The sequence below is a fragment of the Vigna umbellata genome, chromosome 5 (assembly GCF_029865625.1).
Source record: "Vigna umbellata cultivar VRB3 chromosome 5, Vumbellata_1.0, whole genome shotgun sequence".
NCBI classification, from domain to species: Eukaryota; Viridiplantae; Streptophyta; class Magnoliopsida; order Fabales; family Fabaceae; genus Vigna; species Vigna umbellata.
The window spans coordinates 57,969,506-58,031,150 of record NC_142169.1 but is presented as its reverse complement, the minus strand read 5'-3'; the positions used below and the strand labels follow the sequence as shown (position 1 = coordinate 58,031,150).

The window sequence follows — 61,645 nt, the reverse complement described above, 5'->3', positions numbered from 1 at the left end:
GAATTATAGAGATATTGAAATTGCTAATTGTATGGTTGTATTGTGAATTGCATGAATGATTAAGTTGTTTGATGAATATGACATGTTGAATTGAGAGTAGGTTTCCATATTTGCTTAATTTCAGTTGTATGATGAAAATTTGGGAATATTCTTTGATTGATTCTGCAAATGTGATGATTTGAGTTGGTAAATGTTATATAAAAATAACAATAATAATAATAATATTGTAAAATTCTAAAAAAATTCTTTTATTATTATTTTCAATGATTACTTTTCTTATTTTTTTCTTCTTTGAAAAAAATAAAAAACTCCTCCCAAAATTTAGTTTTTAGTCGAATCTCTACAATATTCAATTTTCATCTTCGATTTTTACTTTTTTAACGAGCCACTACTGAATCTCCACAAAACCACCACTGGTATGTTAGTATTTTCTTGTGTCTCATGAGTTTTGGGCCAAATAATTGAGAAATTACTAATTTTGTTTTGTTTTCATTTTGCAATGGTGGAGCAAACCAACTCACGTGCACTACTTCTTCTCTCGTGACGGTGTGGAGAACCCTATGGCTTACAATAGTATGAGGTACTCACAGTGTTAGGAGTCATTATCGCAGGAGGCGCGCATGGTCGTGTTGGTGGTCTACATCCTTGTCGTAGTGGTTGGCCTTTATCATGCGATCAAGTATATTGAATGTTTCTGATTTTTGAGATATGAGGCTTATGGATCTGTGACTGGCGAGGTTATTGTTAGTGATCAGATTTGGTGTGGTGGTGAATTCCAACGTCATTTTTCATCTTCGTGGTCGTTTGACGCCAACGTGTGAGGTTGATGGAGGTGAGGTTCTGCAATGGATCTTCAAATTAGAGCTTGTGATGATGTAATGGAGTGGTCCTTGGCTCTTGTTCTTCTAGGTTGCTCATGGATTTGTGGCGGTGGCATGAATGGGTTGTGCGATGAAGGAGGTGTAAGTGATTATGGTGGTCTATACATCAATGGATGATGGCGTGATTTAGGGTTTTGTTCGAATGGTGGCGTAAGGTCTAGAGAGTGCGACATCAAGATTTCACGAGGTTGTTGGTGTTACAATCGCAATGGTGGAAAGATCTGATGTTTCATGGTGGTCGTCTTTGTGGTGTAGGGATTTATGGTGTTGTTTCTAGTAGTGAAGGTGAGATTTTTCCACGAAAGAACTTGCGATGTGCAGATATGTGAAAAGGAATTGCGGGTGTCTTCTGTTGGTGGTTGCTACAGATCTGTGACAAAGTGCGATAGTTCATTCATTTGTACGTGGAGGATGGAGGCGCGAGGTGGATTCACGGATTGAGGCTCGCGATGTAGGTTGTACAATGGTGGCGCGCTTGCGTGTGAAAGTCATTGGTGGTTAACGGTACGATTCAATGGCAACTTCGCGATGGTCTAGTGGCTAGGGTTTGTGGTTTTAAGTTGAAGATGATGACGTAGTATGATCTAATTGATTTGATTTCATGTCATTAACCTGTTCACTGAGTCACATCATTGTTTTTTAACATTGTTTATCCAATTTAATGACAAAGGTCACTTTGTTTTAATTTTTTAAAATTAGGAACCTAATCGAGACAAAAGAAAATTTAAGAGACCGATTTGCGACTTCCAACAAAAAAACACAAACCTATGAAATGATTAAACCAAGAAAATCAATTGCTAATATGCTATTAAATTCATTCAAAGATTTTTCTTTAAAAAGATATTATATAGGAAAAATTATGAAGATATTAATTGTTGTTATAATTTTTAATAAATTCTTATTATTTTAGTGATGTGTAGAAAAGGATGGATGAGAAATAAAAGATAAGTTTCAAGTTTTACAACATTATTATCATTGACATTTATATTTTTAAAAATATCCCAGAAAAATCAATAATAAAAAATTTAATTTCATATTATGTTAAAAAAATCACATATTATTTTTTTATTCCTTCTATTGAAGTAATTAAATTTGATCCAAAAATTTTAAATAATGATTTTAAGTTATTTTTTCGTAATTTTAATTTTGTATTTTTCTCTTCAATTTAGAAAATAAAAAAGAAAAGAATAAAATAGATCCATTTGAAAAAAAAATTAACATATCTACTCGAAGAAAATAATGTTCCAATCGATTTTATTCAAAGATTTTTATTCAAAAGAATATTATTTCACTTAAAATGAACTAACTAATTAAAATTAAAATTGAATAAATATTATTTCTTCTTCATATTAAAATACATTTATTTGAAAAATGAATTTCTAGGCTTCCTCTTGTAAGACCCATGAAATGGTGGGACACCTTAGAGACTAGCCACCAACATGAGTTTTGGGAGAAGGAGCAACGTGAGTTTTGGAGAAAGAGTCTTCTTGGAAAGACTATACTTGGTTCAAGAGAGGAAAATAAGGAAGATGAAGGAGGACTTGCAATTTGTCTTGAAAATTGAAGGAAAATACTAGAAAAGAGGTAAGGAAGCTAACTCTTTTCTTTTTGTACGATAATTGTATGTTTTAGGATGAAGAATCTGAATATATAAAATATGAGCATAAGGGGAGCGATCATGTCAACTTGTGGGGTCTTGGTTTTCTTGTTTATGTTTTCTTTTCCTGTTTTCCGGGTTATCTCGGTAAAACCTCAATATCCTCTTAGTTAACTTGTTATATGAACCTAAAATTTTAGATATATTTCCTAAGACCTATTTTATCAACTTGATCGCTTAGATTATTAATTGAATGTCTGTACTTAGAGAAATTAGTTTTGTATTTTTCAGTGAACTAATCACCACTTTAGTTCTATTTCTGAGTCCTCTCAATAAAACATCAATTCTCACATAGTTAACTGTCAGATTAACATGAAAGGTTGATATTTGATTTATAAGACATAATAATTCACTTTTACCACTCAAATTTTTATTCGTAGGTATGCGCTTAGAGAAATTAATTTCGTATTTTCGAGTGAATTGATCACCAATTTAGTTATGTTTTTGAGTCATCTCGGTAAAACATCAATTGTCACCTAGTTAACTTTTAGATTAACTTAAAATTTTGATATATAGTTCATAGTACATAATAATTCACTTTGACCATTCATATTATTAATTGAATGTCTATAGTTAAAGAAATTAATTTCTCATTCTTGAGTGAATTGATCACCACTCTAGTTTTCTGTTTTTTAGTCTCGGTACAACATCAATTTTCATATGGTTAACCGTTAGATTAACCTCAAGTTTTGATATATGGTTCATAAGATACAATGATTCACTTTGACCACTTGGATTTTTAATTAGATGCCTGTATTTATAGAAATTAGTTTCGTATTTATTAGGGAACTTAACACCACCTTAATTTTGTTTCTAAGTCATCTCGGTAAATTAAGATTTCTATTTCATTAACCATCGAATCAAACTGAAATTTTTACAATATGTTCTAGATATATTGTTATTTACTTTGACTGGACAGATCTTTAATTAGTTGCATGCATATATTCCAATAATTTAGGTTGTTGATAACCTTGACCATTTTGGATAAAATAATGAGTGATTGAATTATTGATTTGTATGTATATTTGCATCATTGACTTAACCTTTGTTATGAGTTAACTTATGAAATTTAATTGGTATTAGTTTGACTTGGGATCCCGTGAAGAGAATTAGTGTTTGTAATTAATTAGTGTAAGGGTTTATTTGAGAGTGCTGGCTGGAACTTATCCTGATACTCTAACAACCATATAGTCTCATGTAGAGAAGGATGAGTTATGTGGTTGAAGTGGTAGAAGGTTCTGGTCTATGGATCGATTTTGGTCATAGTTGTTAACAAACTAACCTTGTGGATAACATGATGATGTATTATATGAGGAATGGAGACAACCATAAGTGCAGGACCTCCCGATATTTCACATCAACGTTTCATTTGGATAGTCGAGTCTAATATAATTATCATGAGTTTATGATTATTACAAGTAAATAATGTGTATTAATAGTTTGATGTCTATTTTATAAATGAACTTTTTTTATATTAACTTACTGTGTTATTTGTTTGTGTTTGTATTCTATAATGTGTGTTATACGAAAGCTGATAAAGAAATGATAACTACTCCAGTGCAAGGCGAAAGAGATGCAGTGGAATAGCAATGAAAACTTAATCATGCATAAGTTTTATTTAAATTAAAAATATATAAATTTTTTTAGGAGTGAGACATTTACAATTATATTATGAATAACTATAATAACATTATATTCATTAACAATATTTTTATTTTTAATTATTGATTATGAAATATTTTGTGTGAGAAAATTTGGGATATTACACTCCTAAAATTTCAAATAACAACCACTACTTTGTTTTTAGTACAACCTCTTTCCTGGCTGGCCTTATATTTCTTTCAATTTGACACGGGTGTGGTAAAAGAAATGAATTACTACAAAATTTCATTAAATTTTAAAAGTGGTTATGAAGACTAATTTAATTACAATAACTATATATAAATTTAACTACACTCTACAAATTAAATCAAATTGAATTATTTTAAATTAGTTAAAATATCTTAATTATTTATGTTGTTATTAATAAATATTTTATTATAAAATATATTTTCAATCTAATAAGTTATATTTTAGTTTAATAAATTTTACTTTAATATAATTAAATATTAAAATTAAATTAAAAGGTTTTTCTAAAAACAATTTAATTTTTTAAACACAATGCAGTTTTTTAACAACAGTATTTGTAAATAAGACCCATTATACGGCACTCTTCATTTGTAATTATTAGTTAATTATATATTATTCTGATACACAATTTTTTATATATTATTTAAGAATTGATATAAAAACTAACTTATAATATTTTTCTCTTTTAATCCAAAAAGTATGTTTTCAGAACAAAATACTTATAAAATATATTTAATATCTGCTAATAAAAAAGTATATAATGTCTCATATTTAATGACTATATAATATCAACATATTTAATAAATTTGATACAAGTTATCCTAATCATTTGAAATTTAATAAATTTGAGATAAGACTGTGATGTCACAGTGATGAAACCAACTTGTATAGAACGTGACTTCAGAAACTTCTGTGAAATGGATGTAGCAAACGTGCTTACACAGGAGCCACATCATATTGATGGAGATTTCTCCTTCGCACATGAGATTAAGATTCGTAGACATTTGTTTATTAAGTTAATTTACATTGGAAATATTGTTAATTTTCTATATTTTATTAATGTTATGTTTCTTCGATAAATCTATTCAAAAGAAGTGATATCTAAACTGAGATTTATTCAGATGAGAATAACATGATTCTGAAATACTAATACAAAGAGACTCAGTTAAAAACCAAGTTGAGTCCTTTTTTACACTATAAGAGAGACGTTTACATTTTTATTTCACACTCCATTTAGTTCATGATAAAATATATACGCCTAGATAAACTAAATTTTGGTACAATTTAGAGTTGGTATAGCTTTGGTGGTAACCTTGGCTGAGCAATTGCCACGAGTGGATGTGCAAGAAGGATATCATCGTCTGACTCAGAAAGATTGATTGTTGAAACATCGGGTGGGGCAGTCCAAGTGAAGCCATGGAGCAATCTAGCAAACAGCATCACTGTCATTGTCGTTCCTAACATCACTCCGGGACAACCTCGTCTTCCTGTGCTGAATGATATGAACTTCAGATTTGGTTCGGTCAAAACCACATCATCTGCATCACTCTTGAGGTGGCGTTCAGGTTTGAACTTGTAGGGTTCATTCCACACTTTTGGGTTTCTTCCAAGTTCTAGTCTGCTTAGCACTACGTGGCTACCCTTGGGGATGAAGTAATTCCCCACAACAGTGTCACTCATAGAGACATGGGGAGGAATGAAAGGTGCAATGGGATGAAGACGAAGAGCTTCTTTGGCACATGCCTTCACATAGTTGAGTTTAGGTATGTCTGATTCTTGGACCAGCCTGTCTTTTCCTACCACACTGTCCAATTCTTCGACAGCTCGGCGCAGTATCTCAGGTTGGTTAATCATCTCAGCAAGTGCCCATTCAAATGCATTGGATGGATTGTCCACTGTTGCAATCATCAATTCCTACAAACAGTTTGACTTAGAGTTTGAATGATATCAAATTTCATATTTTCAACGTGCATGATATGGAGTCAAATCAGAAATTACTGTATACCGTACAAACTACTCATACGGAGGTTTAAAAAAAGGTAAACGAGAAAATGGCAGAGGTGAGATGGAAAATAAAATAAAAAATATGTATTTTTTAAACCTTTTTCCCTCGTGGAATATGATTTGCTTTAACGTGTTAGTATAAGTAGGGAAAGACAAACTACGAGAGAAGTGAAGTATATATTACTATGATTTGTGCACTGATCTGTTCGAATGTTAACGATGGGTTATTGTTGGAATCTTTCAGAGAGATGAGAACATCAAGCCAGTCCTCTTCATCAACCTTTAATCCATCATTCCATTGTTTGATTCTCTGTTGAATGATGGGATCATGATACTTCTTGATGATCCTCAAAGCTTCCCTCACTTTCTTCTCATGGCCATCCAAATCAAGTCCCCTCAAGCATGGCATATAATCAGAAACAGAAAAGGAATAAATGTAGTTGAGCAAATCGAAGATGGAATCAACATGTTCTACTTCTTCAAAACCGGCTCCTCCGTCCTCTCTACCCTCCCCAAAATACCTTACATTGAAAGTAATTTTTCTGATGAGGTTGCCACAATAATGCCTTGCAACATTCCTAACATTCACAAGGCCATAAGTACCATCATTCACCATTTTGCACTTGTCGTAGACGTAAAACATAAGGTTGTCGGCCTCTTCAGTCCTTTTGTCGTGAAGCCATAGGTGTTTGTGTGGAGAAAGCAAATCGTGGGTTATGATTTTCCTCATTTCTTCCACTGGTCACCGAAGGGCACAAAAATTGTTGTTGAATATCCATTAGAAATGAGATCACTGGACAGGCTGAGTGATCTTGATGCAAAAGTAGCATCTTGTTTTCTCAAGAACTCGGTAGCAATGGTGGGACATGTGACTGGGATGACATAGGCATTTCCTAAGCGGATACATGCAATATCAGTGTTCATTTGTTTCATGAGATTATGTATCCATTTATAAGCAGGTTTGCTTGCAAGCATTTCAGGAAGATTGCCTACAATGGGCCATGGTTTGGGTCCAGGAGGGAGCTTCGGCTTTTGTTTCTTGGAATAAGTCTGGATATAGTTAGACCTTAGGGTTTTGATCATAATGGTGAAGCAGGTGATTATGACAACCAAAGAAGGCCAAAAGCTTTGAAAATTTGACAACAGAAGAAATGGGGTCTGAGCCATGGTTTGGAAAGTTTTGGGACGAAGAAGGTTAGTACTTTGCCTAAGGCTTTTAGAGAAAAAGTGGATGATTCATGACCAAAACTTGATGCCTATTTATAGCCGATCTAAAGCTGCATACGGAATATAGGAAAGGAAAATAATGAGAAATAATTGTTTTACCCATACAATTTTTTTAAATTTGATATAATCTTGTTTTATTTTTTTATTTTTTTAAATACTATTTTTTTATGATTATTTTATTTTTATAGTTATTGAATATAAATACGTTTCATCCAATTATTAATAAAATAATTATTCATTTTTCCCAAAAAAAAAAGTCAATCAACATTTGATATATACACGTATAGAGAAAGTAAAAATATAAGTTTATAGATTACTATATAATGCGATAAAAAGACAGATAGAAAAAAATAAGTTTTCTTTTTTTAATTAGGAATAACTAATATGTAAATAAAAGAATGAAGTATTAAATACTTCCACCTATATATTCATTAAGTGTAATAAATGTAGATAGAATGAAAGTGTATGTGTATCATTATTCTATAATATAATACCTTTTTACACTTTTCAAAAATTTTACTCCTATCCCTCCATTACCTTTATCAATATTTTAATTAATAATTTGATATAATTTATATTTTAATTAAATATCTTCATTCAATATTTTATTATTACTAAATGTTGTTAAACGAGTACGATGAAAATGGAGGTCATAACATTTTTGCTTTAGTAGGTATATTAAAAAATACAATCCAAAAAGATTCTTTAAATTTTTCATTATAAAACAACACATGTTTATTTGGATAAAATTACATATTAAAATTAAATTTTTATAATTTTATATATTAGTTATTATTTATTATTATATTATTATTTATTATATTATTATTATACTCTTCATGTAAATATTATTTTAATAAAAATATAAACTCATAATTTATGTTAATATAAATACAACTAATATTTTACAGGATATATTTATTTTATAAGAAACACTCACGTTTATTTATAAATTCTACAGAACGTCTTTCCTCTCAAGAAGAAAATGAAACAAGTAATCAAACTACCATTAAAATTTGATTACTTATTTAAAATCCACAATCAAGATACTAAAATCAATCTCTTTTATCATATGAGAGATATGTATTATAATGTAAAATTGTCATGTTGACCAGAATTATTTTTGAATTCTCGTACAGTGGATATACAGCATGAAATTTTTCACATAAAAAACACGTGGATGATTAAACCTTTTCTGATTTGTATGCAGGGGTAGAGCAAACGAAAATGCGTCTAATTTGTAAATTTGTATTACTTTTTAATATTATTATTTAGAGTGCTATTGATATCTCTTCAAAAATTATAATTACTTTTCTATTTGGATCACTCATCTTTATATAATACTTTTCTTAAGAACGGATTTTTAAATGGAGTGTCATATTTTTTGTATTATTTTCATACACAATTCAATTAACAATGTAAAATTAATTATTTATAAGTTGAATCATCCATTTTGTATTTCATGCACATTATAAACTATTTAAATTAATAAAAAGATCAAATATAAACTATTTAAATTAATAAAAGTATAAAATAATTAAAATTGTAAGGGTTATGACTTCTTGTGTTGAGGTCGTGAACCTCACAAACTTTCACTTTCTTAATTTGTTTATTATTTGAAATAATTTATAATTTTTAAATAATGTATTTAAATGTATATAAAATATTTTAAATTATATGTAATTAAGAATTAAATTTTTTTAATATTATTAAATAAATAAATTTCATGGTTTTAATTATTTTTTTCATTAAATTAATTTTTTTATAAAATGATTTTAATTAAATAATTTATAACTATAATTATTGTAATTATGTAATTAAAAATTAAAAAAAATTATGTAATTAAATAATTTGTTAAGTTTGAAGATGTAATGTTGTATTGTATTAATAAAGTTGTCAAGAATTTCAGGACTTAGAATTATTGAGGTGGACATTGTAAGTTTATATAAATTTGAGCTGATTTTTTTATTAAAAATTTAGTAGATATTAAAATTAAAGTTATATTTGATATTGTTAAATTTGTTCGGATTTTTTTATCAAAGATTTATATTTGACATGGTTTGTTGAAATGCATTATGATTAAAATTATTATATTATTGATTGAAATATTTTTCATAAAATTTTAAAATTATATATATATATATATATATATATATATATATATATATATATATATATATATATATATATATATATATATATATATATTCGTAGGTATGCAAAAGAGTTGAAGCATCTTAAATATTCATTGTATTATATTGATTTTTTTATTATTGATAAGAAAAAAAATAAAGTTGGATGTTAATTATGTTATAAGTGTATCATGTAAGACCAAAGTTGTGAAGATATTATAATGAATAAAACATATATTTTTTTATAAAAAAAAATCATAGTGTCCTAGAAGCAATATTTACTTTTATATGATAAGAAAATTTATTTTATTTTTAGTTCAATACTAATTAAATATAATTTGAAAAAATTGAACAAATAGTAATTATTTTTGTTTAACTAAAATAAATACAAAATATTATTAAATAATAAGAATATTAGAGTAAGATAAAAAGAAAATTATTAAACCAAATAATTTTGAATTTTAATATGTACCTTCACTGATGATATACAGATAGTGCAATTATGTAGGTGAGTACAAGAAGATTATTGTTGCACAATAGCGTCATTGGTTCATACTTGGGATAGCCAATAATAAGGGCCAACCACATGCTGCAACTTTTTACTATAGATAGATCTATTTCGTGCTAAAATTATTGAAAAAAAAAAAATAGAGCTTATATGTATGGCTTTCTTTTTTCGAAAAATCTCTTTTGTGAAATTTGTAAATATTGTTAGGTAGTTTATTGTTATTATTTTTTATTTGACAATCGCATTATTTTTTTGTATGTTTTTTGTTCATGAAATTTGATTGATAAATTTAAATTTAAATTTAAATATCAATTAAATGCAATTGTGGATAATTAAGAAGAAAATGAGTAAAGAAGATTTTTTGTTTAAGTAGAACAAACACAAAACATTATTAAATATATATAGATAACAAAAATGTTAATGAAGATGAAATAAATATTTGTAAGAGTTTGTACATAACCAAAGTCACCATTATTGATAACATTTACAATTTTTCCATTAATTGATAGATTAAATTTTAATATAATATCTTCTAATACAACTATCTATTCTTTAATGAGAGAATGGAAACTATAATGTTGTTGTCAAATGATGATGGATGTGAACATTTACAAATATTTAGAGCTAAACCGAAATTTAGTATGATGAATTAAATTTATACTTGTGAGTCCACCATTTTGTCTGGATAAATGGTTATGTTAGAGCCATATATGGTATAAAAAAATGATTAAATAACAATCATTAGAGACAAAAATAATTAATCATTATATATTGACTAAGTTAAATATCATTTTATAAACTAAAATCTTAATAATAAGTAGTTAAAATATTAATAATTAATATTAAAGATCAATTTAGACTTTAATTCATAAATCAATTATAAAATTTTATTCATAATACAAACAATATTAGATACACATAATTTTTAGTATTTAACATGATATGTAACTTAATTAATAGAGTGACTAACTATCTTTCGTCTCTAGTTATTATTAATAATTTTTTAATAATGATATCATAGAATTAACCAAAAAAAGCGTATTAACTTTAACAACACAATTAAATATATGTTATTCAAGCCATTGAGGTATTTAAATTATAATTTGAATAAGATGTATATGTAAGAAATTGACAGGTGTATGTTCCAGTATTACATAACCAAGGAATCTAGGAATGTGTCTCCCATTTTATATGGTTCGGCCGTTCTGAGCCACTAGTTCAGTAGTCGTATAATGAATGTGCTGCTACCCACGTGATCCAGGTCAATATGTTTGAATTCACGTTTTAATTAATTTTTATTTAATCTTAGTGCAAAGCGTTTATAAAATTTCATAAATATGCATTATTGTCATATTAAGTTACTCACTTTTTACTGATTAAAAAAATCGTAATATATATATATATATATATATATATATATATATATATATATATAGCACATTCGAGATATTTTAATCCTTTTACATAATATTTTGTCATTTAAATAAGAACTTAAGTTCTTTTAATTTTTTTTATCATTTTGAAACCCTTATAAATGTGTACAAATTTTCATAAATGTTTTTTATATGACTAATTGTAACAAACGAGGTCAATGCGAAACATGTGTATCCAGTGTTTCTGGTCTTATGAATAAATTTCAGAGTGATAAACTTTCTTTCCAAAATTGACATGCGAAGTGGTTTCGTCCACAAGATTATAGATATTAACCTTACATTTGTGTGGTTGTTATGAATATATATATATATATATATATATATATATAATATATATATATATATATATATATATATATATATATATATATCAAATTTTAGATACAGGGATATTTTAATAACTTTTGTTTTTTTTATATAATTGAGTAAGATCAAGAGAAATATATTTCTGTGGTCACTTTTTTTATCTTCTAACTTTTGAATCATCCGCTTCAAATTCTTTGAGTCCAATTTGAGTGATGGATACCTACTAAAGGCACTCCGACGATCAAGTCATATTTTAATCTATGAACTTAATTCATTCAATTAAGCTTGCTTCTGCAACTTAATTCTACATTTATAGGCTTTTTATGGGCTTTAAATTAACATTGCCCCAATTACCGTTATGTATATATTAATTGCCAATATGTTATTATTATCTTAAGGGTTAAATATGTTTTTCGTCCCTTAAGTATCACACGATTTTAGGTTTAGTCTCTATTCGAAACTTTTGTTCCTTTTAGTCCTCTTAGTTTTGAAACTATTACAATTAGTCCTTAAAATTGAATGGCGCTAACTTTTGTTTGATGTGGCAAACGACGAGTTAACGTGTAATGTCATCTTCCTCGTTACGCTTTTATTGCACATTAGATGTCTCTCTTTCCTTCTGACCATGTTTTTGAGCTCTAGTACCTTGCACCAAATTCTTCCATTCTTGCCAGTTCAAAAAAAATCAAATTCATCTTTCCATGTTCCAACTTCTATGCTTCCATCGGATTCTATAGATGATCGGGATTCCATCTTGTTCTTTTCTTCAAACATGCTTATTGTGCTTTTCCCTTCTAAATTTTCCATAGTTTCTGGGGATGTTTACCAATACTTCACTGAGTGTGTTGCTTCCCACTAATAGAAATAGTTCTTTATTAATTTATCTATTTCCATCAACAACAATTTTCTCTACGTTTCTTCTCTCTAAGCACTTCAAATGATTCTTTCCCAGCTAACAGAACTGGTATCCAACTAAAACAAGCCTCCTTCTACAACATAAATTCAATTCAAGCTCGAAAAATAGCACATAAAAATTAAATTAAAAAAATAAATAAAGCAACAAAGATAACCTTATAAACAGTAATGTTACCAACACGATCCGACGCAGCGGTCTCAAACACAGTGACCAAATCTGCAACTTGGTTGAAGTAAATCCCTTCACAAATCTTTTGCAAATTCTCTAACATGCGCTCAAACGCCAAAACCTGAAACCCCATGGTAGAGGCGGAGAAGTTGGCCATACCCACGTTGGCACCAACGTCGACGACCAACCCATCCTTGCCCTTGCTCTTGGCCTTATCGAGCAGGTCCTGAATGGTGACGAAGATGTCGGGCTTGCGAAAGGGCTTCCCTTTGAGCATCCTTATGATGTTCTTGTAAGACTTGTCGAGGAGGGTTCCGAAATGGGAGAGGGAGAAGAGGAAGGGGTAGCGTAAGCCCTCGACGGTGTTGGCGAAGACGGGATGAGCTTGAGGAGAGGTAGAGCAGTCAAAGGGGGAGACTGCTTTCAAGGAGAGGAACCAGAATCAGGCTTGGCCTTCGTGGGTTTTTTTGGGCTTGCGATTTTGGGTCTTGCTTTGGATCTGCCGATGAATCCACCGGCTCCGGTGAAATCATGAATCAGAATAGAAGAACCCTAATCTGATTTAGAGAAGAAAAGATACGTTGCAGACACCTAACATAGAAACTGAGATTGCTGACCTCACACGTGGACTCGCCGTTTGCCACATCAAAAAAAATTTAATGTCGTTCAATTTTAAGGACTAATTGTAATAGTTTCAAAACTAAGAGGACTAAAAGGAACAAAAGTTTCGAATTTTGGACCCAAAATCGTGTGATACTTAAGGGACGAAAAACATATTTAACCCTTATCTTAACTACTCTTAATATGTTATTATTATCTTAACCAATCTATTACTGAGTTGCTAATTGATTGCCTGCTCATTCCACTGGCCCAATAGCACCACTATTAGCGTTGGCCCAATTGCACCCAACACCCACAAGGCCACTACACCTTCCTAAGTTATAATTTACACAATAGACCGATCGATTTAGACTATACGTAGAAAATCGTTCAGTTACTATGTCGAATCTGGCGTTTGGCGTAACTTATTTCATCACTTACCAGTCGGGTAACATAGTATACCATACATATGCCCTCCAAGTCCGAGTTAACGATAGTTAACTATAGGACTTATAATAGGCTTGAATATTGGATCTAACTTGAGGCTCAGTAGTGTAACCGCTCTTGCACCTATAAAAACAAAAGAGATGAAAATTATGTACCGTTGGATTAAGATCTTGCACCATTGAATTGTTATTTTCATTTCCCGCTCTTGGGGAAGTTGCACCGTCTTGCAATCACGACCCTTAGATTAATGTTCATCCAACGACTCTTGTTGACTCTTATTCCAGAAATTACCTCGTATAAATACGATAGACCCACTACATCGTTCCACTTTTCCAGTAGTTACTTCCACAAAGCACTCAGTTTGCAGAGGTGAGGCAATGATGATGGTGTGTCACCGATTGCACCGGTAAAGTCGTCATCTACTACCAGCCAACTAAGTAATACAGAGGGAACAAAAGAAACCATGTTAAGCGACGAAAGGGTTTTCGTCTACGGTAATGTTCTGGTTGAAGGTCCCGAAGAGGAAGAAGATTTAGGGCAAACCATTCCCAGTATTAGTGGATATCAATGGGCTTCTAGCGATATGAGTGAGTTTAGCACTTTGTTTACAAATAGGGTAGAGAATAATTATATAGTAAAAACCCTAGAATTTAGTCCACTGATTAAATTGTCAGCATGTAAAGAAAACGAAAGAGTCTTCCATGGGAAGGGCAACCATCCCAATGACTTCTTTTTTGCATATGCCTATATGTTTCATGAGATGTTTATAAGACTGTTGTTCAGTGCTTTCCAAATGGGCGTACTAAAAGCGTTGAACACAACGCCCTCCCAACTACATCCCAATAGTTGGGGTTACATACAAGCATTTGTTGTAATATGTCAAGTGCTTGATATAACACCAACACCTACTACTTTTTTGTATTACTATCGTACCAGGACGATTGCAAAACAAGGATGGGTGTCCTTAATATCTAAACTGGGAAACATGTTGTTCGAGCTTTTTCCCCTGTCCTTTAAGGGGTTTAAAGACAAGCTTTTTAAAATATAAATAACCGACCTAGGCCGACCACACTTCTTTACGGAGGATTGCCTAAATTTTCCTTGTACTAGATGCAAAACCCTATTAGGTTAACCTCATGGCCTCAATCTGACATAACGCTTGAAGAACTGGAAACTTTGAATATACTTGACAATTTGCCTCGCCAACTCTCCTCCCGCAAAGTAATAAATTGTCTTGGATGGGACGACCTTAGCTCTGAGGTGTTCGGTATGATACTTTATGTTTATTACTTTATTTCCTATATGGTTATAACTAAGCTGAATTTCATGGTATTTGCTAGGCATCATGGGAGCTAAAAATCCAAATATTAATTGGTTCAAGGCGACTGCTGCAAAATTTGGACCAGGAGAGTCATCTAAGGCCTCACCGAGCATTGCTGAGACCCAAGCGACCCCAAGTCGTGTGAATATTCCTTGGCCAGACTCTGAAGTCACTCCCAGGACGAGCCCGCCTCGTACATTGACAATTCGTCAATCATCTCCCGAGCCTATCACAAAAGTGGTGCCACTAAACACCATTATCATCGATGATGGTCCCGCTAGGAAAAGAAAGAACAGAAAAAGGAACTAAAAAAGGTGGTGCCACTAAGAAGGGTAAGAAAACCGTCTCCCCTTCTCGACCCCTTCCTGATGGAATATGGAGTTCCACCTTCTACCTAGTGCACAAAATAGACTTGGCAGAAGACGAGAAGAATGTAGTAGTTGAACACATGCATGACCAATAGTTAGTTCATTTTACCTCAGAATTATCATGTCGGGCAGCATTAGAAAATTGGAAGTTGGCATATGCCTCTGATAGGGGTAAACTAAGAGCTAAACTAAATGAGCCTCAGAATGAAAACCAGAGCCTAAGTATAAAGCTTGAAGAAGCTATTGTTGCCTACTTCAAATGTGATGAAAAGTAGGCAGAGTTAGTCTGAATGATAGTAGATGTCGAACGTATATTGGGGAATGCCCACGCAAATGCTCAAGAGCTAAAAAAGAAAAATGATGAACTGGAACAAACAATTGACAATTTGACAAAACGCAACAAGGAGGTAGAGGAAACTGTTGTTAATGTTAAAGGGCAACTGACCGTGCTCATAGCTTTCAATCGAAACCTGAGTAAGACTATGCGTGATGTATGATTGGAGAAGGATGCTTTGGTTAAGAAATTGCAAACCCATAATCTGTAGATAAATGACATGCATAAAGCCAAATATGAAGAGCATAGCCGAGGGTTNAAGAAATAAAATAAAAAATAATTTATGAGTTTTTTAAAACTAAGAATATTACAATAAAAATATTTATGATCAACTATATAATATTGTAAATTTCTAAACTAATTATCTTTTATTATTATTTTTAATGTTTACTTTTTTAATATTTTTTCTTAAAAAAAAACAAAAATAGTCCTCTCAATTTAGTTTTTTTTTTGGAATTTGGAAGGGATCTATATATTAAAAAGGTTAAATCATTCATGAAGTTTTTATTTTTGTTACTTGTCTCAAATTGATTCTTCACTCATTTTGTTCTCTATTAGATCTCTACTTGTGAATTATTGATGTAATTGGACTTTGTTTTTAAATTGGCTGAACGTAGTTAAATGGCAATTGATGTGACACGTTGACATGGGTTAATTAAAGGTGACAAACTGATGGCATTTTATCCGGATGAGTGATGTGGATTTTGGTATTTTAAAAAACATTAACAAAATAGCAAAATTTAATTAAAATCAAATTGGAAATGTTTTCATATTGCGCGAAATTAGGGTTCACTAATAGGCTTTAGGTCCTATCATCCAAATCAGGGATTGATGTGAAATTGAGAATTGATTAAGTGAAATTAGAATTCAGTGTAGAAATTTAGATGTTTGCTCTGATCTTTCAGAAATTGTTGGTTGGAATCGTGATGTGGTTGTAATCAATCGAAAAAGACTAAAATTGACAAGAACACGAACCCAGGTGTGTCGTTGGTGATGGAAATAGGAAAAGCAGCTACTAGTGCTTTCATTGAGAGAAGATAATCCTATTAACAACAAAAGAAAGTGTACCGTCCGGTCATCCCTTTCATGAATCAAACGTCTATCCGGTCGAACATCAAGACCGAGCGTTAGAGTTAACGCTGTCCGACCACACATGGACTGAGTGACCCTCCAAAGTCGGTCATTCATAAACCGAACGTCCACTCAGGTGGGCAATCAGGACCGAGCGTCCAGTGTGACCGGACAACAGAACCAGATGGCCGCCCACCCAGGTTGACATCCCTGGCCGACCATCCTTCCTAACCGACCCGCGCTGGATCGACTACACGGTTAAAGACTTATTAAAGCCCTTAACGAAGATTAAGTATGATTGGGCCGTTATCAGGCCCACTAAAGGTAAAAGCCCATTACAATCAGTATAAATAAAGGTTTCAGGTATGAGTTCTGGACAGTTACGATGCAATATATTCATGCATCACAGACCGCTCTGTCATATTACTGACTTGAGCGTCGGAGTGCCTTTGGCAGGTACCCGACCGCCCGGCTTGGAGTAGGAGGACGACCACCTGGAGTGCATAGGGAGAAACCCTTCCCAACGCGTCCAACCCTCGGCCAAGAGATAACCATCCGTCCGGTCTTGGCCCGGTCTTCTTCAGTTCGTGGGATTCAGCAGAGTCCATCCGGTTCTCGTCAGCTCCTAATGCTCCCAAGCGCCAGAGCCGCTCGATCTGCTTCAGCTGGTGAGAAATCTTCCGTCCGCCGCATCAAGCGTCCGTCCGATCCGTTGCATGCGAAATCTTCCATCCGCCAGTCTTTCCGTTTATGAGTGTTTTAACAGGGCCTCCCCGGATCCGGTCGAAACAGAAAGAAAATAAACAAATTTTTCCAACAACAAATTTAACCATGAAACGCGAACCCAGCAAAATCCTAAAAGGGATGCACAGTTTAAATTTACGTAGTCTCTCTTTATCACTCTTTGTTCACTAAGCACCATATTAAAAATTCATTCATGATCTTGCTTTAGGAGATTCCATTTCTGACATTAAGAAAATAACACAATGCCTGGATAAGGAGTTTAAAGTCAAAGGGAGATTTTTCCTTGGGCTGCAGACGCAACAGTAACAATTTTCTTAATCTTTATTTAAAAAGGAAAAAAGTAAAGCACACATAATAACTTTCATTTGCATGTACTTATTTAACTGTGATACAACTCTGATGCTAATCTTGGTTTGGCTTCTAACACAAGTGCTTCAGCAAGCATACCACCATTGTCAGACTTAAGAGTGTTGATACTTGATAAATTTGGAGGTGCATTCCAGGAAAATGCATGGATCAGCCTGGCCAATAACATCACAGTCATGGTGGAGCCAAGTATAACTGCAGGACAACCTCGTCTTCCTGTGCCAAATGATATGAACTTCAAATCTGGTTCTGACAAAACAACCATAGTTCCATCACTCTTTTGATGACGTTCAGGTTTGAACTTGTGTGGTTCGTTCCACACTTTAGGGTTTTGTCCAAGTCCATGTCTGCTTAGTAGTACATGGCTACCCTTTGGAATAAAATAGTTTCCCACCATTGTGTCATTGCTCGAGACATGGGGAGGATTAAAAGGTACCACAGGATGAAGGCGAAAGGCTTCTCTCAAACAAGCCTTTACGTAATTGAGCTCTGGAATATCTGATTCTTGTACCATCCTTTGCTTACCGACAACCTTGTCTACTTCATCAGTAGCTTGCTGAAGTATATGGGGTTGACTTACCATTTCTGCAAGGACACATTCAACTGCATTCGATGGATTGTCTGCTCCTCCAAGCATAAGTTCCTGCATATTTTTTTCTCTTGATTCGTATATGTAGTTTGTATTTGCATTGTAAAATTGTTTATGCATAGAAACAAAGCAATAGATGTGAATGGTTATTATAATTTCTGCCGTGAATTTGGAAAGTGTTAACATTGTGTTACTTTTACACATTTTAGGCCAATCAGAATATGTATCAATGTGTATATGTTACACTGCTGGTATGATCCCTCTTTCAAAGAATATTTTTCATACAGTCATCTCAGATTAAGTAGGAAAATAAAACCTGGTAACTAAAGGATTATTTTTAATAAAAGGAAAAACATTATTCAATTTTGAATTCAACACATTAATTATTTATGTATAAGTCTTTTGATTCGTTTAAATAGGATTTATGATAGGTAGATAACCATGTCACTTCAAGATAAGTCCTTTTGAATAATTTCATTTATATCTTTTAATAAAATATTTCGGTTTTAGATATAATAAATGGTTATAAATAAAATATTTTTCCCCATAAATTACGTAAATAATATTTACGTTACCGCAAGAATTAGATAATATTTCCGATTAGAAAAAGGCAAATTATTTCTAAAATAAATAAAGTAGGCAAATAAAAAAATTAAAATGATTAAAAACAATATTCTAATCATAAGAATTAGATAATATTTGCTGATTAAAAAAAGTAAAAAATTATTTATTTTTAAAAAGGTAAGTTATTAGATTAATCTAGCACTTCTAAAAAAGGTGATAAGGAGTGATGTATTACTATAGTAAGCGCCTTGATTTCCTTCATCGTCAAAGTACGATTGTCATTGTCATCTTTGAGTGAGATCAGAACATCCAACAAGTCTTCTTCAACGCTCTTTGTTCCATTCTTCCATTGCTTCATTCTCTCTTCAATCATTGGATCATGATACTTCTCCATCGTTCTCATTGCTTTCTTCACCTTCCTCTTGTGCCCATCCAAATCAAAAGCCCTCAACCATGGCAGATAATCAGAAACAGAAAATGCATAAGCGTGTTTAAGCAATGTGAAAATGTTATTCACTTGTTCTACTTCTTCTGGCCCTGGCCCTCCATCCACCCTACCCTTTCCAAAGTACCTTGTATTAAAAATCAACTTCCTCGTGACATTGCAACAGTAGTGCTGTGAAACATCTCTGACATTCACAAGGCCCCCATCCTTCACATTGTTGCATTTGTTGTACACATAAAACATAATGTTATCAGCTTCTTCGTTCCTTTTGTGTTGAAAGCAGTGGTGTCTGAGAGGGGAGAACAAGTCGTTGACGAAGATTCTCCTCATTTTCTTCCATTGCTCCCCAAAGGGTACAATAGCTATGGTCTTATAACCACTGGACATGATATCAGTGGCCATGGTCAGTGGTCTTGAAGAAAATTCAGCATCGTGTTTTCTCAAAAACTCACAAGCAATGGAGGGACATGTGACTGGAATTACATGGACATTTCCTAGACGAATGCATGCAATTTGAGTGTTCATATCTTGCATGAGATTGTGTATCCATCGAAATACAGGTTTGTTTGAGAGCATTTGAGGAAGGTTACCAAGTATAGGCCATGGTTTAGGACCTGGAGGCAGTTTAGGCTTCTGAATCATGTGATATCTCAAGACTCTGATAATGGTAAAACCACAAATCACAACAAATAAAGAAATGAGAAGCGATTGAAGGTGCAGGGGGGCGAAATCCATAGATATACTGGGAATTCAAAAGGAAGAAAATGGTAAGTATAAAGAAATTAGAGCTAAACTGTGGTCACTCTTGGCTAACGAGGTTCCTATTTATAATGATTGCCAAAAATGGTGAGAGTTACGACTCAAATCTATACATTCTGGAGGGAAAAATCTATGCAACAGCAGTAGTAATTGTCAAATGGCCATTAGGTATCTGCAATTCTATAATTATTAATTATAGAAATAGATAGATAATTTATTCATTAAAATATTTATTGCTATATTTTTATTATTTTAAAAAGAAATATATCAATATTTATATTTAATTATGTAAATATTTTAATTACATACTATTTTCATATTGTCATTCTGATTATTTATCTTATTATTACTGATTTCCAAGCATAAACTTGTAAGAACTAAATTTTTATAAAATGACATATTGCTTTCAGATTTATTTTGCTTCATTGTTACAGGTAAAAGTAGTTAACGTATTTGTATTTAAAAATAAATTAAAAATCTTTAATTTATTGTATATGTTTTGGAAACATGTAACTTTGAAAAATAATGTTAATTTCATTAAATAGGGAGATGAGAGTATCGGTATTTATGATTATTATCTCATTAAATAATTATAATATATCTATAGAAACATGGGTGCTTCTTATTTCTCTATTAATTTCTGTACAAGTATTTGTCATATCAATGTTTGATTATGTACACTGTTTTGTCCTTCCTTTTTCTTTGGTGTTTTCTAAAAGTAGAACTCTAGCTGTCAATTTTTCTTCTGCAATTAACATCTTTAAGAATAAATGTTGTAAAATAATTTGTTTATAATTGTTTACCGTTTAACATATTTAATTTATCCGGGATCTGTCTTTAAAAAAAAGTCAATGCATTGATGTTCAAAGTTTTAGAATTTATAATATGTAAGATAAATTTGACATTATTTACCAATTAATCTCTAGATATTATTTTTTATAGTATATACACTAAATTGTAAGAGAAAATGTGGAATTTTGCTTGTGTTTTATAGTTTTTTCTGTTATCCATATTTTTAAAATACACCACTAATTTTAATTTTAAAATATATTATATTATTTTTAGACAACACACAAAATTTATATTTTCAATACACTTTTTGTTAATTCGTTGCTAAACATTACCTTTTTTTTTCTTTAGTATACAGTAATCATAATTTTAAAATCTAAATTTTTTTTATTATATCATACTGATATGAGATAAAAAGAAAAGGTCTAAATATAGAACCTTACATTATAAGAATATATAAAATAAAGATGGTCTAATACGGATGCTCACGTTTTGTAAATATTTTTTTTTGGTAGAAATAGCTAACAAATATTGTGAGGAGGATTTGATAACAAACTTATTAAGAATTTCTTGATCACAATTAAAATAAATAAATATTAGGCCTAAGAGAGAAGGGAAATAATAATAGAATTTTCCTTTCCATGAAATTCTAAGGCATGATACACAATCATAAGGAAATTGGAATTCTGGTCTGTCACGTCTCATTAATAACTTCATGTTTTAAACCTCTGACAGTTTATTTAAATAAATAGACTTTTTAAATAAAATCATTCTGGTACATATAGACTTTTTAAAATAAATAATTTTTTGTTCAATGTGAAACATGTAGCAATTTCAATTTATTAAAATTTTGAAAATAGTATAATATTACTTTCAGAAAATATTATCCAACACCAAGAAGAGAAGTTTAATTTTTCCTACAAAAGCTCTGGTGTTTGAGTTTTATAAAAAAATCATATTCTAAATTTCTTTTACCTCCTTAGAGGATTAATTTATCATTTGATTTATACATATGATTTACACTATAAAAAATTTATTTACAAATTGTTCTCAAATTCTGCTTAGAAAATATCAGTCGCTTTCACTCTTTTGCCGAAATCTCTGTAAAAAGCATGAAATGTGTTTTGCGTGGTATGGATGATGTCTTCATGCAATGTATCCAATTTTTCACGTAAACTTTTTTTTCTTACATTTGCTTCTCACGTGTTTTTATTTTTTTTAAACATTATCACATAATTGTTGTAAATATTTAACAATATTACTAAACGTATATATCGATCCAAAGGATACGCATAATCTCATAAATGAATAAATATGTGCAAAGATCTTGATGTGAAATGTAATAGTTTTACAAATGATATTTAATCACCACATATTTTAAGTGACTTATATGAGAAATAAAATAATAAATATAAATTATATATTTGAAAATAAACTGTTTTTAAATTTAAATAAATAATAAAAATTGTCATAAAAAAGTTTTAATAATATCTTTTAAACAAAGCTATTGCATTTACAATTAATAAAATTATAATACACGTCCAAAAGAGTCACATAAATTATATATTTTAGGTTCTCTCTTTTTCTTTGCCGTTTGCTTATTTGGTATTTATTGATAACAACAAAGCAAAAGCCCCAAGGTTTTAACAACCACAAAAAAGAAGAATTATTATATTCATAAAAATAATAATGTAGTATTTGTTCATAATAATAAATATTAAATCATGTTTGTTGATACAATATTGAGACATAAAAATTCATTAATAAAGTAGTGATCGATAAAGTCTATCAATATATAGATATAATTATTTAAAAACAAGAGAGGTTTTTAACACGTTATATATTGGTTTCGTAAAAACTGAAACATATATCAAAACATGGTGATACTTTTGTAATTATTGTAAAGTTATATATCTCGGTTCATAGGGAACCGAAGTGTAAGGGGCCTATTGTCTTGGTTAAGTTAGCAACTGAGACACATAACCCTTAGAAAACACTTGTTCTTTCTGCAAGTCAAACTCTTCATCTGATACCTTTTTCGAAAATGATCTACTGTCTTAATTTCCCGACCAACCAAGGCATAAAATCGAGGCAGTATGTCCTGCCAAACCTGTAAAATCTAATTTGAACGTTATGAATTCCTTTTGTCAACTGATACTGCCTCGGGTCTCTGACCAACCGAGGCAAAAGACCCTACCAAATCCCTCTATAGGCACTGATATCCACTGACAAAGCCCTGAAAATGACCTACTGCTCGGTTCTGAGCAGAATCGAGGCAATATGTCCTGGTAGACAGTTGAAACTGAACGTTCCAAATTCGTTAATGTCAACTTGTATTGCCTTAGTTCTTTGAGAACCAATGTCATAAGGTGTTTATGTCTCGATTTAATCGCGAACCGAGGCCTATAGGTTGAACATATTTTCAAAATTTCATTTTCTAAAAGTTTTACGCATTAGTTTCAGTTACAACTGAGGCAGTAGAGGGTGTATTGCCTTGGTTTTCCACTTAACTGAGGTAATATTGTTTTCAGGGGTTACATTTCCAGAACGCAAAAAATTTCTTCTCACGCGAATAATGCTTCTTCTTCCTCCTCCACGAGCGAACACGAATTTGTCTTTCTCCTCCACAAGCTTTCTACTTCCTATACAACGCATACCACGTTTCTTCTTCTTTTCGTGTTGTTTTCTTCCCTTGCGAACGAACGAACTTTGTCTCCACTGGTGCTGCCTTCGCCATAGTGCCTCCATTTCTGCCGTTCGAAGGACTCCACCTCGTTGCTTTCATTTCGTTTTCTCATGCGAAGGAACAACTTTCTTCCTCTCTGGTGTTGCCTCCATACTCCAGCGCGAAGGGCTCTCCATTTTGCTGCCGCCACAATTCATTCATTCTCTTGGTGTGTGTTTGATTAAAATTGCTGTGAGATTATATTGGTCATAGGACTAACAATTGTATTATTAGTTGGTGATTAGATTGATATGTGTTTGATAATAATTGGTGTGAGATTGATATATTGGTGATAGGACTATTAATTTTATTGTTATTTGGTCATTAGATTGATATGTGTTTAATAATAATTGTTGTGAGATTGATATATTGGTTATAGGACTAGCAATTTTATTGTTATTTGGTGATTAGATTGATATAATGGTCATAGAAATATCAAATAATTTTGAATTGTTGTATTAAATTGGTTGATTTGTTGATGAAAATATGCTTCTGGACTGTTATGGACAATTTTGACAAAAGTTTGGCAAAAAAGAAAAATAAAAACAGGAACACCCTTTACTGCCTCGGTTGCATTTGAACCGAGGCAAAAGCATACACCTTTTTGCCGCTGTTCTAAACCGAGGCAAAAAGCCTATCACTTTTTCGTATATATCTCGGTTGTAGAACTGTTGCGGATAGGCGAAAATAACTATTGTCGTTTTCCTTTACTGCACTAGTGTAAATACCAGCAACCATAAATATATGGATAAATGTTTATCAGTAATATTCATTGATAAAATGGACAATTGAGTCTCATTTTTCCTCCTCGTCTTCATTTTCTTTCTCATTTACGTTTTTTTTTGTTCACGTTGTTGACCAGCCGCTGTGCCACTATCATCACTACAAATTTATTTTCATCTTTTGAGGTCTCATCCTCCTTTTATTTGTCTTCATCTTTCCTTCTCCTCCTCTTATTTGTCTTCCTCTTCCCCTCTCCTCCTCTAACTTTGGCCATCATCATCACCAACACTGGAATAGCACATGTACGCTTCACTGATGATCATCAATATCATCATTGTGCTGACCGACACCTACCACCAACTAACTTCCACGACACCCACCATCATCTACCTCAAAAATTTTCTCCTCTTACTCTTTCTCCTTCCTCTTCTTCTTCTCTTATTCTTCTCACTCATATCTCTTTAATATAATATAATATACTTGCAGATTTGACAGAAAATTTTCCGCCCAAACTATCAATGGATATGAACCTTCGGTAACTATGATAGTACAAAAATATTCGTAGGTAAAGAAAATTTTAATTTATTGACAAACAATTACCGAAAGGCGAAGCCTTCAATAATTATGGTGATGGGTTATCAATGAATCTCTCTAACAGATTTCATACCGACCAAGGTATCTATTAGTAAATTTAAGGCTTAAATGCTTACTTCGTCCCTATGTTAAGAGGTGAATTTCTGTTTAGTATCCAATTTTAAAAATTTAGATATTTGGTTCCTATGTTTTCAAATTTGTATCAATTTAGTCCTATCCGTTAAGTTGGTAGAAACGGCGTTAACTTCACGCTTACGTGACTGCACTTTTTTTCTCTCTCGTCTACTCTCTTCCTGTTACCTTTTTCTCTCTCTTTTCTATTTCTCTCATCATTAATTACCTGTCACCTTTTTCTCTCTCTTCCACCATTAACTTCTGCTCTTCCTACCATCATCAAGTAGCATAAATTGTACCATTAAAGAATAAAAAAGGTGGTTCAATTCCTCATAGTGTAAAAGAAATAGCAAATCTGAAGGAGAAAATAAAAACACTTGAGGTAATAACTTCACAAATCCCAAAAGCTAATTCTTCTATTCGCATGCATTTTCTTAGGATGATTTGTTTTTCTCTAGGAGTTGAGGGAAGTATATTAACAAAAGAGTTATTTGTGGCGGGGCATGATAAAGTCCAAGGAAACTGCTTTGGAAATGCAGCTTCTTCATTTTTGGAGAAGGAAAGGGAGCTCCAATCCAAAATCGAGCAACTGGAGGACAAAGTTGAGGAATTCAATCAAAGCATTGCTTTGCAAAAGGTATACTTATTAACTCAAGCAATCTGCAAAAATATATAAATTAAAAATCGAGAGTCTTAGTGTCAACTGCCATATCCATTAAACTGCTCTGATGAAGGATGCAAACAAGAATATTCCAACTATTTCTTTTATTTATCATTTTTCTTAGGCAAGGTTTCATAGTAATAATTATTGCAGTGTTGGTCTATGACCTTATTGAATCATATATCAGTAATAAATATAAATGTCTTGCATTTCAAACAGGTTGATGAGGATAAGGGTATTACTACTTCAAATGATACTACCAGCGTGGCTGAGGAAAACGGTGTTGCATTGACATTGTTGAATAGGTCTGTGTTCTTTATATTTTCTGTACAACATCAAGTATACATAATTTAATACCTGTTATGATTACACGGTATGCCTATAAGTGTGTTTAGAAACCTTAAAGATGGATGAATCACGTTTGGAATGTGGAAGTTGTAATATGTTGCTAATAGTTTCTGAAAATCACATTCAACCATATTCATTTGTTTCATTATTGATCACTTTCTGTTCATTGCAGTAATTTATATTTGCCGGGGAAAGAAGCAGAAAGATCCACAGTGGATGATAATGGAGATAGCAATCTTTGTGAAACTTTAGCTGAGTTATCGCTGTTGAAGGAAGGAAACAACTTAATGGAAACTGAGCTTAAAGAGTTACAACAAAGATACTCAGAAATGAGTCTCAAATTTGCAGAGGTAGAAGGTGAAAGACAAAAGCTTGTTATGACTGTAAGAAACCTCAAGAATGCTCGGAAGGCTCAGTGACTTGTTCAAGTTCATCACTGCAAAATGGAAACAGTATAAAATGAATAAATTAATGTGTACGATGGCAAGATAAATATGCATTTTCTTCCCCTTTTCTTAGCCTTTTTCTTCCACAGCGCGAGGCCGCGCTCGCCGCCAACGTCGGCTGGGAGAGAGATTCCCTTAGTCAAATAAAACTGTGGCACTGACATGTAATGTGTAACTATAAACAGCGATATCGCACTTAGTCAAATATCTCAGTCTATATCATTTTATAGTACTTAATAGTGTTAGGAAGAGCATAACTTAACGGTGGAAAGAGAGAAAAACGTGACAGATAATTAACGGTGAGAAAAATAGAAAAGAGAGAGAAAAAGGTAGAGCTGAGGAGAGAGAAAAAAAATACCAGCCACACGTTAGAGTGAATTGATACAAATTTAAAAGTCTAGGATTTAAATATCTATATTTTAAAACTGTTATTAAAAAAAAATTTACCTTTTAACACGATCACAAAATAAATATTTAAGTTTAAATTTAAATGTAAAATCCCTTGAAACATCTTTCGGTTAATTAGAGTTTATTAAAAAATTATTGACCATCGCTGCTACTATTTTGTCGGTATAGTGATACTATGAAATCTTCATGTTTTGTATTTATTTTATTTTTTTTATTTTAATAATATTTTATATAATGACATATTATTGATACATTTAGAATATAGCACAATTGGGATATTCAAATTCATAATAATATCCAATTTGAACTTAGTACGCCGACAAGAAGCATACACACTTTCACAGAGACAAAAATTAATATAATTGAACATACGTTATATCTCTCTTAAAAAAAAATATCCAAATATAGTACTAATTTTATTTTATTTAATTTTATTTCTCGGAATAATAACTTTTCAGATATTTTTTTAAAATAAACACATTAGAACATTATTTTTCCATATCATATTTATGACATTAGAATATTATTTTTCCATATCATATATTTAGAATTTTCTTACTCTGTTTTTGTTTTTCTAAAAATGAGAAAAACAAAAGTCAAAATTGTGAAAAGCAATTGAAAATAATTAATTAGAGTTATTGAGTTCAAATTTTAATTATTTTAAAATAAGAAATAAAATAAAAAATAGTTTATGATTTTCTTAATATAATTTGAACTTAAATTTGTTATTATTCATTTTTTTAAACAAATTCTAAAATATATATAATTTGAACTTAAATTTGTTAAATTTGTTATTATTTATGATCAATTAAATTGTAACAATATAGAAAATAGTATTTTAGAACACTTAAAGCAATGATACTCAATTATTTTAATATTAAAAAGTTAAAGTATAAATAAAAGTTTTATAACCAAGTTTCATTATTTAAAAATACACCATCTTTCTAGAAATAACTTTTTAGAGTTTTCTCACTTCTCTTTAAGCTTTCTTACATCCCATTCCTTTGTTTGAAGATTGGAGACTACTAGAGTGTTTCTTTTGGCGAACTCTTCAGTTCTAATCGATCAGTTCCTTTTTACAGTAAGTTGGTTCTCTACATTTTTCTTTATCTGTTTAATCTTTCTTCACATATGAGTTCTTTTAGCTTACATATAATATTTGAATCTTCTATAAGAGTCTCTACCGATTAGTGGTCTCAATGAAACGTTTAATTGTGTTTATGTTGTTTTTAGGTAAAAATAGGGCATTCTATGAGCCTAAAGGGAGTTGGGTTTTAAAGTTGTTTTAGCTATCTTATAGGTAATGGAAGTTAATTGCATTGTTTTTGAATTATAGAGATATTGAAATTGCTAATTGTATGGTTGTATTGTGAATTGCATGAATGATTAAGTTGTTTGATGAATATGACATGTTGAATTGAGAGTAGGTTTCCATATTTGCTTAATTTCAGTTGTATGATGAAAATTTGGGAATATTCTTTGATTGATTCTGCAAATGTGATGATTTGAGTTGGTAAATGTTATATAAAAATAACAATAATAATAATAATATTGTAAAATTCTAAAAAAATTCTTTTATTATTATTTTCAATGATTACTTTTCTTATTTTTTTCTTCTTTGAAAAAAATAAAAAACTCCTCCCAAAATTTAGTTTTTAGTCGAATCTCTACAATATTCAATTTTCATCTTCGATTTTTACTTTTTTAACGAGCCACTACTGAATCTCCACAAAACCACCACTGGTATGTTAGTATTTTCTTGTGTCTCATGAGTTTTGGGCCAAATAATTGAGAAATTACTAATTTTGTTTTGTTTTCATTTTGCAATGGTGGAGCAAACCAACTCACGTGCACTACTTCTTCTCTCGTGACGGTGTGGAGAACCCTATGGCTTACAATAGTATGAGGTACTCACAGTGTTAGGAGTCATTATCGCAGGAGGCGCGCATGGTCGTGTTGGTGGTCTACATCCTTGTCGTAGTGGTTGGCCTTTATCATGCGATCAAGTATATTGAATGTTTCTGATTTTTGAGATATGAGGCTTATGGATCTGTGACTGGCGAGGTTATTGTTAGTGATCAGATTTGGTGTGGTGGTGAATTCCAACGTCATTTTTCATCTTCGTGGTCGTTTGACGCCAACGTGTGAGGTTGATGGAGGTGAGGTTCTGCAATGGATCTTCAAATTAGAGCTTGTGATGATGTAATGGAGTGGTCCTTGGCTCTTGTTCTTCTAGGTTGCTCATGGATTTGTGGCGGTGGCATGAATGGGTTGTGCGATGAAGGAGGTGTAAGTGATTATGGTGGTCTATACATCAATGGATGATGGCGTGATTTAGGGTTTTGTTCGAATGGTGGCGTAAGGTCTAGAGAGTGCGACATCAAGATTTCACGAGGTTGTTGGTGTTACAATCGCAATGGTGGAAAGATCTGATGTTTCATGGTGGTCGTCTTTGTGGTGTAGGGATTTATGGTGTTGTTTCTAGTAGTGAAGGTGAGATTTTTCCACGAAAGAACTTGCGATGTGCAGATATGTGAAAAGGAATTGCGGGTGTCTTCTGTTGGTGGTTGCTACAGATCTGTGACAAAGTGCGATAGTTCATTCATTTGTACGTGGAGGATGGAGGCGCGAGGTGGATTCACGGATTGAGGCTCGCGATGTAGGTTGTACAATGGTGGCGCGCTTGCGTGTGAAAGTCATTGGTGGTTAACGGTACGATTCAATGGCAACTTCGCGATGGTCTAGTGGCTAGGGTTTGTGGTTTTAAGTTGAAGATGATGACGTAGTATGATCTAATTGATTTGATTTCATGTCATTAACCTGTTCACTGAGTCACATCATTGTTTTTTAACATTGTTTATCCAATTTAATGACAAAGGTCACTTTGTTTTAATTTTTTAAAATTAGGAACCTAATCGAGACAAAAGAAAATTTAAGAGACCGATTTGCGACTTCCAACAAAAAAACACAAACCTATGAAATGATTAAACCAAGAAAATCAATTGCTAATATGCTATTAAATTCATTCAAAGATTTTTCTTTAAAAAGATATTATATAGGAAAAATTATGAAGATATTAATTGTTGTTATAATTTTTAATAAATTCTTATTATTTTAGTGATGTGTAGAAAAGGATGGATGAGAAATAAAAGATAAGTTTCAAGTTTTACAACATTATTATCATTGACATTTATATTTTTAAAAATATCCCAGAAAAATCAATAATAAAAAATTTAATTTCATATTATGTTAAAAAAATCACATATTATTTTTTTATTCCTTCTATTGAAGTAATTAAATTTGATCCAAAAATTTTAAATAATGATTTTAAGTTATTTTTTCGTAATTTTAATTTTGTATTTTTCTCTTCAATTTAGAAAATAAAAAAGAAAAGAATAAAATAGATCCATTTGAAAAAAAAATTAACATATCTACTCGAAGAAAATAATGTTCCAATCGATTTTATTCAAAGATTTTTATTCAAAAGAATATTATTTCACTTAAAATGAACTAACTAATTAAAATTAAAATTGAATAAATATTATTTCTTCTTCATATTAAAATACATTTATTTGAAAAATGAATTTCTAGGCTTCCTCTTGTAAGACCCATGAAATGGTGGGACACCTTAGAGACTAGCCACCAACATGAGTTTTGGGAGAAGGAGCAACGTGAGTTTTGGAGAAAGAGTCTTCTTGGAAAGACTATACTTGGTTCAAGAGAGGAAAATAAGGAAGATGAAGGAGGACTTGCAATTTGTCTTGAAAATTGAAGGAAAATACTAGAAAAGAGGTAAGGAAGCTAACTCTTTTCTTTTTGTACGATAATTGTATGTTTTAGGATGAAGAATCTGAATATATAAAATATGAGCATAAGGGGAGCGATCATGTCAACTTGTGGGGTCTTGGTTTTCTTGTTTATGTTTTCTTTTCCTGTTTTCCGGGTTATCTCGGTAAAACCTCAATATCCTCTTAGTTAACTTGTTATATGAACCTAAAATTTTAGATATATTTCCTAAGACCTATTTTATCAACTTGATCGCTTAGATTATTAATTGAATGTCTGTACTTAGAGAAATTAGTTTTGTATTTTTCAGTGAACTAATCACCACTTTAGTTCTATTTCTGAGTCCTCTCAATAAAACATCAATTCTCACATAGTTAACTGTCAGATTAACATGAAAGGTTGATATTTGATTTATAAGACATAATAATTCACTTTTACCACTCAAATTTTTATTCGTAGGTATGCGCTTAGAGAAATTAATTTCGTATTTTCGAGTGAATTGATCACCAATTTAGTTATGTTTTTGAGTCATCTCGGTAAAACATCAATTGTCACCTAGTTAACTTTTAGATTAACTTAAAATTTTGATATATAGTTCATAGTACATAATAATTCACTTTGACCATTCATATTATTAATTGAATGTCTATAGTTAAAGAAATTAATTTCTCATTCTTGAGTGAATTGATCACCACTCTAGTTTTCTGTTTTTTAGTCTCGGTACAACATCAATTTTCATATGGTTAACCGTTAGATTAACCTCAAGTTTTGATATATGGTTCATAAGATACAATGATTCACTTTGACCACTTGGATTTTTAATTAGATGCCTGTATTTATAGAAATTAGTTTCGTATTTATTAGGGAACTTAACACCACCTTAATTTTGTTTCTAAGTCATCTCGGTAAATTAAGATTTCTATTTCATTAACCATCGAATCAAACTGAAATTTTTACAATATGTTCTAGATATATTGTTATTTACTTTGACTGGACAGATCTTTAATTAGTTGCATGCATATATTCCAATAATTTAGGTTGTTGATAACCTTGACCATTTTGGATAAAATAATGAGTGATTGAATTATTGATTTGTATGTATATTTGCATCATTGACTTAACCTTTGTTATGAGTTAACTTATGAAATTTAATTGGTATTAGTTTGACTTGGGATCCCGTGAAGAGAATTAGTGTTTGTAATTAATTAGTGTAAGGGTTTATTTGAGAGTGCTGGCTGGAACTTATCCTGATACTCTAACAACCATATAGTCTCATGTAGAGAAGGATGAGTTATGTGGTTGAAGTGGTAGAAGGTTCTGGTCTATGGATCGATTTTGGTCATAGTTGTTAACAAACTAACCTTGTGGATAACATGATGATGTATTATATGAGGAATGGAGACAACCATAAGTGCAGGACCTCCCGATATTTCACATCAACGTTTCATTTGGATAGTCGAGTCTAATATAATTATCATGAGTTTATGATTATTACAAGTAAATAATGTGTATTAATAGTTTGATGTCTATTTTATAAATGAACTTTTTTTATATTAACTTACTGTGTTATTTGTTTGTGTTTGTATTCTATAATGTGTGTTATACGAAAGCTGATAAAGAAATGATAACTACTCCAGTGCAAGGCGAAAGAGATGCAGTGGAATAGCAATGAAAACTTAATCATGCATAAGTTTTATTTAAATTAAAAATATATAAATTTTTTTAGGAGTGAGACATTTACAATTATATTATGAATAACTATAATAACATTATATTCATTAACAATATTTTTATTTTTAATTATTGATTATGAAATATTTTGTGTGAGAAAATTTGGGATATTACACTCCTAAAATTTCAAATAACAACCACTACTTTGTTTTTAGTACAACCTCTTTCCTGGCTGGCCTTATATTTCTTTCAATTTGACACGGGTGTGGTAAAAGAAATGAATTACTACAAAATTTCATTAAATTTTAAAAGTGGTTATGAAGACTAATTTAATTACAATAACTATATATAAATTTAACTACACTCTACAAATTAAATCAAATTGAATTATTTTAAATTAGTTAAAATATCTTAATTATTTATGTTGTTATTAATAAATATTTTATTATAAAATATATTTTCAATCTAATAAGTTATATTTTAGTTTAATAAATTTTACTTTAATATAATTAAATATTAAAATTAAATTAAAAGGTTTTTCTAAAAACAATTTAATTTTTTAAACACAATGCAGTTTTTTAACAACAGTATTTGTAAATAAGACCCATTATACGGCACTCTTCATTTGTAATTATTAGTTAATTATATATTATTCTGATACACAATTTTTTATATATTATTTAAGAATTGATATAAAAACTAACTTATAATATTTTTCTCTTTTAATCCAAAAAGTATGTTTTCAGAACAAAATACTTATAAAATATATTTAATATCTGCTAATAAAAAAGTATATAATGTCTCATATTTAATGACTATATAATATCAACATATTTAATAAATTTGATACAAGTTATCCTAATCATTTGAAATTTAATAAATTTGAGATAAGACTGTGATGTCACAGTGATGAAACCAACTTGTATAGAACGTGACTTCAGAAACTTCTGTGAAATGGATGTAGCAAACGTGCTTACACAGGAGCCACATCATATTGATGGAGATTTCTCCTTCGCACATGAGATTAAGATTCGTAGACATTTGTTTATTAAGTTAATTTACATTGGAAATATTGTTAATTTTCTATATTTTATTAATGTTATGTTTCTTCGATAAATCTATTCAAAAGAAGTGATATCTAAACTGAGATTTATTCAGATGAGAATAACATGATTCTGAAATACTAATACAAAGAGACTCAGTTAAAAACCAAGTTGAGTCCTTTTTTACACTATAAGAGAGACGTTTACATTTTTTATTTCACACTCCATTTAGTTCATGATAAAATATATACGCCTAGATAAACTAAATTTTGGTACAATTTAGAGTTGGTATAGCTTTGGTGGTAACCTTGGCTGAGCAATTGCCACGAGTGGATGTGCAAGAAGGATATCATCGTCTGACTCAGAAAGATTGATTGTTGAAACATCGGGTGGGGCAGTCCAAGTGAAGCCATGGAGCAATCTAGCAAACAGCATCACTGTCATTGTCGTTCCTAACATCACTCCGGGACAACCTCGTCTTCCTGTGCTGAATGATATGAACTTCAGATTTGGTTCGGTCAAAACCACATCATCTGCATCACTCTTGAGGTGGCGTTCAGGTTTGAACTTGTAGGGTTCATTCCACACTTTTGGGTTTCTTCCAAGTTCTAGTCTGCTTAGCACTACGTGGCTACCCTTGGGGATGAAGTAATTCCCCACAACAGTGTCACTCATAGAGACATGGGGAGGAATGAAAGGTGCAATGGGATGAAGACGAAGAGCTTCTTTGGCACATGCCTTCACATAGTTGAGTTTAGGTATGTCTGATTCTTGGACCAGCCTGTCTTTTCCTACCACACTGTCCAATTCTTCGACAGCTCGGCGCAGTATCTCAGGTTGGTTAATCATCTCAGCAAGTGCCCATTCAAATGCATTGGATGGATTGTCCACTGTTGCAATCATCAATTCCTACAAACAGTTTGACTTAGAGTTTGAATGATATCAAATTTCATATTTTCAACGTGCATGATATGGAGTCAAATCAGAAATTACTGTATACCGTACAAACTACTCATACGGAGGTTTAAAAAAAGGTAAACGAGAAAATGGCAGAGGTGAGATGGAAAATAAAATAAAAAATATGTATTTTTTAAACCTTTTTCCCTCGTGGAATATGATTTGCTTTAACGTGTTAGTATAAGTAGGGAAAGACAAACTACGAGAGAAGTGAAGTATATATTACTATGATTTGTGCACTGATCTGTTCGAATGTTAACGATGGGTTATTGTTGGAATCTTTCAGAGAGATGAGAACATCAAGCCAGTCCTCTTCATCAACCTTTAATCCATCATTCCATTGTTTGATTCTCTGTTGAATGATGGGATCATGATACTTCTTGATGATCCTCAAAGCTTCCCTCACTTTCTTCTCATGGCCATCCAAATCAAGTCCCCTCAAGCATGGCATATAATCAGAAACAGAAAAGGAATAAATGTAGTTGAGCAAATCGAAGATGGAATCAACATGTTCTACTTCTTCAAAACCGGCTCCTCCGTCCTCTCTACCCTCCCCAAAATACCTTACATTGAAAGTAATTTTTCTGATGAGGTTGCCACAATAATGCCTTGCAACATTCCTAACATTCACAAGGCCATAAGTACCATCATTCACCATTTTGCACTTGTCGTAGACGTAAAACATAAGGTTGTCGGCCTCTTCAGTCCTTTTGTCGTGAAGCCATAGGTGTTTGTGTGGAGAAAGCAAATCGTGGGTTATGATTTTCCTCATTTTCTTCCACTGGTCACCGAAGGGCACAAAAATTGTTGTTGAATATCCATTAGAAATGAGATCACTGGACAGGCTGAGTGATCTTGATGCAAAAGTAGCATCTTGTTTTCTCAAGAACTCGGTAGCAATGGTGGGACATGTGACTGGGATGACATAGGCATTTCCTAAGCGGATACATGCAATATCAGTGTTCATTTGTTTCATGAGATTATGTATCCATTTATAAGCAGGTTTGCTTGCAAGCATTTCAGGAAGATTGCCTACAATGGGCCATGGTTTGGGTCCAGGAGGGAGCTTCGGCTTTTGTTTCTTGGAATAAGTCTGGATATAGTTAGACCTTAGGGTTTTGATCATAATGGTGAAGCAGGTGATTATGACAACCAAAGAAGGCCAAAAGCTTTGAAAATTTGACAACAGAAGAAATGGGGTCTGAGCCATGGTTTGGAAAAGTTTTGGGACGAAGAAGGTTAGTACTTTGCCTAAGGCTTTTAGAGAAAAAGTGGATGATTCATGACCAAAACTTGATGCCTATTTATAGCCGATCTAAAGCTGCATACGGAATATAGGAAAGGAAAATAATGAGAAATAATTGTTTTACCCATACAATTTTTTTAAATTTGATATAATCTTGTTTTATTTTTTATTTTTTTAAATACTATTTTTTTATGATTATTTTATTTTTATAGTTATTGAATATAAATACGTTTCATCCAATTATTAATAAAATAATTATTCATTTTTCCCAAAAAAAAAAAGTCAATCAACATTTGATATATACACGTATAGAGAAAGTAAAAATATAAGTTTATAGATTACTATATAATGCGATAAAAAGACAGATAGAAAAAAATAAGTTTTCTTTTTTTAATTAGGAATAACTAATATGTAAATAAAAGAATGAAGTATTAAATACTTCCACCTATATATTCATTAAGTGTAATAAATGTAGATAGAATGAAAGTGTATGTGTATCATTATTCTATAATATAATACCTTTTTACACTTTTCAAAAATTTTACTCCTATCCCTCCATTACCTTTATCAATATTTTAATTAATAATTTGATATAATTTATATTTTAATTAAATATCTTCATTCAATATTTTATTATTACTAAATGTTGTTAAACGAGTACGATGAAAATGGAGGTCATAACATTTTTGCTTTTAGTAGGTATATTAAAAAATACAATCCAAAAAGATTCTTTAAATTTTTCATTATAAAACAACACATGTTTATTTGGATAAAATTTACATATTAAAATTAAATTTTTATAATTTTATATATTAGTTATTATTTATTATTATATTATTATTTATTATATTATTATTATACTCTTCATGTAAATATTATTTTAATAAAAATATAAACTCATAATTTATGTTAATATAAATACAACTAATATTTTACAGGATATATTTATTTTATAAGAAACACTCACGTTTATTTATAAATTCTACAGAACGTCTTTCCTCTCAAGAAGAAAATGAAACAAGTAATCAAACTACCATTAAAATTTGATTACTTATTTAAAATCCACAATCAAGATACTAAAATCAATCTCTTTTATCATATGAGAGATATGTATTATAATGTAAAATTGTCATGTTGACCAGAATTATTTTTGAATTCTCGTACAGTGGATATACAGCATGAAATTTTTCACATAAAAAACACGTGGATGATTAAACCTTTTCTGATTTGTATGCAGGGGTAGAGCAAACGAAAATGCGTCTAATTTGTAAATTTGTATTACTTTTTAATATTATTATTTAGAGTGCTATTGATATCTCTTCAAAAATTATAATTACTTTTCTATTTGGATCACTCATCTTTATATAATACTTTTCTTAAGAACGGATTTTTAAATGGAGTGTCATATTTTTTGTATTATTTTCATACACAATTCAATTAACAATGTAAAATTAATTATTTATAAGTTGAATCATCCATTTTGTATTTCATGCACATTATAAACTATTTAAATTAATAAAAAGATCAAATATAAACTATTTAAATTAATAAAAGTATAAAATAATTAAAATTGTAAGGGTTATGACTTCTTGTGTTGAGGTCGTGAACCTCACAAACTTTCACTTTCTTAATTTGTTTATTATTTGAAATAATTTATAATTTTTAAATAATGTATTTAAATGTATATAAAATATTTTAAATTATATGTAATTAAGAATTAAATTTTTTTAATATTATTAAATAAATAAATTTCATGGTTTTAATTATTTTTTTCATTAAATTAATTTTTTTATAAAATGATTTTAATTAAATAATTTATAACTATAATTATTGTAATTATGTAATTAAAAATTAAAAAAAATTATGTAATTAAATAATTTGTTAAGTTTGAAGATGTAATGTTGTATTGTATTAATAAAGTTGTCAAGAATTTCAGGACTTAGAATTATTGAGGTGGACATTGTAAGTTTATATAAATTTGAGCTGATTTTTTTATTAAAAATTTAGTAGATATTAAAATTAAAGTTATATTTGATATTGTTAAATTTGTTCGGATTTTTTTATCAAAGATTTATATTTGACATGGTTTGTTGAAATGCATTATGATTAAAATTATTATATTATTGATTGAAATATTTTTCATAAAATTTTATTAAAATTATATATATATATATATATATATATATATATATATATATATATATATATATATATATATATATATATATATATATATATATTCGTAGGTATGCAAAAGAGTTGAAGCATCTTAAATATTCATTGTATTATATTGATTTTTTTATTATTGATAAGAAAAAAAATAAAGTTGGATGTTAATTATGTTATAAGTGTATCATGTAAGACCAAAGTTGTGAAGATATTATAATGAATAAAACATATATTTTTTTATAAAAAAAAATCATAGTGTCCTAGAAGCAATATTTACTTTTATATGATAAGAAAATTTATTTTATTTTTAGTTCAATACTAATTAAATATAATTTGAAAAAATTGAACAAATAGTAATTATTTTTGTTTAACTAAAATAAATACAAAATATTATTAAATAATAAGAATATTAGAGTAAGATAAAAAGAAAATTATTAAACCAAATAATTTTGAATTTTAATATGTACCTTCACTGATGATATACAGATAGTGCAATTATGTAGGTGAGTACAAGAAGATTATTGTTGCACAATAGCGTCATTGGTTCATACTTGGGATAGCCAATAATAAGGGCCAACCACATGCTGCAACTTTTTACTATAGATAGATCTATTTCGTGCTAAAATTATTGATTTGAAAAAAAAAAAATAGAGCTTATATGTATGGCTTTCTTTTTTCGAAAAATCTCTTTTGTGAAATTTGTAAATATTGTTAGGTAGTTTATTGTTATTATTTTTTATTTGACAATCGCATTATTTTTTTGTATGTTTTTTGTTCATGAAATTTGATTGATAAATTTAAATTTAAATTTAAATATCAATTAAATGCAATTGTGGATAATTAAGAAGAAAATGAGTAAAGAAGATTTTTTGTTTAAGTAGAACAAACACAAAACATTATTAAATATATATAGATAACAAAAATGTTAATGAAGATGAAATAAATATTTGTAAGAGTTTGTACATAACCAAAGTCACCATTATTGATAACATTTACAATTTTTCCATTAATTGATAGATTAAATTTTAATATAATATCTTCTAATACAACTATCTATTCTTTAATGAGAGAATGGAAACTATAATGTTGTTGTCAAATGATGATGGATGTGAACATTTACAAATATTTAGAGCTAAACCGAAATTTAGTATGATGAATTAAATTTATACTTGTGAGTCCACCATTTTGTCTGGATAAATGGTTATGTTAGAGCCATATATGGTATAAAAAAATGATTAAATAACAATCATTAGAGACAAAAATAATTAATCATTATATATTGACTAAGTTAAATATCATTTTATAAACTAAAATCTTAATAATAAGTAGTTAAAATATTAATAATTAATATTAAAGATCAATTTAGACTTTAATTCATAAATCAATTATAAAATTTTATTCATAATACAAACAATATTAGATACACATAATTTTTAGTATTTAACATGATATGTAACTTAATTAATAGAGTGACTAACTATCTTTCGTCTCTAGTTATTATTAATAATTTTTTAATAATGATATCATAGAATTAACCAAAAAAAGCGTATTAACTTTAACAACACAATTAAATATATGTTATTCAAGCCATTGAGGTATTTAAATTATAATTTGAATAAGATGTATATGTAAGAAATTGACAGGTGTATGTTCCAGTATTACATAACCAAGGAATCTAGGAATGTGTCTCCCATTTTATATGGTTCGGCCGTTCTGAGCCACTAGTTCAGTAGTCGTATAATGAATGTGCTGCTACCCACGTGATCCAGGTCAATATGTTTGAATTCACGTTTTAATTAATTTTTATTTAATCTTAGTGCAAAGCGTTTATAAAATTTCATAAATATGCATTATTGTCATATTAAGTTACTCACTTTTTACTGATTAAAAAAATCGTAATATATATATATATATATATATATATATATATATATATATATATATATAGCACATTCGAGATATTTTAATCCTTTTACATAATATTTTGTCATTTAAATAAGAACTTAAGTTCTTTTAATTTTTTTTATCATTTTGAAACCCTTATAAATGTGTACAAATTTTCATAAATGTTTTTTATATGACTAATTGTAACAAACGAGGTCAATGCGAAACATGTGTATCCAGTGTTTCTGGTCTTATGAATAAATTTCAGAGTGATAAACTTTCTTTCCAAAATTGACATGCGAAGTGGTTTCGTCCACAAGATTATAGATATTAACCTTACATTTGTGTGGTTGTTATGAATATATATATATATATATATATATATATATATATATATATATATATATATATATATATATATATATATATATATATATATATATATATATCAAATTTTAGATACAGGGATATTTTAATAACTTTTGTTTTTTTTATATAATTGAGTAAGATCAAGAGAAATATATTTCTGTGGTCACTTTTTTTATCTTCTAACTTTTGAATCATCCGCTTCAAATTCTTTGAGTCCAATTTGAGTGATGGATACCTACTAAAGGCACTCCGACGATCAAGTCATATTTTAATCTATGAACTTAATTCATTCAATTAAGCTTGCTTCTGCAACTTAATTCTACATTTATAGGCTTTTTATGGGCTTTAAATTAACATTGCCCCAATTACCGTTATGTATATATTAATTGCCAATATGTTATTATTATCTTAAGGGTTAAATATGTTTTTCGTCCCTTAAGTATCACACGATTTTAGGTTTAGTCTCTATTCGAAACTTTTGTTCCTTTTAGTCCTCTTAGTTTTGAAACTATTACAATTAGTCCTTAAAATTGAATGGCGCTAACTTTTGTTTGATGTGGCAAACGACGAGTTAACGTGTAATGTCATCTTCCTCGTTACGCTTTTATTGCACATTAGATGTCTCTCTTTCCTTCTGACCATGTTTTTGAGCTCTAGTACCTTGCACCAAATTCTTCCATTCTTGCCAGTTCAAAAAAAATCAAATTCATCTTTCCATGTTCCAACTTCTATGCTTCCATCGGATTCTATAGATGATCGGGATTCCATCTTGTTCTTTTCTTCAAACATGCTTATTGTGCTTTTCCCTTCTAAATTTTCCATAGTTTCTGGGGATGTTTACCAATACTTCACTGAGTGTGTTGCTTCCCACTAATAGAAATAGTTCTTTATTAATTTATCTATTTCCATCAACAACAATTTTCTCTACGTTTCTTCTCTCTAAGCACTTCAAATGATTCTTTCCCAGCTAACAGAACTGGTATCCAACTAAAACAAGCCTCCTTCTACAACATAAATTCAATTCAAGCTCGAAAAATAGCACATAAAAATTAAATTAAAAAAATAAATAAAGCAACAAAGATAACCTTATAAACAGTAATGTTACCAACACGATCCGACGCAGCGGTCTCAAACACAGTGACCAAATCTGCAACTTGGTTGAAGTAAATCCCTTCACAAATCTTTTGCAAATTCTCTAACATGCGCTCAAACGCCAAAACCTGAAACCCCATGGTAGAGGCGGAGAAGTTGGCCATACCCACGTTGGCACCAACGTCGACGACCAACCCATCCTTGCCCTTGCTCTTGGCCTTATCGAGCAGGTCCTGAATGGTGACGAAGATGTCGGGCTTGCGAAAGGGCTTCCCTTTGAGCATCCTTATGATGTTCTTGTAAGACTTGTCGAGGAGGGTTCCGAAATGGGAGAGGGAGAAGAGGAAGGGGTAGCGTAAGCCCTCGACGGTGTTGGCGAAGACGGGATGAGCTTGAGGAGAGGTAGAGCAGTCAAAGGGGGAGACTGCTTTCAAGGAGAGGAACCAGAATCAGGCTTGGCCTTCGTGGGTTTTTTTGGGCTTGCGATTTTGGGTCTTGCTTTGGATCTGCCGATGAATCCACCGGCTCCGGTGAAATCATGAATCAGAATAGAAGAACCCTAATCTGATTTAGAGAAGAAAAGATACGTTGCAGACACCTAACATAGAAACTGAGATTGCTGACCTCACACGTGGACTCGCCGTTTGCCACATCAAAAAAAATTTAATGTCGTTCAATTTTAAGGACTAATTGTAATAGTTTCAAAACTAAGAGGACTAAAAGGAACAAAAGTTTCGAATTTTGGACCCAAAATCGTGTGATACTTAAGGGACGAAAAACATATTTAACCCTTATCTTAACTACTCTTAATATGTTATTATTATCTTAACCAATCTATTACTGAGTTGCTAATTGATTGCCTGCTCATTCCACTGGCCCAATAGCACCACTATTAGCGTTGGCCCAATTGCACCCAACACCCACAAGGCCACTACACCTTCCTAAGTTATAATTTACACAATAGACCGATCGATTTAGACTATACGTAGAAAATCGTTCAGTTACTATGTCGAATCTGGCGTTTGGCGTAACTTATTTCATCACTTACCAGTCGGGTAACATAGTATACCATACATATGCCCTCCAAGTCCGAGTTAACGATAGTTAACTATAGGACTTATAATAGGCTTGAATATTGGATCTAACTTGAGGCTCAGTAGTGTAACCGCTCTTGCACCTATAAAAACAAAAGAGATGAAAATTATGTACCGTTGGATTAAGATCTTGCACCATTGAATTGTTATTTTCATTTCCCGCTCTTGGGGAAGTTGCACCGTCTTGCAATCACGACCCTTAGATTAATGTTCATCCAACGACTCTTGTTGACTCTTATTCCAGAAATTACCTCGTATAAATACGATAGACCCACTACATCGTTCCACTTTTCCAGTAGTTACTTCCACAAAGCACTCAGTTTGCAGAGGTGAGGCAATGATGATGGTGTGTCACCGATTGCACCGGTAAAGTCGTCATCTACTACCAGCCAACTAAGTAATACAGAGGGAACAAAAGAAACCATGTTAAGCGACGAAAGGGTTTTCGTCTACGGTAATGTTCTGGTTGAAGGTCCCGAAGAGGAAGAAGATTTAGGGCAAACCATTCCCAGTATTAGTGGATATCAATGGGCTTCTAGCGATATGAGTGAGTTTAGCACTTTGTTTACAAATAGGGTAGAGAATAATTATATAGTAAAAACCCTAGAATTTAGTCCACTGATTAAATTGTCAGCATGTAAAGAAAACGAAAGAGTCTTCCATGGGAAGGGCAACCATCCCAATGACTTCTTTTTTGCATATGCCTATATGTTTCATGAGATGTTTATAAGACTGTTGTTCAGTGCTTTCCAAATGGGCGTACTAAAAGCGTTGAACACAACGCCCTCCCAACTACATCCCAATAGTTGGGGTTACATACAAGCATTTGTTGTAATATGTCAAGTGCTTGATATAACACCAACACCTACTACTTTTTTGTATTACTATCGTACCAGGACGATTGCAAAACAAGGATGGGTGTCCTTAATATCTAAACTGGGAAACATGTTGTTCGAGCTTTTTCCCCTGTCCTTTAAGGGGTTTAAAGACAAGCTTTTTAAAATATAAATAACCGACCTAGGCCGACCACACTTCTTTACGGAGGATTGCCTAAATTTTCCTTGTACTAGATGCAAAACCCTATTAGGTTAACCTCATGGCCTCAATCTGACATAACGCTTGAAGAACTGGAAACTTTGAATATACTTGACAATTTGCCTCGCCAACTCTCCTCCCGCAAAGTAATAAATTGTCTTGGATGGGACGACCTTAGCTCTGAGGTGTTCGGTATGATACTTTATGTTTATTACTTTATTTCCTATATGGTTATAACTAAGCTGAATTTCATGGTATTTGCTAGGCATCATGGGAGCTAAAAATCCAAATATTAATTGGTTCAAGGCGACTGCTGCAAAATTTGGACCAGGAGAGTCATCTAAGGCCTCACCGAGCATTGCTGAGACCCAAGCGACCCCAAGTCGTGTGAATATTCCTTGGCCAGACTCTGAAGTCACTCCCAGGACGAGCCCGCCTCGTACATTGACAATTCGTCAATCATCTCCCGAGCCTATCACAAAAGTGGTGCCACTAAACACCATTATCATCGATGATGGTCCCGCTAGGAAAAGAAAGAACAGAAAAAGGAACTAAAAAAGGTGGTGCCACTAAGAAGGGTAAGAAAACCGTCTCCCCTTCTCGACCCCTTCCTGATGGAATATGGAGTTCCACCTTCTACCTAGTGCACAAAATAGACTTGGCAGAAGACGAGAAGAATGTAGTAGTTGAACACATGCATGACCAATAGTTAGTTCATTTTACCTCAGAATTATCATGTCGGGCAGCATTAGAAAATTGGAAGTTGGCATATGCCTCTGATAGGGGTAAACTAAGAGCTAAACTAAATGAGCCTCAGAATGAAAACCAGAGCCTAAGTATAAAGCTTGAAGAAGCTATTGTTGCCTACTTCAAATGTGATGAAAAGTAGGCAGAGTTAGTCTGAATGATAGTAGATGTCGAACGTATATTGGGGAATGCCCACGCAAATGCTCAAGAGCTAAAAAAGAAAAATGATGAACTGGAACAAACAATTGACAATTTGACAAAACGCAACAAGGAGGTAGAGGAAACTGTTGTTAATGTTAAAGGGCAACTGACCGTGCTCATAGCTTTCAATCGAAACCTGAGTAAGACTATGCGTGATGTATGATTGGAGAAGGATGCTTTGGTTAAGAAATTGCAAACCCATAATCTGTAGATAAATGACATGCATAAAGCCAAATATGAAGAGCATAGCCGAGGGTTCGAGAAAGCTATGAGGCAAATTCCCTGCCTCCTCAAGGTGTCCATCGAAGGAGTTGGGTTTGATGTGATGAAGGATATATATGAAGTGGAGTTGGTAGCGCTAAAAGATATACCTGACGAGGAGTTTGAAGCAGAAATGCCAATCGAGGAAATTGTGGCAGAGTGGGTAATTGAGGAGGAAGTGGTTGAGGAAGCTGAAGGTAATGAAGAAGAGACACCTAAAGAGGTTGGAAGTCGTGAAGAGACCGTAAATCCGCCTACTGAAGGGGATACTGACTCTACAATAAATGTAATAGACTAGGTTTTATTGCCATACTTGACTTACCTATTGCACGCTATGTGTTTTTCAAACTGTTTTGGTTATTGAACTTACTTTACTTGGAGCATATTGAATGTGATCCTGAAATATATACCTTCTTTTGAACTTGAACTTTAAGAATCCTTTAGTTCCCTCCTTTATGCATTATTTGTGCTATATAAATGAATCAAATGTCGTAGAACAACCTTTAAAACTTATACAATTTGTTATAAATATGCAACCTCTTGTTATTAGAAAATGTTGCCTTTGCCAAAGTTATTCGTAGATAATACGATTTAAGTAAATATCTTCCTTACATACTTAGGTTTAGTAAACGAAATTTTATCTAAGTGTATTTGCCAAATGTAAGAGAAGATAAAAGTATGATGTGAACGTTCATCCTTACTCGGTGATGTCAGGAATTTGCATACGATGTTCCCTTGGATTGACGGGGGAATGAGATTTCACTAGGAACATTCCTCATTGTTCGTATGATATTAGGAGTTCATTGAGAACGTTTCCACCACTCGGTATATACTAGGAGTTCACTAAGAACGCTCCCTAGGTTTGTTGGACGAGAATGAGAGTTTACTGAGAATGTTCCTCACTACTCGGTTAATACTAGGAGTTCACGGAAAATGTTCCCTAGGTTTCTTGAACGAGAGTGAGAGTTCATTGAGAACGTTCCTCACTGCTCGGTTGATACTAGGAGTTCACAGAAAACATTTCCTAGGTTTGTTGAACGAGAGTGAGAGTTCATTGAAAATGTTCCTCACTGCTCGGTTGATACTAGGAGTTCATGGAAAACGTTCCTAAGGTTTCTTGAACGAGAGTGAGAGTTCACTAAGAACGTTTCTCACTACTCGGTTGATACTAGGAGTTCACGGAGAACGTTCCCTAGGTTTTTTGAACGAGAGTGGGAGTTCACTAAGAACGTTCCTCACTGCTCGGTTGATACTAAGAGTTCATGGAGAGCGTTCCCTAGGTTTCTTTAGACGACCCTACACCACATGATTGAATGAAAATTGTTTGACTTTATTCATAGCAAAAATGTAATCACAAAAGAATTCAAATGCAATAATTGTTAACAAAAGAATTCAATTGAAACGAAGTATGACAAAAGAATTCAACTAAAGTAAAATTTACGATGAGTTGTATTCCAAGTGTTAGGGATGGGTTTCCCATTCAGCAACAACAACCTCCACGCCCCGATTTCTTCAAGGAAGAAGGAATGGTGTGACCTTTAATCCGGCCACATAGCACTTCCGAGCGGTTCGCTGATCAACCCGCACTGTGCAAATGATCCCTTTGTCCGGCGGGAACTTCATTGTCAAGTAAGGCATGGAAACTACAACTCCAAAATCATTTAATCATGGTCGTCCTAATAAGACGTTATACGAGGTATTGGCCTCCACTAGGGGTGGGAAAAGTATATTGCACTGCACTATACTATAAAATTTTGTAGTTAACTACAAAACAGTTTGCCTAAACTGAACTGAACTAAAAAATAGTTCAGGCAAACTGAACTGAACTAGTATTAAGTTCAGTTATAGTACAGTATAGTTCAGTAAACTAATTTTTAGTTTACTTATAAAGTAGTGCAATAAACTAGTTCCACTTTCTTCCAAAACTAAAAAATATTGTTGCAATTTATAAATGTTTGTCCCACGGGACTCGGAAGCTTCTCGCTAGAGCTGTCAATTTGACCCATGACCCCGGGGCTAGCTCTAACCCACTCTTGAAAAAGCCCCCTCTTAAGAAGTCCCTCAAATGGGACCCGAAAAAAAGCCCCAACCCCCAAAAGCCACCTCTTAAGGAGGTTAGGGTCAGGGTTAAGGTGGGTTTAGCCCACTAAAAGATTTTTGGAAACTAAACTTCAACATTCTCATAATAAAAGTACGAAATTTTATATTCATGAAATTGATTTCTTATTTCAAATTATTAAATAAAACTAATTAATTATAGTATAGTAGAATATTTAATATTCAAAATAACTACTTTTTTAAATAATTAAAAAGAATTGCAAACCACACACTTAATTTTATACAACTAAGTAGTATTACAAATTTTTTTTTGCTAAAATATTATAAAGATGTTTTATTTTGTTGTCAATTTTAATAAAATTATGTCTTATATTGCAAATACCAATTATTAGAAAATTATATATAATTAGTAATATCAAAATAACCCCAAAGAGAGATAATAACATATTAAATTAATTTAATATTTGCACTGCTTTTACAGTTCTTAAAAAGAATCACTCTTTTGTTTCCTCAACTTCTAAAATATCACTCAATTGGTTTTTAATTATTTAAAATTAAAAATAATTCAAAAATTTATTATCTAAAATTTTTGGATCAAAAATAATATTAATATTTTATGTGTAAATTAAACATATGTTTTATTTTGTTTTTTTCTCTCTGATAATCTTTTCTCAAAATCACCATAAGATATATTATAAAAAGAAAATTAATTTCTGAAAAATTTATAAAACAAAGAAAATTTTAAATAGACGTAAAGTACTAAAGAATGACAATGTTATAGTGTTTCAATTCTTTAACTAACACATTAAATAATTTATTTTTAACTTTCAATTAGAACACATAACATAAATGTATGTTTATGTTTATGACATTTAAAATGTAAACATTTTGAGTGAGTAATACGACGAAATTGAATCCTGTGGACAAATACAACTATAGCTTGCACAATGTTTATGATTTTTTTCTTTTTACTTATTATTTATGTTATGAGCATTGTTTGTCTGAGTATAAAATGAAAAATAAAATCATTTATATTTAATTTCTTTTTCAATAGCTTTCTAAGAAAATAAAGAAGCCTTATTTTTTTTTTAAATTAAGAGCTTCAATTATAGAAAATCTTCTCTTAAATTTCAATTAGGATAATTTTTGATAGAAAGTTAATTTCTGACTTATAACCTAAAAAAAAGCGAAATTAAATATTTAAATTTCAAATTTATAAAATGATCCTTTAATTATATACTTAGAGAATCTAACTCAATAAATATTGTTATTTTGCTTTTGTTTCTTGATTCTAGAACTCTCCTCCTATAAAAATTTCAATTTATTTTCTATAGTAACTATTTTTGTAACAAATTAGGAGTTAATTAAATTTTTTCTTGTATTCAAAATGAATATTTTTTCTAAAAAAAAGGCCCATAGGTTGGCCCTGGCCCATAGGGCTTTTGAAGAAATTTTGGCCTTGTGGGCTTTTTCTACAAGGTGCTTTTTGGCCCTGTGCATTTTTCTGGTCCCAACCCACGTGGGTTAGGGGCAAACCATGTAAGGGGGGCCAAATTGACGGGTCTACTTCTCGCAGCTTTTGAAAAAACAAACAACTTGCAAGAACTAAATTGAAAAGGTAGAGTTATTGAATACACAATTCAAAAGTAAAATCGATAACTGAGATTTAAACATGTATGTCATGGTTCTACTTTAGCTATGTCATATGATACAACTCTATTTGTTGTCAAATCACTCTTGTTTCCAACTAAAAGTTTGTAAACATTATCAATAGCATAGCAATCAATTTCACTGAGCCACTGCTTCACATTATTGAAGCTATCTTCATTTGTCACGTCATAAACAATCCATGAAAGGAACCAGTTAGAGAAGAGTGCAACAAAAGGCAATATCCTTGAATTCAGACAAATCCCAGGGATACAGTTTATGAAAAAAATTCAAACAAATTAAGCTCTGAGTATTATAAAATATATGCGTATGATATATCCTTGAATTAGTGACTAATCCTTGAAATAAACCAGACCCCACAGGAAAATGAATAACCAAAAGTGATACCTTTTGACCTGAAAGAGAAATTGTTCGTCTGCAAGAACCTGTTTCATTTTCCTCGTTCACAGGCTTTTCCTCTGTACTCATTTTTTTTCTGGGTTAGGGAAAAAAGGACCAAGTTCGTGTTTAATATTACACAATTACAGGGTGAAGAGTGAGCTTATTGCTTACCAAAACAATTGTTGGATAAAAATAAACCACTAATGGATTTAGAAATCATTAAAAAAAAAATTAATACCTGAATGAACTTTTTCCAAGAAACACCTAAACTACTTATCGCATTCACAATGCTAGACCCCTATTTAAAGTCATGTAGTGCCTACTATTTTGTTTACTCTAAATAACAACTTCTCTGCTAAATAAACTAAGATTTCTGTATTAACTAAGATTGCTAAGAATGTATATGTATAGTTGCTGCTCATAGATACAGTGGCAGGCAGGGATCAAAATATATCACATTCCCTCCCACACAGTTCAAGAGGCAATCTACTATGGCTAGTTGTAGTTACTGCAGAAGCAGGCTTTTTCTGCTCTTTTCTTCTTCCAAAATGTGTGTCCTTCTTTCTTAATATTAATAGTGAGTTAAAGATAGATTAACAGTAATATTACTTAAGCAAAGAAACCAGCAAGACTCTTTATGAGTCATTTGGCAGAAGCGGATTAAATAAATAAACAAAGGGTGAAGCTTCCTTAGAAGTTTTTTAGAAAAGGTGATTCTCTCAGTTATATATATATATATATATATATATATATATATATATATATGAATGACGCTGTCAAAAGCCAACACAGTGTCATACATAGTTAGTTTGGTCCCACAAAACAAACCACACACTGTTGTGTTTTTTCTATAATCCGTTTGTCATTTTCCAGATTCAACTTGTCACAGAAAACATCTTTTTTTCTTTCTCTCTTATAATATTCAAATTATTCTCTGGCATAATAATATCTACAAGTACATTATAGAAAAATAGAAATTCTAAATACAACAAAAAAATTCAACAAATTCAGTCAGAACTTAGAAAAATGATAGGAAAAATTTGGAGAAGGAACCGATCATACCAAGAAACTTAAACAACTATTTGGTTCTCCATACTCATCTATTCTCTCAAATCAAACTAATATAATTGGGCTAACTATAAACTGAGAATGTGACAAGCTAAGAAGTCACCAAGAGCTTTGAAGAGATACCAGAATGCAAGCCAAAATTCAACTTTCATACTACACTCTGTTCTTGAAAGGAAAAGGTAAGAAGAATATCTCTGAACAAGGTGACAGTATTGGAACAGATTCGGATCCAGTCCTTGTTATGGAGGGGAACTCTGTCTATGGAACAATTTCTCCTTTTTTTCTCTTTTACTTTATAATTACAAAAATATAACTTTTGAATTACCATATTAAATTATCAAAATATATTTTTCTTATTTTTGTAATAAGTGCTTTTGCATTTTCTAGTTTAAGAATGTCACATGCTAACATTTATATCTACAAGTGTTACAAAGATGCTGGAGTCAGATATTATTTATGCAGGATCCAAAAGTCATATGGGCCAAAGTTTGCTCTTTATATAATTTAAACTTTGCCCTTATAATGATACATCTATATCTAGTATTATCCATTTGTCCTTACGAACATACAAAGCAACACATACTCGTTCAGATTATCAGAACTACAATCCTTATACATTCAATCTTAACCAAGTTGATTGTCTATTGTTATAGAGGTAAATGATTCAGTTAATGATTAGAACCTTTATGCTGTGTTCACTTCTATGGATGGAACTATTCACATGAATTTGCGAAGAATGATTTGCGATGAAATCTCTGTTCACATTAATGAATTTGAAAGGAAGGAATGGAGAGTATTTGGAAGATGCAATGCTTTTTGAATCTTTGTTGATGGGAAAAGATTTGCACTGATTATGGGTGAAAAACCCATTTTATCCCTTACAAAAAGGCAAAAGTAAAATAGATGATGGAACTCATTCCAAGTAACTTGTATCTGATTCCAAACTCCTGTATCCAATTATAATACTTTGTATTCGGTTCCAATCATTCATCTTCAATTCCAATGCTTCAATGAACTTCAATCTACATTATACTTCATAATAATAATAATAATAATAATAATAAAAATGATAATAATAATAATAATAATAAATAATTATAATAATTATTATTATAATTATAATAATAATAATAATACAATTTTTTCATGTTAAAAATTAATTTTTATATTTTTCTTTTTTTTAATATTTTTTACAATTATATAATATTAACAATTATAATTTTATAACTTTTAATATTACTTTAATAATTAGGGGTATTTTGGTAATCTTTAATTTCTATCAATTAAACAAATTTTTTAAAATTGTTACATCAATCAAATCTACACTAATTCTCACAAATTTTACCTCTAAATTCACTCTCAATTATCTCCAAATCCACTCAAATAAACACACAAAAAATTCTCCTCAAATTCCCTCAAATCCACTCAATCACTCTCCCCCAAATCATCTCCCCCAATCACCCCAAGTGAACACACCCTTAAACTTTACATCTTGGTATTCACTTACCTAAACTTACTTTCAGCATGTTCCATAACTAAAACAAACCAATTTAGCATGAAATGCTAAGGTCCAATAGTATTTAAGAATTAACAAATTTCATACAATGCATTACACACACACACACGGTCAGTATCAACACCAAGGCAAACATTCAAATAAAACCTAAAACAGAAAAGTCTAGAAGCACACGGAATCACTTTCTCATGGGCATATAAACAAACATCTAGAGATCATAAGTTTGAGAAAACCTAACCCAATGTAAATGATGAGTCAACGAGAAGAAGATATCAAAAGTGGAAGCAAGAATGGAAAGCTTGAAGGCTTGTCGAGCAGGGGAAGAAGCACCCATCTTGAATATAAAAAGGGAGGATGCTCCTCCCACGAGAAGAAAAAAAATCAGTAAAGATAAAGATTATGAATTTGTTAATAACATGAGAGAAACCTGGAGGAGCCATTGACGCTGGAGAGAAAAGAGAGTCGATGAGGAAACCCTAGAGGGCTAATCGAGGGAGATGGGAGGAGGGATGGGCGACGACGAGATGGGCGACGGTAGAATGGGCTACGGCAAAATGGATGACGGCGGGATGGGCGGCAGCAAGAAGGAAGAGGACATCGGACCTTGGCAAAATCTGAGTCGTAGTGATAGAAAAAGAGATTTTGATGGAGAAAGGATAAAAAAACTCATGTGTTAACTTGTTAACTAGTTAACTATCTTAAGTTTCAGTTAACTGCCTTAAGTTTTAGTTCTTTTAACCTGAACTATAAAATAATTGAATTAGTTTTTAGTAAAAACAGTTCAATTTTTTTAAGTATAAAATAATACAGTTAATTATAGTTTAAGTTCAGTTTGATGAACTATGCCCACCCCTAACCTCCACCAGTAGAAACCTTAACCTAATCTTCCTTGAGTCTCTACCTGTGCCGAGTTGAGTTCTCAAGTCTAAGTAACCTCGAGTGTCAACTCTTTCACTCACGAACCCCACAATTAAGTATCATAACTCAATTAAGCTTGCTTATCTCTACATCTTACTTCTACATTTATGAGTTTTTTATGGTCTTTAAATTGACGTTGGCCCAATTAACGCTATGTATTAACTGTCAATTTGTAATTATTATTTTAACCACTCTGAATCTGTTATTATTATCTTATCAATCTATTACTAAGTTACTAATTGTTTGTCTATCCAATCCACTGGTCCAATAGCACCATTATTGGCGTTAACGCAATTGCACTCCAACACCCACAAGCCCACTACACCTTCCTAAGTTATAATTTACATATGTGGTGATCATGTAAACTTTTTCTTAGGTTTAAAGGTTCCATATGTGCGGAAGAAGTGAAGAAAACATTAAGTGCTTATTTTGTTTTTATCTGTAAAGTGCAACGCGTGTGTGGAACCTATGCAACTCTTGATCAGATATAATCACAGTACAACATAACCAGGCAGAAAGCACTTCCAATAGTTTCCAATCTGAAGAGGCATGTCTTAAGGAATACAACTATCCCTATAATCCCATATCTAAAATCAAGTAAGACTAATTTAGACATTAAGTATTTGGCACAACAGGGTTAGTGTTTGCTTATGTGTAGACTTTCTTGATTTTGCATATTGGTTTGCATATATGTTTCCTTTTTTCTTCGAACAAAAAAATGCAGACATTTTCATATTTTTTATTTCTTCACATCAAGATTTACTTGCATCAATTAGCTATTGCTTCTTGTTAAAATATAAACACCGAGATAAATTGAATTTGGATTTAATTTAGCGTTTTGTATATATAGCTTTGCTGGTAATCTTGGCTAGCAATTGCAAGAAGTGGTTGTGCAAGAAGGATATCATCGTCTGATTGAGAAAGATTGATTGTTGAAACATCGGTAAGGAAAAGGAAGATCGAGGTGAATTACTTAAGATAAGACTTTTACAGTAAAAATGGATTATTCATGGCCAAATAGAGGTAAATCATTTGTTTTAGGCTTAAATAAAAAAAAAAGGTTTAAAAAAATTTGTACTAATATTTATTTATTAAATTAATTATAAAATTATGTTTTTGAAAAAAGACTTAAAATATTTTTTAGTAGTAATATATCTTTATTAAATTAATTATAATATTATGTTTAAGAAAATAAAAGGTGTCAATTTTTTTTAATATTTATACTTTTATTAAATTAATTATGACTTTATGTTTGAGAATAAAATTTAATTAAATTATTATTAGTGTTTGTTAATTGGTATTAAGAATGATATTTAATGTGTTAAAACTTTTTTCAATAAATTATAATTTTGCTGAGAAAAAAAAATGATTAGTTATCTTTTTTTTTATAATCAATTTCATTTTTTATAATCAATTTCATTTTTTATTTTTTATCTCTTTGTTACTTCTCATCTCCTCATTTTTCCTTTCACTTTTTTCTTCCATTTTAGAGTTTTTTTCATTTTCTTAAATTTCATTTTGTTTATGTTGGTTAGTATATTATTCTCTCTATTTGAGTTAGTGTTGTTTTTATTTCATTTGTTGAATTTGTATTAAGATTAGAAATGTATTTATTTTGTCCAATTTTATTTTGTTGTACCTTTCGATTTGTGGGTTTTGAAACTTTTTCAGCCTATATTTTGAGAAGTAACTGAAATTTTCACTTAGTTTGAAGTGTATAACTATTAATGATGTTAAAATTTAGTAGGATATTATGAAATCTTTAATGAAATAAACAATGAACAAGAATTGGAGTTAGAAAACAATGTAAAAATTAAATTAAATTATTTACGATAACTTTAAAGATAATTTGCATAAAAATAGGCTTGAAAAATAAATCTTAAATAAAAGAAATCATTCTTAGGATTCTTTTAGATTTTCTAAATCCTTGAATCGCTCCTGCTATTAGCTTAGCGCTAAAATTTTCTTATAAGTATTTACTGTAAAGAATCATGAAAGTTTTATATTGGACAAAACCTATTAAGTGTAATTAGGACATGATTAAACTTTAAAATCATTAGTAAGTAACAATTAAATTTAAAGATTATAAAATAATTTGTAAGTGATTAAGCTAAATAACATTTTATAAATTAAAAATTATTTATATTTAAAATTATATTTTATGAATAAAAAAATTATAATTAGTTTGGAAAATAAAATTTGAATTGACTTCTAATATTATAACTACAAGATTTTAGTTACTACTTACTATTTTTTTATACTAAATTAGTCTCTAACTTAAAATAAAGACTAATTTAGACATTAAGTATTTGGTATCTAATGTTGGACTTAGTTTATACTCTAATTCACAAATTTATTATATTTTTTTATGATAAAAATTATTTTAGTTATCAATAATTTTTAATTTATAAAATAATATTTAACTAACCAATACAATTAATAATTTTTCATTTTTAAAATTAATTCTTATTTAATAATTTTTAAACAGTTGACTTACACATCGGGGGCATCAAAATATGTAGTGATCATATTGAATACATAATGTTTTGAACGTATTGCTTTTAATTAATTTTTATGAACGCCAACTTGGCTTGGCACTTTTTACTGTGTGGTTTTATTAATATTATTATTATCACTATTTACAAACCCAATTCAATTAACAGTGTGTAAGTAATTATTTACACAAATTTATTATTCCACGCCCTTTTTTACACGCTAAAGTTCTTACAATAAAGGAAAAATTCTATGGCCCACACTTAACCTAGTGATACATATTAAAATTCATTTAATATATATTATAGACACAAAATAATAATAAGAAATAACTTTTCTATCTGTAAAAGAAAAAAAATCATGAAATTAATGTAAAAATATTATGTTTTAAAATATCTTTTTTGTATTTGTAAAAAAAAAACTGATTTACGGATAAAAGATAACTGTTTTTGAGATATTAACAATTTATAAATATAATCAATATATAATAAAGGTAATCAATTTATAACAATATTTTAAATTTATATTTATAGTTTTTGAAACGAACTTCACTTAATATGAGTCAAATTACAGTCCAATAAATAATAAACTTACTTAATTTTAATGTAATATCTTTTAACAATAATTTTTGTTTAATCCAAATGTTCAATTAATTAATGAACTATTTTAAAGTTTTAAACAGATAGAACTATCTAGTCTTTTATCGATTATACAATCATATTATACAAAAGAAAAAAAAAGTAATGTAAAATAGTGTAAAATTAGTGATTAGACAATCAAATCATACAAAAGAAAAGAAGAAATAATGAAAAATAGTATGAAATTAATGTAAAAAGATGGTTATAAAATATTATTAATCTTTGGAAAAGCATGTTAATGATTGTAATATAGTGTTGCAAGTACCTTTTCTGAATCAACTAATAGAATGGAGCCTTTGTGCATTTAAAGCAAAAAGCGGGAAGATTTTGTGGAGGCAAAATCTATATATGGCGACATGTCAACTCCTGAAAGTTGCATATTTATTTCGTCGTCTCGCTGTTATACATAACATCACCAATTATTTTCCCTACGTTTGAATTATGATCGTTTCTCACTTTATTTCATCTGTTATAACTTCTATCTCAATATATACATTTATGAAGACATATGAATCAATCTCTACCTAATTTTTATAAGAACCAATAGATCAATAATTTTATGCATAAATTTGCATATAAACAACAATGGACCATGAAAACCTAGTTTTTAGGATTTTATTTGTATTTTAAATTTAATTTTTTATTTTAGTTAAATTAATACTTTCTCAAAATAAAAAGAATAATAATTCTTTGACACACTTAAATCTTTTACATTCATTTTACACTACTTTTACTTATTTTTTATTTTTTTTCTTAAAACAATAAAAAATTTACATTTTTATAATATTTTACTCTTATAATAAAAATGTGTCATAATATATTAACGACAACTGTCAAATTGATTTAATAAAATGAGAGTCCGATGACATAGTTGTAATTAAAGTAAATTTTATAATGAGTGTTATCGTATCAACCGTCTCTAAATATTCAAAAGTTAGTTCATGAACAGTAGTTAAAAAATAGCAATGGTTTTAACATTTAACCATCGTGAAAACGTTTTGTACAATAAAATAACAACGACTTAATGTAATAATTGTCATTAAAATAGTTTGTGAGAGTTAAAAATTTCACATTTTCACTTCTCGAGACATGAACAATTCTTCTTCTTCACTTTCGGTCGTCAATGCACAATTAGTTTCATCGTTATTCATTGTTCAAAGTCGTTTCTGGGACATCCTTTGCTGTGTGTTAATAAAAAATGGGTTAAATATGTTTTTAGTCCCTAAACTATTGGCCATTTCTGGTTTTCGTCCCTCTTCCAAAGTAAGGTACACTTTAGTCCTCATACTTTTCGAAACTTTGGTTTTAGTCCTCCAAAACTAACACCGTGAAAAATATACTGACGTGGCTAACGGGACTGACACAGTTTTTTTTTTTTTCAGAGTTTATCAGCTTTTCGGATCTTTCTCTCTCCCTCGTTTTTTCCTTCAATTTCAAAACACAACAATAAAATCTAAGCACTGGGTGCCGACGTTCAGCCTCCAAAGGTGCCACTTCCAAACCTCAACCTTCATCTTCTTCTTCTTCAACCTCGTTATGCCTTTCGGAACTTTGTGAGGATTTCACGCTATTAAAGCTACAAAACCCTGAATAGTTATAAATCCACACACACCCAGATTAAAGAAAAAAAAAACATACTGTATAGCCATTAAAGTTACAGAAACATGAAAAATTATTTAAGAATCTATATTCCTAATAATGAGAGAAATTTTTCATTTCGTGTATCTCTGTGTGGCCACCACATATACAGAGAAAATGGAGTTAATTAATGATGGATGGTGTGAATTGAAAAAGAGCGAACCTGTGGTAGCAGTGGACTATGCGTGAAAGAGAGTAAGTTTTCCTCCCTTCATCATCATTCTCTTAAACTCCTTGAAATTCACCATACCATCTCCATCCATGTCAACCTTCTTAATCATCTCTCTGCACTCTTCACTCTTCTTCCCTTCCTTTAACCCCAACGAAGTAAGCACCAAAGCTAGCTCCTCCACCGAAATAACCCCATCGTTGTCCTTGTCAAACACATCAAAAGCTTCCTTTAGATTAATCTCCGCCTCCTCTTCTTCTTCTTCTTCTTCATTTTCATCTTCTTCCTTTTTCCCTCCCATACACTCCCTTGTCAACAAGCAAAACTCCTCAAAATCTATCAAGCCATCACCGTTCGAATCGTACTTCACAACAATATCGTCCACCTCTTTGTCTGTCATCAAGATTCCGATGTTCCTCAGGGATTCGCTCAGCTCCTGCTTCGTCACGAAACCGTCACCGTTTTTGTCGAAAGTGGAAAACACCCTTTCGAGCTCTTCCTTCTTCCTGGAGGAACCGTGCTCCACCTTGGCCGTTGGTGAAGGAGTGAGGGCGGTTTTGGTTTTGCAAGCACTGCTGGGGAGGAAAATTTGAAGGCACGTGGTAATCTTGTTGGTGGATACTTGAAGGAAGATATTTATGAGACCTGCAATGAAGAGCAGGGCCAGTAACAGTGTAGATAGATCCATGGTTTTGTTGGATGTGATCTAGGAAACAAAACAGAGGGTAAGGGATAAGGAAGAAGAGAACCACGAAGAGAAGGAACTGAGTATAGTTTACTTTTCAGAACAACCTATGAACCAAAGACTATACAAAGAAACTTCGTCTGCTTGAGGTTTTTGTTTGTTTCGGAAAACAATATTATAAAGGCTCCATTTAGTGACTCAAGTTTAACCATCTCTTCTATACAGTTTATATAAACTAATAAAATCCTCACCAAGTTCCGAAAGGCATAACGAGGTTGAAGAAGAAGAAGATGAAGGTTGAGGTTTGGAAGTGGCACCTTTGGAGGCTGAACGTCGGCACCCAGTGCTTAGATTTTATTGTTTTGTGTTTTGAAATTGAAGGAAAAAACGAGGGAGAGAGAAAGATCCGAAAAGCTGATAAACTCTGAAAAAAAAAAAACTGTGTCAGTCCCGTTAGCCACGTCAGTATATTTTTCACGGTGTTAGTTTTGGAGGACTAAAACCAAAGTTTCGAAAAGTATGAGGACTAAAGTGTACCTTACTTTGGAAGAGGGACGAAAACCAGAAATGGCCAATAGTTTAGGGACTAAAAACATATTTAACCCATAAAAAATAACTAATTATATGTATATCTATGGATTAAAACTTATTTAAGTCTAAATTTTAAAAGTAGTCATTTAAAAAATACATTAATATTTCAAAACAGAAACAATTGACCTACTAGATGAACTTAAATTACAATCAGATAAATATATTTTGGTAGAGTTTTAAAATGGATAATATCTTGAACGTAAAAATCTCAATATAAATTTTACTTTTCAAATTTAATAAATTTGAGATATACTGTATAACGTCACGTCTTTCTTTCTTTCTTTTCAATTTTAGTAAATTTGATATAAGTGATCCTGATGTGAAGTTTTCTTTTTGTTTAAAGTTTAATACATTTGAGATTACGGTGTAGGAAATAATAGATAATAAGTTTTTACATAAAAATATTTGATAAATAAGAATTAGATATTTAAAAATAATGGATGAGCCTTGATCATTAAAAAAAATTTTAAGGAACAAATTCTGATAATAAATCGTCATAAATGAATAGAAATTTTACATGGAGTTTATATTTCAATAATAACAGTGAAATTCCAACATATATATGGTTTGAAAGTCCAAATTAGTCACGGTTGCAGTTTTAATTTTTGTTTTTGAAGTATAAGTTAGCTAATATTTTAATTTTTAATTAGATATTAATTACCAATATTTAAATAAACTGTATATTGGTTGTATGGCATCAGAAAAAAATAACCTATTATTACTTCTTCCTTTCCTTTTTCAAGCATATGGTTTTTCCATTATTTTCGAAATTCAAAATAATATGATTATTTTTTAAGTTTTTGTATATTTATTATTCTCCTAAATTTTAATTAATTTGCGTATTACATTTATTATGATTTAAAATGAAAATAATATAAATATTTTATTAAAATTAAAAGTATATTACATTTGGTATAGTTTCTCCAAATAAACTTTATGGATGGGTAAAATATAAGGTTATTTTAATAACTTACCAAAATATTTATTATGGAACTTGTACCTTGACACTGTTTTTTTATTATATTCCTATTTAAACACTCATAAATATTATTATTGTATTTCAAATTTAATCTTTATTATTTTTATCTATTAAATATAATATTTTATCAATGAAGGAAGAGTCAAAAGGAAGTAACACAAAAAGTGAGTGCCAAAATACAATTTTCCATTTATTATTGTGTATGAAAACCAAGAACAAAATAGAAAAATTCAAAGACATTCCTATTGTATTACAGTATCATGTTGAGTCCTTCTTTTACACTATATGACAGACATTTTCATAATTAATCAAACAAATGCTTATCGTATTACAACAACATTTATTGCCAATGTTAAAGTATGTATAAACGCTTAGGTAAATTAAATTTGGGTTTAATTTAGAGTTGATATAGCTTTTGTGGTAACCTTGGCTGAGCAATGGCAAGAAGTGGTTGTGCAAGAAGGATATCATCGTCTGACTCAGAAAGGTTGATTGTTGGAACATCGGGTGGGGCAGTCCAAGTGAAGCCATGGAGCAATCTAGCAAACAGCATCACTGTCATTGTCGTTCCTAACATCACTCCGGGACAACCTCGTCTTCCTGTGCTGAATGATATGAACTTCAGATTTGGTTCAGTCAAAACCACATCATCTGCATCACTCTTGAGGTGGCGTTCAGGTTTGAACTTGTAGGGTTCATTCCACACTTTTGGGTTTCTTCCAAGTTCTTGTCTGCTTAGCAATACGTGGCTACCCTTGGGGATGAAGTAATTCCCCACAACAGTGTCACTCATAGAGACATGGGGAGGAATGAAAGGAGCAATGGGATGAAGACGAAAAGCTTCTTTGGCACATGCCTTCACATAGTTGAGCTTAGGTATGTCTGATTCTTGGACCAGCCTGTCTTTTCCTACCACACTGTCCAATTCTTCGACAGCTCGGCGCAGTATCTCAGGTTGGTTAATCATCTCAGCAAGTGCCCATTCAAATGCATTGGATGGATTGTCCACTGTTGCAAGCATCAATTCCTAAAAAGACAGTTCGATTTTGAGTTTGAATATTGATATCGAATTTCATCTTTTCAAAATGCATGATATGGAGTCAAATCAGAAACTATTGTATAGAAGTAGGAAAAAACAAAGAGAGAAGTGAAGTATATATTACTATGATTTGTGCACTGATCTCTTCCAATGTTAACGATGGATTATTGTTGGCATCTTTGAGTGAGATGAGAACATCAAGCCAATCCTCTGCATCAACCTTCAAACCATCATTCCATTGTTTGATTCTCTGGTGAACGATGGGGTCATGATACTTCTTAACGTTCCTCAAAGCTTCCTTCACTTTCTTCTCATGGCCATCCAAATCAAGTCCCCTCAAGCATGGCATATAATCAGAAACAGAAAAGGAATAAATGTAGTTGAGCAAATCAAAGATGGAATCAACATGTTCTACTTCTTCAAAGCCGGGCCCTCCATCCTCTCTGCCATCCCCAAAATACCTTACATTAAAAGTAATTTTTCTGATAAGGTTGCCACAATAATGCCTCGCAGCACTCCTAACATTGACAAGGCCAGAAACACCATCATTCACCATTTTGCACTTGTTGTAGACGTAAAACATAAGGTTGTCAGCCTCTTCGGTTCTTTTGTCGTGAAGCCATAGGTGTTTGTGTGGAGAAAGCAGATCGTGGGTTATGATTTTCTTCATTTTCTTCCACTGGTCACCAAAGGGCACAAAAATTGTTGTTGAATATCCACTAGTAATGAGATCAGTGGACAGGCTGAGTGATCTTGATGCAAAAGTAGCATCTTGTTTTCTCAAGAACTCGGTAGCAATGGTGGGACATGTGACTGGGATGACATAGGCATTTCCTAAGCGGATACAAGCAATATCAGTGTTCATTTGTTTCATGAGATTATGTATCCACTTATAAGCAGGTTTGCTTGCAAGCATTTCAGGAAGATTGCCTACAATGGGCCATGGTTTGGGTCCAGGAGGGAGCTTTGGCT

At 31.0% G+C, this 61,645-nt stretch overlaps 4 protein-coding genes and 2 pseudogenes across 5 annotated transcripts in view; 1 reads left to right on the top strand and 5 right to left on the bottom strand.

Moving 5' to 3' along the window:
• Positions 1-5,387: 5,387 nt before the first annotated feature.
• On the bottom strand, positions 5,388-7,373 carry LOC124824288 (isoleucine N-monooxygenase 1-like; annotated as a pseudogene). Its single transcript, XR_015786980.1, has 2 exons — positions 6,356-7,373; positions 5,388-6,081 (listed from the first exon to the last, which is right to left on the bottom strand). The product of XR_015786980.1 is annotated as an isoleucine N-monooxygenase 1-like (transcript).
• Positions 7,374-18,037: 10,664 nt separating this feature from the next.
• Positions 18,038-20,445, bottom strand: LOC124824283 (isoleucine N-monooxygenase 1-like). The gene is made up of 2 exons (XM_047296694.2): positions 19,501-20,445; positions 18,038-18,755 (listed from the first exon to the last, which is right to left on the bottom strand). Exons 1-2 carry the CDS (start codon positions 20,443-20,445, stop codon positions 18,126-18,128), a joined length of 1,575 nt encoding a protein of 524 aa, XP_047152650.1. The 3' UTR covers positions 18,038-18,125.
• Positions 20,446-25,838: 5,393 nt separating this feature from the next.
• On the top strand, positions 25,839-27,052 carry LOC148198720 (uncharacterized). The gene is made up of 3 exons (XM_088115896.1): positions 25,839-26,051; positions 26,295-26,380; positions 26,596-27,052. The coding sequence occupies exons 1-3, from the start codon at positions 25,839-25,841 to the stop codon at positions 26,840-26,842; spliced, it is 546 nt and encodes a 181-aa protein (XP_087972022.1). The 3' UTR covers positions 26,843-27,052.
• A 6,803-nt stretch (positions 27,053-33,855) lies between these two features.
• On the bottom strand, positions 33,856-36,016 carry LOC148198719 (isoleucine N-monooxygenase 1-like). The gene is made up of 2 exons (XM_088115093.1): positions 34,961-36,016; positions 33,856-34,686 (listed from the first exon to the last, which is right to left on the bottom strand). The coding sequence occupies exons 1-2, from the start codon at positions 35,942-35,944 to the stop codon at positions 34,057-34,059; spliced, it is 1,614 nt and encodes a 537-aa protein (XP_087971219.1). The 5' UTR covers positions 35,945-36,016; the 3' UTR covers positions 33,856-34,056.
• A 21,329-nt stretch (positions 36,017-57,345) lies between these two features.
• LOC148198718 (calmodulin-like protein 3 pseudogene) lies at positions 57,346-58,219 on the bottom strand (annotated as a pseudogene).
• A 1,612-nt stretch (positions 58,220-59,831) lies between these two features.
• Positions 59,832-61,645, bottom strand: part of LOC124824286 (isoleucine N-monooxygenase 2-like) — a 1,990-nt gene continuing 176 nt past the window's right edge. Inside the window, exons 1-2 of the mRNA XM_047296698.2 lie at positions 60,798-61,645; positions 59,832-60,661 (exon numbers count right to left, since the gene is read on the bottom strand). The exon at positions 60,798-61,645 is cut by the window's right edge and continues 176 nt beyond it. Of these exons, the coding sequence (XP_047152654.2) occupies positions 60,032-60,661; positions 60,798-61,645 (1,478 nt within the window). The 3' untranslated portion in view covers positions 59,832-60,031. The remainder of the gene's footprint in view (positions 60,662-60,797) is intronic.

Bases quoted from the DNA above. Each gene is read 5' to 3' on its own strand.
- LOC148198719 (XM_088115093.1), bottom strand. From the start codon at position 35,944: ATGGCTCAGACCCCATTTCTTCTGTTGTCAAATTTTCAAAGCTTTTGG. The intron at 34,687-34,960 runs GTAATATATACT...AACTGTTTGTAG, and splicing joins AGATCAGTGCACAAATCATA to GAATTGATGATTGCAACAGT.
- LOC148198720 (XM_088115896.1), top strand. From the start codon at position 25,839: ATGCATTTTCTTAGGATGATTTGTTTTTCTCTAGGAGTTGAGGGAAGT. The intron at 26,052-26,294 runs GTATACTTATTA...CATTTCAAACAG, and splicing joins AAAGCATTGCTTTGCAAAAG to GTTGATGAGGATAAGGGTAT. The intron at 26,381-26,595 runs GTCTGTGTTCTT...TGTTCATTGCAG, and splicing joins GCATTGACATTGTTGAATAG to TAATTTATATTTGCCGGGGA.
- LOC124824283 (XM_047296694.2), bottom strand. From the start codon at position 20,445: ATGGATTTCGCCCCCCTGCACCTTCAATCGCTTCTCATTTCTTTATTT. The intron at 18,756-19,500 runs GTAATACATCAC...AAAAATATGCAG, and splicing joins AAATCAAGGCGCTTACTATA to GAACTTATGCTTGGAGGAGC.